The sequence below is a fragment of the Ambystoma mexicanum genome, chromosome 4p (genome assembly GCF_040938575.1).
Source record: "Ambystoma mexicanum isolate Mex_15411 chromosome 4p, UKY_AmexF1_1, whole genome shotgun sequence".
NCBI lineage: Eukaryota > Metazoa > Chordata > Amphibia > Caudata > Ambystomatidae > Ambystoma > Ambystoma mexicanum.
The window spans coordinates 61,907,189-61,979,277 of record NC_090927.1 but is presented as its reverse complement, the minus strand read 5'-3'; the positions used below and the strand labels follow the sequence as shown (position 1 = coordinate 61,979,277).

General features: G+C 46.9%; 1 protein-coding gene and 1 pseudogene across 1 annotated transcript; both read right to left on the bottom strand.

The window, feature by feature from the left end:
• Positions 1–17,782: 17,782 nt before the first annotated feature.
• Positions 17,783–18,715, bottom strand: LOC138452752 (olfactory receptor 2D2-like). Its single transcript, XM_069605100.1, has one exon. The coding sequence runs from the start codon at positions 18,713–18,715 to the stop codon at positions 17,783–17,785; it is 933 nt and encodes a 310-aa protein (XP_069461201.1).
• A 15,592-nt stretch (positions 18,716–34,307) lies between these two features.
• On the bottom strand, positions 34,308–35,162 carry LOC138452751 (olfactory receptor 2G6-like; annotated as a pseudogene).
• Positions 35,163–72,089: the final 36,927 nt, after the last annotated feature.

Below are 72,089 nucleotides of genomic sequence, written 5' to 3'. Positions count from 1 at the left end.
TTCCACAGCCATATTGCAACAGCCAGCACCATCCATACACATACAACAGCATGAGCAGACAAAGGTGAGCCAGACATCACATGAAACACAGGGAGTGCACTAGACATGCACACACGCCACCACACTTACATGCATGTGTACACCTCCGCCAACTGTTGCAGTGATGAGATTGGCATCCATGTCACATCTGGCAATCAGTCTTCTACATATCAGTCTCACATGCATCCATGTTGCATCACTGTTGCACCCATGTCAAATACACTCACATGCACATGTACACGGTGCTGAAACATCCATGTGTAACACCACAACCATGCCAACTTACATACACAGTAATCCAAACATGTGTGCTCACGCATCTGCATTTTGCCTGCATGCTTACCCACACATACACCATCCATGTGTCTCACACATGAAAGGAGTTGCATGTGTCAGCCTCACAGCCTCACAGCCCTGTACACATACATCCATACATGGCCCTACAAAACCACATGTACAACCTGCACACTGCTGGCACACCACCATACGCACTGCTTCCAATCAGTATGCATGTACACTTACCGGGTCTGCCTCTGAAGGACCTGGATGTGGAGCGCTGGGCATATGCGTTCCAGGACCCTCATCTGGTGTTCTGACAGGTGGCCCCAGCGCCCCTTAGCATCCGCTGCCTTCAAGAGGCGCCGGGCCTTGTTGAGGGTCCTGGACCTGAAGTCCTCCCAGCGCTTCTTGACATGTTGGAAGTCGCGGAATGCCACCCCCTCCGCGTTGATAGCAGTCACGATGTCCATCCAGATCCGAGTCCGTCCGCGCAAACTTCCGAAGAGGGCATCATACTGCCCCAGGACTTGCTCCACCAGGACACCAACTTTGGTGGCAGTGAAGCTGGTGCCCCTCTGCCTCTCTGGCTGGGTGTTGCCAGTGGTGCCAGATGGTGTAGTGCCCGATATGGCAACCCCAGAGGCAGGTGTGGGTGGGCAACTGGGTCCTGGGGCTGGGCTGTGGAGCGATGGAATAGCAGTCGGGAGTCTTCGGTTCCAGCAGGGGTGGTCACAGCAACAGCACCCCTGGCTGACGTGCAGGTAGCAAATGGCAGGGCACGTGGGCAGCAGGCAATCAGGCAGCAGCAGATGGCAGGTGGGAGCGTGCTAGAGGCTCTGGGGGGCAGTAATTCGGCCTTCTGGACAGGAGCGTGGTCTTCCGTGTGTGAGCGCGTGGCCAGCTTGATACGGAGTGATTTGGCACATGAAAATCTTGCACGTCAGCGTGTAATTCAAGGAAAGGCCCATAGCGCGTAAGTGTGTCAGCGCACGTATGTGATTTTATTGGACCAAAGGCCCTTAACAAGTAAGCGTGTCTGTGACGTGACACGCGCAGATGTTTCCCTCATAGCACGTGATGACAGAGCACACGTGGAAAAGCTGCATGTCCGAGTGTCAGCGCGTGAAATTGGAGGAAAGGACGCGTACACGCGTAAGTGACGTGTACGTGTGGGCCGGTTTAAAAGGTACGTGTAGAACGCCATTTTCTTGTACGTGCTTTTCGTGGAGAGCGAGTGGGTGAATTGTGTACTTCTTGTCGGTTCACACGAGATTACTTCACAGCGTTTCAAGTTCGTACTCCCTGTTACCTCTGACAGCTTTCATTTTTCTACTTTTTTTGGACCTGTTTCCTCAAACAGTGTTCCTTCTCCTTTTGTCCTCAGACAGCGTACAATTCTTCTTTTGGCGGGGGTGTTGCCAACACGCACACGCGCATATTTTTCACGTTCTTATTCCAGGCAGACGGTGAGTTCCGCACGTACTTAGCAACTGTGCTTGCCCCGTGTGTCGCACTCCCCTTCAGAGGTCATTGTTGGCTGCGTGTATTACGCATACGCTTATTTTTCTGTTTCTGGGTGCCACAGCGTAGTGCGGGTTCATTTTTCCACGCACGTGGTCTACGAGGGGTTGCGTGAACGTTTATTTTTGTTTTTGGGCTGCCTGTGCGTTGCGTGACCCGTCATCTTCCCCCAGGGGTCACTGACAGCCTTGTTAGAGCACTAGGGTACGAATTCCATCTAGTACCCTACCACTTTGACCCCCAATTGCCCAGGACAATAGTTTCTTGCTCCTCCCATACGCACAACAACATCAGTGCCATGGTTGGGAGGCGACCAAGCGGTAAGGGAGGCAAAGGTGGCCGACCTTCAAAAGGTGGACATGGTGGGCGCCATAGGGCACGTGGCCAGGATTTGCAGGGTGCCCCTAGACCCCCATGTGTGGAGGACCAATCAGGGACACCCATGCTCCCCCCCAGGGTTGAGGGAAACGTGGCTGAGACCATCCCAGCTCAGCCCCTGTTGGACCAGCCCATTGTGGCACCTGACCTGGCACAGCATGATTCCCTGGCTGACTTCCAGGTCAGCAGGTCTAGGCCACTTGTGGCGGTGCAAGTTGTCACCAAGGCACGTGGATCTGGGGCAGCTATGTCATCTGCTGCCCCAAGTATGCAGGGTGGTGAGGCTGCAGGGGCAGCTGCAGCTCCATCCGCCCCAGCTCTGACTCTCCCAGCCAGGACAGTGTTGGTCCTAGTCCATCATACTGGTGTTCCCCCTGCCAACATCACACTTCAGACAATGCCTGCACCAAGTCCTATGGTCAATGTGCATTTGCACACTCCAACAACCGAGTCCACCGGTGATTCTGCCCCTACTGACCAGAGTGGCGTTAGCCACTCTAGCTCCGCTCCGCCTTCTAAAAAGAGGAAGAAGGGTGCTCTGGCATGACAGGCTGAGACCCCAGGCACGGCTACACACTCTGGCACGTCAAGGAAGCCTTGCTTTAATGACGCGGAGCTTAATGCACTTGTGAGCTATGTGTCGCAACATAGCCACGAAATGGTGGTGACTGCAGGGTCCAAGACCACACCTGGTCAACGCAAGGCACACTGGCAGACCATCGCCAACCACATAAGTGCCCTTGGATTTGTGAGGCGCTCAGCTGATGTTTGCTACAAGCGGTGGAACGACCTGAAACAAAGAGCAAAGGACAAGCTGGCCTCAAATCATGCCGCTACTCTGGTGACTGGCGGTGGGTCTCCACAAGAGGACAACAAACTCACTGAACATGAGTCTGTTGCTGGGACCTTTGTCACAGAGGAACAGATCCGAGGTGTGGGAGAACTACCTGATTACGAAGCATTGTCCGGTGAGTGCCCATGCGAGTGTGTGTAGTGCATGTGTATGTATTTTGGGTGACGGGTTCTGATTGAGTGCCAGGTGATGGTGTGTACTCCAGAGTGTTATGGGTCACCCATTTCCTTCCTCACATGGGATCACGTGCCTTGCATTTGGCTATGACTGCATCCCTTCTGCCCACAGTATCTTATTAGGTCCACAATTGTGCAGTTGACCTTGTACTGCCATCTTGCAACTACATTGGTCAGAATTTGTAAGTGTGCCTTCAGGATAATATTTTCCACTTTGCCCTTTTTTGCTAGACATTTATCAACCATATTGTGACATATGTGATATGCTTCGGTCATTGTTTACTGGCCACAGTGGGGCAATGCTTTACCTGGTTATGTACACAATGAGACCATTCAGGCTGATGGAGTATTGGCCAGCACAGATGTTTAGATGAGTGCCTGTTTGCATGTGGAAAATGACAGATGTTTCCTGCAATGTCAATGTGACGAAAAATAGATCAGCCAACTATTACTCTATTCTTGTACCTTGCATGTTTTGCAGTGAGTTGCACATGTGTACTTAGTCACAGTATGCAGCATTTTTCATGTCATCATGTCCATCTCACATGGATGAGTGACAGTACTCAATCACTGACATATGGCTGTACTTGTCAAATGTACCATGGCTATGCTAAATGCCATCTGTGTGCTGCCATGTGTCATGTATGTGTATTGGACATGCCACTCACAGGCCAATGTGCGATGGCAGTGCTACCCAGCCTGCAGCAAATGTGTTGCTCTCCCATATTGGTGTCATCAGTGTCTGCCTTTTGCCTCCCCTTACTACTTAGTGACAGTGCAGGCATGGGAGGGTTATAGTCATGTGGGACATGTGTGAATCATGTACTGGTTCTGTAGCTTGACAGGTCTATTTGTGTGCTATGGTGCTAATGCCTGTTTCCATTTTTTCTCTTTCATGTTTTTGCAGGGGATGACGCACTTGATGCTGTTGAGGTTGAGGAGATGGTGCAGACCCAGGAGGAATCCCAGGCACGACCGGCACCAGCGGGGGACGTGGTGTGGTGGTGAGTGAGAACCCAATCCTCCTGCAGACCATACTTTCCAGGGGTGTCTCTGGGTGCACCTCCCCAGACCTCTATTCAGGTGCTGATTCGGATGATGAGACCTATGTGCCGTCACAGGTAAGTGTTTCTGGCAGGGATTCTGTTCTGCCCAACCCACCTGCACCAGGGGTAGATCCCTCTATGGGGATGTCAGTGTTGGTAGAGGCGCCTTTGGCGGTTACGGATGCAGGGTCGCCAGCACAGCAAGGTGCACATTGCTTTGCCCCAAACAGGTGTGGTGCCCGTCGACACGGTGGCCGTACGCCACCAGGCAATAGCGTATGGGAGAACTCCATGTACGCTATGGCAACCAAACAGTCAGCATCAGTTGAAATGATGGCTCAGGCAATGGAGAGGGTGGCCACTTCCATTATCCCCCCTGAAAGGCAGATGGAGCAACTATAGCAGGCAACAGACTCCATTTGCCAATCACACAGGGAAGACATGTTGGCGTCCAACAGGGACCGACGGGCGGCACTGGAGACTCTGCGCCAATCCATCTCAATAGAGTCCCAGGCCCACAGGGAAGCCCTGAGTGAAGAACTCCATAACCTCAGGCAGTCTCTTCTTGAGCTTGAGACTTCCGCTAATTTTAGGGCAGAACAGCGGCTGGAGCACCTCACAAGTATGCTCTCAGCTGAGATGCGGGCAACTCGGGAGGAGATCCGGGCATCACGTCAGGTGTTGCATGGGGATCTCCGCACTATAATCCTCCAGAACGAGATCTTCCACACCCGCATGCTTGCTGCCATGGAGGACCATACCAGGGCTTTGCGTGGGCTGCCTCCCATAGCTCCACCACCTCCTGATGCAGCAGCAGAGGGTCATGAGAGCGACGGCAGCAGTTCTCCCACATTGGCATAGCCGTGCAGGCCATGAGCCCATGGAGGTGTTTTTTTTTCCCCAACATCCACATAGGTGGCTGTTGGTGCGCACCCTGTCCTTGGACCTCCTGGGTGACCGCTTCCCCTCCCCTGGGCCCCACATGGCCATTTTTGATTTTTGATTTTGGATTTAGAAAAAAAAATGACAGTGTGTTGTCTTGTGTGGCTCCCGTGGGCATCCACTGTATTCCGGCTGGGCACATGCAGGCTTGTCCTGAGTTTGGGTTAGATGCTTGGGTTCATGAGACACACACCCCTCCTGCTTCCCGTTTCCATGGGCTTGCAAAGGGTGTGACCAAGTGGCAGTGATGTACACAGTGACATTGGGCTCCCATGAGCTGTGAGGGCAGTCTGTAGTCAATACTGTGTAGACATTCCTTGTGTATATTGTTGTTGTATTGTACACTGCATGGTGTATTAATGTATGATTTTGCTTCCAAGTCTCCCTCTGAATTTGCAGGTTCATTCCTCATGTCTTCACAAGACCGTGTACTTTGGAGATGGAGTTCATGTTGTATGCAGCACACAGACCAATTTTGAAGGCTGCAAGACTACAGTTTGAAGGGGGCGATATGGTGGCATATTCAGGTTGTATGACTACGACTACTTCAACTCAGTACTGTCATGTTTTAGAAATGTTTCAACTTGTATAGATGCATTGTTTAGTTGGTAAGTATTTGGTCATGTGTGTTGTTAGTTCAACATTACTAGGCGCATATTTTGTGTGGCCAGTTTCCATTAGGGACACTGTACTTTGTTACACTTGTGTCAAGTTTTTGGGATTGCTTTGTTTGCTCTCACATAGCATGACATGCCATGGTGTGTTGGGTGGCGGTGCTGGGGATGGGTTGGGTGACATGGCACTGTTCTCATGTTGTATTTTGCAAGGGGGTCATGCATTTAGCAGCATATGTGTCTTTTGATGACACAGCATTGGTGGTGTTTCTGTAGGTAGGGATGAACACATTGTGACACTTCCAGGTGACCAATCTCAGGATGGTATGGTTGTGACAGTTGACTGTCCCTCATGTCATCATCATTGATTGTCAGCTGGTATGTGGCAGGCTGTGTGCACTCCACAGGGGTGTGATTCTAAGTGAAGTAATTAGCCACCAGCTGTGTTCAGGCTACCTCACCCTGTGCCCTTTCCCCTCCCATGCGCAGCTGGTGTGCATGTGGTTGGGGATGTGGGGGCACCACCATGTCCACCGGCAGGCCCCGGCGTGTTGCAACGTTGTGCAGGACACATGCTGCCACTATGATCCTGCACACTACTGGGGGAGCGTATTACAGCTGCCCACCAGAACGGTCAAGGGAGCGAAAGCATGGCTTGAGCACTCCGAATGTGCGCTCCACTATGCCCCGGGTTGCAATATGGGCTGTGTTGTATCTTACCTCGGGTGGCGTGGTGGGGTTCTGGATTGACATCATCATGTGGGTGCTCAGAGGGTAGGCACTGTCCCCTGGGGAGGTGGCGATGGGTATCATTAGTGGGGTTGTGACATTACTCAGCATCTGGCATGCATGCATGTGCTGTGGCATTAATACTCACCAAGCAGCCATGTATCGCCATGCCGCCCAGCTTCTAGGTCCCAGTTTAAGGTTGACATTCAGTAAATGAAACTGTCGTGGGTGGACCCTGGATAGTTGGCATATACTGAGGTGATGATAACCTTGGCATCACATACTACCTGCACGTTGATGGAATGCCAGTGCTTGCGGTTTCTATAGATGTGCTCTGATGCCCTGGGGGGACGTAGGGCCACATGGGTGCAATCAATGGCCCCTAGGACTTTGGGGAATTGTGCCACCCCGTAGAAATCCTGGACGACAGCCTGCCTTTCTGCAGGTGTACTGGGCAGGTATATGTGTCTGCGCACTGATGGCCATGCAGTCATGATGGGCAAGACCTGGTGTAAGCAGCGTGACTGTGTGGCCTGTGACACCCCCCCCCCACTATGGCACTTGTCCGCTGAAATGACCCGGTGGCCAAAAAGTGCAGTATATTGAGGACCTTCTCCAGGGGGCTGAGTGCTTGGGAGCAGAGGGTGAGTGATGTGAGGTCATCCTCCCACTCACTGACCAGGTCGAGTATTATGTGAGGTGGAAACCTGTATCTCCCATACACCTGGTCATCAGGCATGCAAAAAAGGCTTGTTCTGGGTGTGAAAATTCTGGGCCTGACTATCCTCCTCCTCCTGCGGTATCCCACGACCACTGCTGCTAGGAACGGTATGTTCATCCTGGTGTCTGAGCTTGCTTGTTGTTTGCGCGCACTTTTATGCTGCGCGGGTACACATACGCCTGCTTCCTGCTGGCGTACGTATTTCCGGATTAGCACGTCTTCATTGGCGCGTGCGTGTGGGCGTTCCGCGCATTTGTCTCCTGTACTTCCCTGCACACCCCAGATTTACACGTACCCCGCTCGCATAGGCCCAATCACGTGTTAAACTTCACGCGAGCCCAACTTCCCGCGAGCCCAACTTCCCGCGAGCCCCTGAAGTACACGTACCCAGCTCGCACAGGCACAATCGCGTGTGAAACTTCCCGCGCACCCACGAAATACATGCTATTGTTGACACAGCGGGTGTCCGTGTTTGTCGCGTACCACTTTGCACGTCATTTGTCCTCGAGGGCCACAGTATGGGAAATTCATCAGAGCTGTATATACATGCTTTTTGATAGCGCACATTTTTTTCATGCGCAGGGACGCTACCGCCTGCCTTTCTGTGGGGACATGTGTTGATGTACATAGTAGACTTTTGGTTTGTGTCATGGAATCGCCATTTCACTGCTGGGGGGTGGGGGTACAGGGGGACATGAGTGGAACATGAATGGGGCCTGCTGGCAGGGGCCCCCGATGCTGGGGGGTGGGGTGCAAGGGGACATGAGTCGGGGTCTGCTGGCAGGTGTCCCTGACTGCTGGGGGGTGGGGGTGCAGGGCGACATGAGTGGGACATGAGTGGAGGCCTGCTGGCAGGTGCCCCTGACTGCTGGGGGGTGGGGGTGCAGGGGGACATGAGTGGGACATGAGTGGGGGCCTGCAGGCAGGGGCCCCTGACTGGTGGGGGTGGGGGTACAGGGGGACATGAGTGGGGGCCTACTGGCAGGTGCCCCTGACTGCTGGGGGGTGGGGGTGCAGGGGGACATGAGTGGGGGCCTGCTGCCAGGTGCCCCTGACTGCTGGGGGTGGGGGTGCAGGGGGACATGAGTGGGGGCCTGCTGGCAGGTGCCCCTGACTGCTGGGGGGTGGGGGTGCAGGGGGACATGAGTGGGACCTGAGTGGGGGCCTGCTGCCAGGTGCCCCTGACTGCTGGGGGTGGGGGTGCAGGGGGACATGAGTGGGACATGAGTGGGGGCCTGCTGACAGGTGCCCCTGACTTCTGGGGGGTGGAGGTGCAGGGGGACATGAGTGGGGGCCTGCTGGCAGGTGCCCCTAACTGCTGGGGGGTGGGGGTGTAGGGGGACATGAGTGGGGGCCTGCTGGCAGGTGCCCCTGACTGCTGGGTGGTGGGGGTGCAGGGGGACATGAGTGGGACATGAGTGGGGGCCTGCTGCCAGGTGCCCCTGACTCCTGGGGGGTGGGGGTGCAGGGGGACATGAGTGGGACATGAGTGGGGGCCTGCTGTCAGGTGCCCCTGACTGCTGGGGGGCGGGGGTGCAAGGGGACATGAGTGGGGCCTGCTGGCAGGTGCCCCTGACTGCTGGGGGGTGGGGGTGCAGGGGGACATGAGTGGGGGCCTGCTGGCAGGGGCCCCTGAATGCTGGGGGGTGGGGGTACAAGGGGACATGAGTGGGGGCCTGCTGGTATGGGCCCCTGACTGCTGGGGCGTAGGGGTGCAAGGGGATATGAGTGGGGGCCTGCTGGCAGGTGCCCCTGACTGCTGGGGGGTGGGGGTGCAGGGGAACATGAGTGGGACATGAGTGGGGGCCTGCTGGCAGGGGCCCCTGACTGCTCGGGGGTGGGGGTGCAGGGGGACATGAGTGGGGGCCTGCTGGCAGGTGCCCCTGACTGCTGGGGGGTGGGGGTGCAGGGGGACATGAGTGGGACATGAGTGGGGGCCTGCTGGCAGGGGCCCCTGACTGCTGGGGGGTGGGGATGCAAGGGGACATGAGTGGGGGCCTGCTGGCAGGTGCCCCTGACTGCTGGGGGTGGGGGTACAGGGGGACATGAGTGGGACATGAGTGGGGGCCTGCTGGCAGCTGCCCCTGACTGCTGGGGGTGGGGATGCAGCGGGACATGAGTGGGGGCCTGCTGGCAGGTGCCCCTGACTGCTGGGGGGTGGGATTGCAGGGGGCATGAGTGGGGGCCTGCTGCCACGTGCCCCTGACTGCTGGGGGATGGGGGTGTAGGGGGACATGAGTGGGACATGAGTGGGGGCCTGCTGTCAGGGGCCCCTGACTGCTGGGCAGTGGGGGTGCAGGGGGACATGAGTTGTTGATCATATTGCAAGGTGGCATGTGTCTTGGCTGGGGGGCATGCCCATGGTGGATGGGCTGCCTGCGGGACATGACCAGGGGTGCAGGGTAGTCCCCTGTGGTGTGGGCTGTCTTCAGGGGTCATGGAGGGGGTAGAGGGGACACCTGGGGAGACCCACACTGGCAATCCACGTGTAGGACTCCCCGCGCACCCCCGAAATACACGTTCCCCGCTCTGACAGCAAAATCGCGTGTGAAACTTCCCACGCACCCCTGAAATACACGTACTCAGGCCAATCGCATGTGAAACTTCCCGCGCACCCCAGATTTACACGTACCCCGCTCGCCCAAGGCCAATCGCGTGTGAAACTTCACGCGAACCCCTGAAATACACGTTCCCCGCTCGCCCAAGGCCTATCGCGTGTGAAACTTCCCGCGCACCCCTGAAATACACGCACACGCTATTTTTCACACAGCGGGTGTCAGTGTTTGTCGCGTACCCCTTTGCACGTCATTTGTCCTAGAGGGCCACAGGATGGGACATTCATCAGGGCTGTAAATACGTCCTTTTTGTTAGCGCACATTTTGGAGCACATTTCTTTCATGCGCAGGGACGCTACCGACTGCCCTCGTGTGGCGGACGTGTTTAGGCCTGTGCGCGTCTTTGCCCGTGCGCTGGTTTGCCCTATTCGATTCCATGAATACGTGTTGTAGGCGAGCGTGTCGGCGTTCCGTGCACTTGCCTCCTGTACTTCCCCGTAACACCCTCATTTTCACGCGTTGTTCCCCATTCCGCTTGTCACGCCGCGTGTTACGCCTACTTTTGTTGTGTGCGCCGCACTATGTGCGCTTTTGCTGTGTGCTTAACGCACGCGGTTTGAAGACGTGTGCGCCAGCGTGCGCCACGCAGGATTTTGGCGCACATCCTGGAATTTCCTCGTGCACGACTTCTATGAATCGCTGTGCGCGGGTTTCGCTGCGATTTTCGCACTGGCACATGTGATTCGCACGCTTTCGCAAGCTTGCGCCGAAAATTTCAGCGCACTTTATTTCCATGAATCGACCTCTTTGTTTTTTGAAAAGTTGGACACCTAGGTCTAGATTATCCCCCTCTACTTGCCCTCTTTGAGGAGGTGAATGATAGACATACAAATCCAGATACCAAGAGGAGGCTAAAGTCATGTTGAGAGCAATTTGTGAAAGAAATTCGAGAGACATCTGGTTGTTAATTAACCAATTAATTATTTTTTTTTATTTTTTTTATTTGCACAGGTTATTTGGTTTCCATATATGAAACCTTTAACCTCACCATGTCCAGTTTTTCGAGACTGTTCAACTTTTTTCTCCTTTGCAGTATTTCTCCCGTTGGTAAGATGTTTAGTCTGAATATCAGGAGAAGGTCTCGAAAGTACCAATTCGGGAATAAAGTCAGGTAACTCGGAATCTTGTTCAGCTTGCGTGGTTGTGCCCAGAAGTCTTCATAGCCTTTGTATTTACAGTTGTTTTCCTGGGTTTCTATCCAGTCAGCCATGTATAGTTTTTTCTTTGTTTTGTCTGGGTTGATCCATAAGTCATCCTCTGACTCGTTAAGATTCGCTGGGGTCGCTCGACACGTCTTTTGCCACTCTGTTAGAATTGCGTCAGATTCTTTTTTTAGGGCTTTATTCAACGCACTGAATCCTCCTATTGGGGTGTCCTCAAGACATTTTCGGTAGAAGCTTAACGTTTTCCATACCACTATGGTTTTGAGTGAGGTTAAAGCTAGCTCTCTCCTTATTTGATGTATTGGAACCGAATTGGGCAGTTGTAGTACTTTTTGCCAAAACTGGCCCTCCAATGTTGACCATGTTTGGGGCAATAAGGGCATTGGTGATTCGACACCATATGTCAGTATGGGCACAACTTTCATCCTATAAAAGGTAACCAGTGGTGTTAAGGTGAATCTGCAGTATCTTTTAAGCAGTATTTTCCCTTGAGCAGCTAAGTTGTTTACTTTCCTTTTTAGCCCTTCTATTCTTGGTACGTTATTTTTCGTATTATCAATGCATGCTCCCAGGTATGTGAATGCATCCACTTCCAAAATGTTTTTGTTTTTCATTGACCAGCCGTTTTTTTTAGGTCTACTTTTTCTTCCTCCTGGATGGAGCTTTAGGATCCTAGATTTTTCTGGATTTATTACAAGATCGCTTGCGTCTACATACGATTGCAATGCTGTGAGCTGTCTTTGCAACCCATTTGAGTCTGGTCCATCAGGAAAATATCGTCTGCATATAGCAGTCTTCCTACCGGAGTCCCTGCAATTTTAGGTGGAAAGCAGCGAATAAACTCAAAGGCTTCGTCGATGTCTGATGTAAACAAGTTGTAAAGTTCTGGCGCCAATGGGCACCCTTGTTTTAGGCCCGTTCTTATCGAAATTTGGTCTGTTAGCTTTCCTGCTTTGTCCAGCCTGACTCTGATGCTTGTGTCTGTGTACAGATCTTTGATGTTCTCCACCAGTGTCTGCGGACATTCCCAGCTCTCCAATTTCTTCCACAGTTTAGCTATTTTTATTGTGTCAAAGGCTTTTGACAAATCTACAAAAGATATGTAGATTTCTTGGTTTTTATTCCTTTGTGTTCTTGCTTTCATCAGGTTAATCAGAAAGATGTTGAGAGCAGTACCTCTCCCTCTCACAAAACCCGACTGCCAAGGATCACATTGTCCGCTTTGCTGTGCCCAGATATTCAAAGCTTTCAGCAATGTAGATGCAAAGACCTTTCCCACGACGTCCAGTAGTGTGATCGGTCTGTAGTTGTCTGCTGATGTTCTAAGACCCTTTTTAAAAATCGGCACCACTACCGCTTTCCTCCAGGAGTCTGGGATTTTTTCTGTTTGGAGTATGTATTTAAACAGATGATGTAGAAACAGATGATGTAGAAACTTTGCCCACTCACATATGTTGCTTTTTAATGGTACATTCGTCAGCCCATCAGGGCCCGGGGCTCTTGAGTCTTTTAGTTTCTTTAAGATCTTTTCAATTGCCTCAGTACTAATGTCTATTGTTGACTCTTTTTTGTTTGCCAATGATTTCTTCTTGGGTACGGTGTAGTTTCCCCCTTGCTGCTGTGTATAGTATTCGCACCATGTTGTAGCACTTATTGGATTCATTTGGCTTATCTCTTGAGGCTTCTCTACATCGTTAATGATTGTCCAAATTTCTGCAGTGTTTTTGGTTCTTATTTTTTCTAACATTCTTTCTGCATCCTGATTTAGCATGGTCTTCTTATGTAAATGGAGCCAGTTTCGGTACCTCTGTTTTGACCTATGTATCTCTTTGCTAGGGTTATTGAATTTGGTCTTTTTTAGTCGTTTGATGTTTCTCCTTAGTTCTTTTTTCCTTTCTCGTATTCGACTATCATACTGGTGTTGATGGTTCGTGGTTGGATGGTTACTTCCAGGTTTCCTTTCTGTGACAAAGGCTCTGAAGAGTGGTGTATAGTCAATCCTTTGTGGATCTTGTTCGTTTTCGAGCGTCAAAATCATATGTTTTAATTTACGATTTAGTTCTTTGATTTTTTCTGGTCTGATCCTTAGTTTCGTACCTCGTTGGTCTGTCACTAAGTCCTGGTTATAAGTGCTTGTCTTATTGTTACTGATATTTTTACATGTCAATTTCATCAAGTTATGGTCGCTTTCTGTTGTTGTTATTACTTCCAAAGTCTGGATGTTCTCTGACAGATTACTTGAAACACAAATGTAGTCCAGGATCTCTGCTGATTGTATCCCCTTCCAAGTTGGCTTTGCTGGGAGATCCCCTTTCACCTTTCTGTTTAGTATGACACAGTCTCTTGATTGCAACATGCAATTCCACATTGTTCCTCTTTTTTCCTTCGCTGTTGCTGTTAGTGTGTCGTGCTCTGGTTGGCTATCCTTGTTCAGGCAGGTGCAATTTAGTATGTAGGTTGGATCTGTCCACTTCTCTCTCTGTTCGTCTATTAGTTCTGCAATTTTGTCCGGTAAATTTTCGTGTTGAGTGTTCCAGTATATATTAATCAATATTAATGTTCTCGTGACTTCTTTGTCTGTCTGTATCACTACCATCTGGATAAATGGGTTTGGGTTTACCGCCTCCAGCACTTGCCAATTCAGGCCGTTTGTAATGGCTACTAATTAACATCAATGCCGCTTAACTAAGTGCCCTCCTGACTAATGGTGTATCGGAAAACTGTTGGGTTGATCACTTTAAAATTTTTTTTGCAGTGGCAGCCATGAATGTGGAAAGACAATATGGACTAATCTTTTAAGTTTGATGGAGAGGATATCATACATTTAATGTCAAAGCTGAGCTCCTCTCATACACCAGGTCCAGTTAGATTGACTAGTTGCATGCTTCAGGCACCCCCGAGCCATGGTCTGCCTTCACCTTGTTGCTGTTCACCCAGATTTTGAGAGTTGGGAAAATTCCCCCTTCTTAGAACTCAGCAATCATTGTTCTGATTTTCAAGAAGGGGGACATAACAAATCAGAGGAATTAATGTTGTTGCACATTTTGGGCAAGCTATTTGTGTCAATTCTGCTCTGTCTCCTTATTAGCTGGATAGATACGAAACGCCATTTTGACCCACGCCAGACAGTTTTCATAAAATGTGTTGGCACAAAATGAAATCTTTATTTGCTGAATGCATTAACGTGTGCTATTAAGTATGCTTTTTTTTAGCTTTTGTTGATCTGCAAGCTTTTTACTGAAGCACCCCAGTGCAGATTAGACTAAACTCCTAGGGTTTACTATCTAAAATAATTGGGACTCAACGGGGACTGAAGCGGTGTTGCCCGCTGGCCCCTGCCCTTTTCAATATATATCTATCGGGTATGCACGGAACTTTAAACAAAGCATACGCTTTCCCACCTAAGCATAATTACAACCCACTTCCTTGGCTACTTTGGCTACTTTACATGGATGATCCTGTCTTGATTGACCAGACCCCTATATGGATTCAAAGTAGACTGGACCATTTGCAGACCTATATGACTTCCAATGACTTAGGGATTAACATAAAAAAGTTAAATATGTTGATACTTAGTGCCCTGGGAGTTAAGCATGGAGTAAACTACAGATGGTGGGTAGGACAGGACGTTTTGTAGTAGCTGGACACAATCCTCTATTTGGGGATTAAATAGAACAAGAGCTTGAATGAAAGTCCATGGGTTTTGGAATTAAGGTCCAAAACTAAAATGCTTGCACTTTAGGGGACTATCTTGCATGCAAGATATGGCAAATTCACATTGAAATCGATCTTGACATTTTACAACCAGAAGGTTGTAAGTATCTTAACATATGGGGGAGAGGCTGGCTTAAATCTTTCATGGCAAATTTGGGAGATACTCGAGGGGTTGTTCTGGAAGAAGATATTATGTTTGCCAAAGAGCCTCCTTATGGCCTCCATTAGGCATGAAATGGGGCTTCAATCTTTATTTTCATTTCTACTCTGGAAATCTTTATCTCTGGTACGGACAATCTCTATGCCAAACTCGGCGCACCCATATAAAATCTTAAACTTGCAAAGTGGAGGCGAATTGTCCTGGCCTTTAAACAACTGGCAGGACAAATGTATGGACTGCCTGAAGGCTCTTGACATGTCTATGGAGACATTGATAAAAAATCCATCTTCAGTCAAACAAAAGCTTAGCGGGCAAGATTGGATTGAAACCCAATATAAAGGGAGGGGATATACATGGGTGCTAGATCATTCTTTAGACTCTCGAGGGATGAATACTGTACACAGATATCTAATTACGTTCCCCAGCTCGTACTACTGGAACCAGTTTTTAGGTTTCAGGTTGAAACTCTACCCACCTAAGGAAGTATTATTCTCTAGGAAGCAGAGTGGGTGGAATGATAAGATTTGTCAATTTTGTTTGGATTGGGAAATAATGGAAACTGTAAAGCACACATTAACAACTTGCCTGGCTTTAACTTTACTGAGAACATCATACTTAAAGACATTTGTTGAGAAGGTCAGTACATTATCTGTGGACGAATGGTGGAGTGTATTTCTTTTGGGAGAAAACCTGTCTTTAGTATTTGCAGGTGTACAATTCCTAGAGTTTTTAACGTTTAAAGAGGATTGAGGGGATGTTGTATGATGTAACAGAAGGTTGTAACCCTTCTGGAAAATGTGTTTTAATGTCCCAATGATATCAGTGGATTTTATGTTTTTGATTTATTATGATATGTGAAAAGTTTTTAATAAACTAACAACAAAGAATTAAACATATAATACAAATACAAAAATGTGCCCATATTGCTATGCCACATCAAGAAACCAAGACTATTCTGGCTGTACTCATGACTATCCCCACCGAGGTGAGTACACTCACTTTGGCTTGGTCTATAATGGCAAGCCACTTCAGGAAAACATGTGCACGCTAGAGCGTCCAAGATTCAATTTTTTCTCCATCATTAGGCCCCAAACTGGCTGACTCAGCACTGACCCCTGTGATTGAACGAACCCTGTGCCCCCCACATTTCCACACATTTATTATTACTCACAACAACTGCACCCATCTCCCCGGTATTCAGACTACATTTACCTGCTCGCATACACACACATACACGCACACACACAAACAGACACACGCACACAGACACATACACATGCACACACTTAATTTTTAAAAATTCTCTTTGCTGACACTTGATAATCTCTTTCTGATTCCCAGCCTGTGGACCAAGGAAAAGGTTTCCAAGCAACCCTTATGCTTCACCTCCTTCTCCTGCTTGGCTACAGGGTAGGATGGGAAATGCATGCAAATGCATGTTTTGCAATGTCTTCTCCTCTAAAGTTGCAAAGTGGGAATCAGGGGGCATTCATGAACATAAAGGAGTGTTACATGTAGGGGCGACCACCCCCTGTTCTCCTCCTTGCTCCGACACTGGGAGCCTCCACATATGAGAATGGGGTGTATGTAACATTTTAAAGAAAGGCATGCATTGTCACCTCCTTTCAATAAGGAGGATGAGGTGCTAGCAATACGTTTGACAAAATAACCCAATACAAAAATAGAGATTCTGGAAATCCTGCAGTATGATGCGTCCAATGCAGGGGCTGTTTGACATCATAAATGCATATACACGTCTTATCTTGCTGTCATGAATATAGCAATAACCACCTGTTCCACAGGCTGGAACAGGATATACCGGGTCAGGCCCGAATTAATAGGTCCAAGAGTAGAAAGGGCCTTTAACGAGGGTCCCCTGTTCTGTTATCACACAGGTAATTATTGCTATTACCACCCTGTGTTGCCTATCTGGTAGCCCGGGGTGCAAAGAGCAATGTATTTTCTTTCAATGAAGGGGACGCTGTGAGGCATCCCGTTCATTGAAAGAACATACTTACACAAGATGGCATACACGCAGCTGGAATACAGGGCTTTGATCGGAGCTCCTCTTCCATTTATATGGCGGCTGGTCCAACAGGCTTAACGGAGCAGAAGCAGCAGGCGACGGTGGGCGCCATCACCGCAGTATTCAGGTCAGTGGGGGGAGATTAGATATAAAAAGGGAGGGTGGGAGCGGGATGGCGGGGCATAGGAAGCAGCAATCAGGTTGCTCGGAACACAGGCTTGGATTAGTAGATTCAACCCGCAATCCAAGCAACCTGATTGATCGTTCCCCTACCCAGGGTGCTAATGACAATTCAGGAACCAAGCCATTCTCTACATGTTTAAGTTCCGCTGATTAAGTATACAGCTTTATGCCCGTTTTCAACCATCACCCTTCTTCTTGCTTCTGAGGAGAATTCCACCTGGAACCGCATTGTGATTTTGCCTAAATCCACACGACTGAAACATGCTAAGTAAGAGTTTAAACTGTTAGTACAAAGTGGCCACGGATTTTGCATTTGAGCACTTCCCCCAACACAATCATATAAGCGATTCGCCAGCCAATTCCTCTGCAATGACTTTAAGAACCAGCTAATGTATCTTCTCCTCTGTTGATGTATTCGATGAGGTCAAGGTTTTTCTGTCTCTTCTGGTTTTCAGAGTCTGTCTTTCCGGGTTATTGAGACATTTTGTGGTCGCAAGGTCCAGCTCTGGTAGATCAAATATGGGTAAAGAGAAGAGGGTGAAGTCGCTATTCTCAGCAAGAGCAGTGTCCAGCTCCTCTTCTGCACTTCTGGCCAGGTCAGCTGTTGATCACCAGTATAGCCTTTAACAAAAATTGCTTCTCTTGGTAACTTTAAGCAGGGCCACTTTCACATCCTTGTTCCTGAGACTGTAGATCACAGGGTTCAGTAAGGGTGGGATAACGGTATAAAAGAGTGAAATAATTTTATCCTGATTAATCGTGTCTATAGATTTTGGTTTCATGTACATGAAAATAGCGGTGCCGTAGAATGAAATGACTACAATCAGGTGCGATGCGCATGTGGAGAAGACTTTGCGTCGGCCTTCAGAAGAGCGGATTTTCATGATGGTGGTGATGATACGCACATAGGAGACGAGGGTGAAAAAAGTTGGGATCAGAAGCGCAAAGATCGCAACCGAGAAAATCACCATCTCTGTGAAAAATGTGTCCCCACACGACATCTGTAACAGACTTGTGGCCTCACAACAGAAATGGTTGATAATGTTACGTCCACATAATGGCAACTGTAAAGCAAAAACTGTATCTATGAGTCCAAGCAAACCACCAATTATCCAGCAGCAGACCACCATTTTAACACAGATAGACCTACTCATTATGACACTATAACGCAAGGGAAACAAGATGGCTGCATAACGATCATACGCCATGACCGCTAAGAGCTCACATTCTGTGATACCCAGGAGCAGGTAAGTGTACATCTGAGCTGCACATCCGGAGAAGCTGATTGTTGTCCTGGATAGCAGCTGTGCCAAAATTAAAGGTTCATGCACTGTTGAGAAGAAGATGTCCAAGATGGAGAGGTTCCCCAGAAAGAAGTACATAGGAGTGTGAAGGCGTGGCTCAATGACACAAGCTGTGATTAGGCTAACGTTTCCAATGATAGTGAACAGGTAGGTGCATAGGAATAACACAAAGAGAATGATATTCACATGGGGGTCCTCAGATAGTCCTAGGAGCAGGAACTCAGTCACAGAGCTCCCATTCCACTTCTCCATTGCTTTCCTTCTTGTTACCTGAAATGGAAGACACACCCAGAGTAAATAGATGTGCATAAAACGTGGATGTAACATAGTACACTGCTTATAAACCACAGTGTGGTGCATCGGAAGATGTTTCACCATCACAACATCGGCTGAACTGCACACCAGGCCACTGTGTGACTGCCAGGAGAGTGGGGTCAGGTAGAGGATACCTTTCCAGAGGGTGCTGAGATGTCAGATGACACGTACTTCTTTCCATTGCCCCCCATCCCTGATATTACAGACAAACAGAGTGGACCATGGATATACATGATCATCACTGGTTTTGTAGATTTCTTTTATTTCTATTCCATGGTTCAAACATATTTACCTTAACGCAATATTATAAACTATAAAAAACAGAAAAAGAACAATACAATCATCAGTACAATACAATAACAAACATATACAATGTCCATACTATAAAAACATATCCAATCATTGGGAAATCCTAAAATTCATTCACTCAATTAATATAATAAATCAATCTGTAAAAGATATCGATATAAAGCAAGTTACAAGGAGCTTGAACAATTATCCACATTAAATCATTCCCAAAGTAGCTCCCATGAGGATAATCGGAGCCCATGAACAAAATGGCCAAAATGAAGTAGACGTAGATTGGCCAACTCCGTACAATCCACAAGCAAAAGCTTAAAGGATTCCGAACAAATTTGAAATGGCGACAATATGAATCGCCCCAACGTGTTTCCTTCCACATACCTCTATTTTCTAGCGTAGGTAATATGTTAAGAGGAAGACATGAGATAGGACACGCACATTTCCATGATGGATATTGTTGAAGGTAGGAAGTAGCATGACCTACAGTACGATGACTCATGCCCAGATCCTTATATCTTTTATATGCACCTAGTCCTTCACATGTCTGTGTCCAATCATAATGCCACAAGCCTTTATTCTCCAGGGATAGATTATCAGTCCGTTCCTCCATCCATGTCCAATGTATCGAGTCCGTTCCTCCATCCATGTCCAATGTATCGCATGGGTGGTAACCCTTTCAGCATGAGACCTCCTCTTTCCTTGGCTCAGTGTTTGTGTAGGAAAGGGGAGGATCTTGGAAGTTGGAATATCCCAAAAAATAGGATTGGATAGGGATATTGGAAAGCGGGGATAACGCATCTCACCATTGTGTGTCCCTCCTCCACTCTCTCAGGACCCCACACCCGGGTGATCCTCCCACACTTGTCCACCCCCAGGGTATGGATCCAAAGGCGATGGCTGTGCCCTGGTCACCCGAGTAAGAGATCCCCAAGATCTGGGCAGTGAAACACCTTCTAATTTATCACAATGGGCCTCATTACAAGGTGGGTGGTAAGGGATTACTGGCACCGGAAAGGGCACCGGTGCCGGTAATCCCTTACCGCCCTACTACGAGGTCCCTTAGCGGGTCCCTTCCTTAACGCCTGGTTTTACCAGGCGTTATGGAAGGGACCCGTTAAGGGACTTCAGAGCTAATAACGGTACCGCAATTTGTGGTACCGTTATTAGCTCCTTCCCCCTTCCCATTGAGCCCTATGGGGGCTGAAATGGGAATGGGTAATGGCTTTTTCAATGGGGACTTACCGGTCTCGCAAAGGTCGGAATAGACCGGTAAGTCCCCATTGAACGGGACCGGACACGGTACCGGTATTGGAGGTAGTCATGGCGCTAATAGCGCCATGACTACCTCTAACCTCGTAATGAGGCCCAATGTGTTTATGGTGTCTTTAAGGGCAGAAGTGGTAGAAGCACCACACAATAGAATCTCCGAGTGAACACCCATCCTTAAGCATTAAAGCAAAACTGTAACAAAAGAATTAAGGACAAAGTTTACAGCAGACAATGTTGTATTGCTCGGTTCACCCCTCGGGATTGATTGAAAAGAATGGACTGGAGAGCTAAAAGAGTGTGAAAAGTCCTAAGCTGCTATTGGGCATCCCAGCTCGTGGGGGGCAAAAATAGCTGGGATGGCATACAGAGCACTCATAGTGAAATCACTCACGGGAACATTATCAGTCACTCATGGCCCATTTGCTAAAATATCACTAACTTATCTATTGAGGCTAGATATAGTGTTTTTGTTTCTGAGACATTATTACATATATGAACTCACAGGTATTGTAGATAGACTATATAGCATATATAGGTATTCTTTTTATAAATAGTTTTCACTTTTTGCATCATAAGGTCATTTCGGGAAAGCGGAACATGTGATGCCCAACATCAGACAGAAACAAAAGGTGACCCTCAAAGTCTGACCTTGGAATCAAGTTAAAAAAAAAGGGTTGTGTTTTTTTTAATTGTTTTAGGACACCCCCGTTCATTTGAACCCAAATATGTTTGGAAAAGAATATTGTGGGTGCATTTTTCACTGACCATCATATGTGATGCGTGCACCCCCAAGAGCCTGCAACTCGGCCCGGGCCAATACCTAACCTGATAATGCTACCAGCCATCAGGGTTTATTGCTTACATATGTAGCATCTGTGAACTCATGTAAATGTATAAACTGCATTTATAATTATATGAGATTGTACCATTAGTTGTATTTTATAATAACTTTTAGAAAGCTTTTAGCCTTTTTAGAAGTGTGCTGAATTGTTGAAATATTGTGCAGATCTTACTACCATTTTACTTGCCAAAGTCTTTTAAATACAATTTACATATATGTTATTGTTACTGTATACCCTGAGCAGGGCTTTTGCACATACACGTCCTTGCTCACGTATTTCACCCGAGCTAACTACAACTCCCAAGAAAAGTTGTAGTTCACAGGTGTTTTTTTGAGCCACCAGGCACGACAGCACTGGTGTGACTGCCCAAGCCGGTCTGTGGCCGTATATAAGAAGCTCTTTGATACTCCACCTTTTTTAGACTGAATTTTTTCAAATAAGGTAGGATCCTGACGCACACTTGGTATGTTCCAGCAAAGTTCCTTTATTACAGCTTCAGTCAGTTACTCAAGATGTTACACAGATAACCACTGGCTCCCATCACCCAGGCAGGGGGTCTCCAACTGCCTGTCTCTGAAACCTTATCAACACACATTCTCTCACTCATACATACACATTCTCTCAGTCACACATAAACATTCTCCTCGTTACACCCAACACTCTCTCTTGCATCACCCACTTCTACAACTATCCGAATCACTATACAACAATTTTATAATTATATGAGATCGTACCATAACATGCATTTTATAATACCTTTCCGGAAGCTTTTTAGCCTTTTTAGAAGTGTGCTGACTTGTTGATATATTGTTCTGATCTTACTACCATTTTACTTGACCAAGTCTTTTAAATACAATAAAAATATATTTAATTGTTACTGCATACTCTGAGCAGGACTTTTGTATATACAAGTCCTTTTTAGTGCGTTTCACCCAAGCAAACTACAACTCCCATGTAAAGCTGTAGTTTGCAGGTGTTTTTTTGAGCCAACAGGCACAACAGCGCGGGCATGACTGTCCAAGCTGGTCGGTGGCGTCCAGTAAGAAAGTAAGGCGATTACAGTATATTTGCTGACACTCCTATGAGTAAGCACTTGCTTAATATATTCTTCTATTATAGTTGACTTTGCTGTGTGATGCATGCACTAGAGACAATTATGGCAGCAAGAACTATGTTGGAGTCACACCAGCTTAAAGGTCTTTTATATAGTAATTGTACTAATGAAGTACTTACTTAATGTCTCACCTGTAAAAATACACTTGTACCACCACAGATCTTATTATCAATAGTCAGGATCACAAATATGATCTAGGTGAAAATAAGGAAGGGCATAACAATGAAGGTCAATCTAATAGTAACAGAAATTGTGAAACTCCCCAGGAAATTGATAATATATCTACCAATCTTATAAATAAACCCATGCCAATTAGTATACGGACAGAGGATAATGGTAATGTATCTACTTTCGACAATAATAATACCTTGAATATAAATAATGAGCAATTGAAGATAGCTCTCTTTAACACCCGCTCCTTGGTCAAGCATGCAACTAGAGTTGCAGACATGGTCACAGAACAAGACCTGGATATTGTAAAGACAAATCTATCTGACTATAAAAGTAAATCATGGTGTGTGATGATTCAAAATGGCTTTTCAAATACAATTAAGTTACACTAGGCAACCATTCAAACCGCGAGACTTCAACTAATCTCCAAAAAGACACCCAATAATAAGCTGATAGTCCAGTTTCCGAGCCTCTCATGGGACTGAAACCGCTATGTTCGATTTTAAAGCAAATCTCAGAAAGATTTTAGATGACAGGCAAATTGCATTGCTGATGCACCTTGACCTCTCAGCAGCGTTTGACCTCGTTGATCATAAATTGCTGCTCGAGAGGTTGAGGGATTTGGTAAATTGCACTCATGGTACTGTCTCCTTTTCTAGGACCACAAACTTCTAGAGTTACCTCAGATGGCTTCCAGGTGCCCTCAGAGCAGCTCACTTGTGGTGTGCCTCAGGGGGCATGTCTTTCCCTGCACTATTTAATGTGTAGAGAAGACCAGTCTTTGACCTCCTAGATGGTGCCGGCATAGGTTTTACTAACTATGCTGACGACACCTGGGTGCTCTTGACATTGACTGGGAATTATGAGGAAGAGGCGGAAAGAGTGAATTATGCGTATGTCTGTGACAATGTGCTGGGCTATTCATACATCTAAATGTTTCTGTACCGGGGGAGGAAAACACTGTTAAAGCCTGGATATGAAACAGGAAGCAAATCCTGTATGGACTTTCCTCTAATGAGTCTTGTGTGTTTTGGTATCCTAGGAAACCGGGGCTGACGAGGAGGAGGTGAATCCCAACGGTTTCAGTTGGGCTTACTGAGGTGAACAGCTGACAAGGTGAGGGAGGGATAAAAATGTCTACGCCGTTGCGCAGATTACAATAATAGTTTGTCTAGTTGATCGAGGTTGCCGAGAGAGCAGCGAGAAAGGCACCGCTGTTGGGCTCACCCTGTATGAAGAAGGAAAGGCAGCACCGTTGCGCTCGACGTGTGTGAAGCAGAAAAGCAGTGCCGTTGCGCTCGTTCACAAATACTTTAGAAAGGCGACCGTTGTCGCGCATTATAAGGAAATATTGAAGTAGCGCCGTTGCGCTGTGCTAACAGAACGGGAACGACCGCTGTCAGTATCCCGATGAAGGAGTAGGAGCGCCGTTGCGAAGAGGGAGAGAGCCAGAACCGAAGTCTCTGCTGAGGTTGGAAGCTTAGAAGAGTCAGAAACTACGTCGGACCAGAAACCGTAAAGTATACATGAGAAGAGTGAAGGATGTGGAGGCGTGTCGACTGAATCACGTCAATGGAGAAAGGAAAGTGTATTTCTGAGAGAAAAATGAAGGGCTGTGTCTGATCAAACAAACGAGCGAGAGTGCCTGAATAGCAGACGGAGCGAAAGTCTCACAGAAACAAGTGAAGGGACAGAGAGTTACCAAAAAGTGAGAGAGAAAGAGAATTTTGAGGGAAAAGGTTTGTGTAAAGAGCAGAGAAACGACAAAGCTTGAAAGTAGATAAAGGAAACAAGTTGCCAACAAGGCCTTATGCTTCATAACCCTCAGTGAAGCACTACTGTGATATCTAAAACACAACCATATATAAGAAGTAAAGAAATAAAGAGAAATAGACTATTTTTCCTCACAAGTCGTTTCAAAGCAAGGGAAGGAGGAATACAGAGATTAGTAGTATACAACAGGAAGTAAAAAGAATTGCTCTGGAAGATATTGGGAAGAAAACAAAAGAGAGAGAGAGAGAGAGACATCGACAATAAGGGAGAGAGAACAAAATAAAGACTATTAAGATCACCAAGAATTTACCTGCTTTGTCTGCAGCCATTAAACCTCCCATGAAGACTCTAAGGCGATGAGAAGACATATCCTTTTCCAATAAACCCAGAAAAGAAATTTAGAAGTTAATAAAAGAAGTGGGTTCTCTTGTGATTCACACCAACTACTTATTGGCTCAGACTCCTTATTTTATGCTATACTAAATTGACAAAAGTCACATTTTGGTGTCAGAAGTGGGATTCTGAGAACGCCATGGAGGACCTTATTAATACACTAAGCGAAGGTCAACAGCTATTACAACAAGCCTTGCAAATGCAGACCCAACAAGCTCAGGCCGACAGATTAGCGTTTCAGCAAGCCTTACAGATGCAGCAGGCTCAATTACTCGAAATGACGAACGTCAGAAACAATCCTCAGGTCCCTACATCAGTATTGCAGAAGTATTTGGCTGGTGAGGATCCAGGGCACGTTTTTCGTAAATTTTGAAAGAGTAGCTCGTAATGCCCAGTGGCCGGCCGAGAGATGGTGTCATTACATCGCACCATTAACGACCAGCGAAATGCAGTGTGCATACCAGGCTGCAAATCCAGCGGGGGATACCAACTATGGGGACATGAAGAATGTCGTGTTGGAGCGAATGGGGCACGACGAGGAAACATATCGAGTCAAGTTTAGAGAAGTCAAACTGAAGGGGGAAGAAACCCTGAGGCAACTGTATTACAGGGTAAAAGAGTTGGCGGAGAAATGGTTACAGCCTAGTATGTCCTCTCCTGCTGAGTTAACTGAAAAGTTGGTCTTGGAGCAGTTCATTAAAGCTCTACCTTGTCCGGTACAGAGATGGGTCAAACAACATCCCAGGTTATCATTAAGCGAGGCTGTAGAGGTAGCGTCAGCATATCAAAAAGCTGGACAAGGCAAGGTGTTGACCTATACGATGACCTATAAACCTCCCCTTTTGATAAATAAGTCGACGACACAGTCAAAATGGCCACACTCAATGCTTCGAGAATCAGAAGCAGAGAATATACGTTCCAGACCCAACAGTGAGGGTCCTATGAATTACCGTCAAGCTCCTCCTGCACCGAGGGGTCCACAATGTTTTGACTGTGGGGACTGGGGACATCTTGCAAGATTTTGTCCGAAGAAACCAAAAGCTGAACCAATGGATGTGGTGGCTTTTAATTCCCTAAAGGAAAGTGAGACCCCGGAACAGATATCTGGGAGGCAGTCGCAATACTTGTATACGTGTGAGGCAGAGGTGGATGGAAAACCCACTACAGCATTAATCGACTCAGGAAGCCTGCAGACAGCGGTGACATCTGAGCTGGTAGGTGAGGTTATCGTTCTTCGGGGAATATTCCTATCCGGTGTGTCCATGGGGATGTGAAGGTTTATCCCTCTAAAGAAATACAAATTAAGTTGGTCGGGGAGACAATGGGTCTGACAGCAACTGTCTTACCCCGTTTACCTAAACCACTGCTAGTTGGGTCGGATATACCAAAATTCTCTAATTTAGTTCATAAAATTGAGAAGAGCTGGTTAGAAACGGCCCCTCTCCATAGAGAAGAAATACCTAGCCCATCTCCGAAGACACAGAAAAGTAGGAAGTTCAAGCGGTTACTGAAGAAAGATTGGGAAGCTAAAAACATTTTCCCTGTAGCAGTCGATTGGAGGCTAGAGGAAGATGGAGACAGCTTTAGGACTGCGCAAGAGCTAGACCCCTTGTTGCAATACACTAGAGATCGTGCCCTGGAAGAGCCAAAAGGACAGGGACCACGGTTCATAAAGGACAATGGATTGTTCTACCGATTAAGCAAGGCCAGAAGTGGAGAAGACCTGAAACAATTACTAATACCCAGGAAATATTACAAGACTGTACTAGAAGTGGCTCACCTTCAGGTTGGTGAAGGACACTTAGGAACTGAGAAAACAACGAAAAAGATTCTGGATAGGTTCTATTGGCCAGGAGTGTACCAACAGGTGGCTAGGTTCTGTCAATCATGCGAGGACTGTCAGCTGAAAAACCGAGCCAATGTGAGAAAAGCGCCCCTTCAGCCTATGCCACTAGTCTTGGAACCATTTAGTAGAATAGGAATCGACATGGTGGGGCCCTTGGAACCAACCAGGAGGGTTCACAAATACATTCTTGTGGTGGTGGACTATGCCACCAGATACCCCGAGGCATTTCCCTTAAAAGCAACAAATACCCAACAGATTTGTGACGCACTAATACCTTTTATTGGTCGAGTTGGGATACCCGGGGAGATTGTCACCGATCGTGGGTCAAATTTCATGTCCAATGTACTCCAACAAGTCTGTGAAATGCTAAAAATAGAACATCTGAAAACAGCTGTATACCACCCACAGACTGATGGGTTAGTGGAACGTTATAACCAAACCATCAAGCAAATGCTGAAAAAAACGACCTCCCCAGAGAATAAAGACTGGGATAGAGTTTTACTGTGGATTTTAATGATGATAAGGAACACTCCTCAGTCATCGACAGGGTTTTCACCCTTTGAGTTACTGTTTGGAAGACCCGTTCGTACTCTGTTGGAAATATTAAAAGAAAGTTGGGAGGAAAAACCAGATCGGGAAGTAACTTTGACGGAGTATGCCTCTCAGTTACAAGAAAGGGTTGAAAAACTACAAAGTATTGCCAGAGACAATCTCCTTCAGGCTCAAATAAGACAAGAAAGATACTACAATCAGAAAACACAGTTACGTACTTTCAAGAAAGGAGAACAAGTACTAGTATTAGTACTTACTTCAGAAAACAAAATGTTGGCTACCTGGAAAGGTCCTTATGAGATTCAAGAAGTGTTAGGTCCATTAACTTACAGAGTGAAGCAGACGGGCAGTAAGATTCCTTATCAAACCTACCATGTCAATTTATTAAAAAAATGGATACCTCCAGTCCAAACCTTAGCCATGATAACTCTGGATACGACCTCCGAAGAACATTTTCCGCAGTTAAAGGAGAAAACAGGTTTAGAGGGTCTAAACATCAACTCAGATTTAACGCCGGTCCAATGAAATGAGTTGTCTAACTTATTACAAAGGTTTTCACACATATTCTCGTCCTTACCAGGGAGGACTAGCTTAACTGATCATCGTATAGCCACCAAGCCTGAATCCATCGTAAGACTGAGACCTTATCGGATCCCTGAGTCAAAGATCAAGGCCTTCAACCAAGAAGTGCAGGAAATGCAAGATCTAGGAATCATTGAACCGTCCCACAGTGACTGGTGCTCCCCTGTAGTCCTGGTGCCGAAGCCTGACGGGAGTGTGAGGTTCTGCATGGACTTCCGGAAAGTGAATGAGATATCTAAATTCGATGCGTATCCAATGCCTAGAATAGAAGATCTACTAAATAACCTAGGGAAGGCGAGATGTTTGACCACAATCGACTTAACCAAGGGATACTGGCAAATTCCCCTATGACCCTCCGATAAGGAAAAGACAGCGTTTGCTGCGCCGACTGGTCTGTATCAGTTTATGGTGCTACCCTTTGGGTTACATGGGGCTCCAGCAACCTTTCAGCGACTAATGAACCATATTATAAAGGGTCATGAACAGTATGTTGGTGCCTATCTTGATGACATCATGATTTACAGCAACACCTGGTCCGAGCACCTGCAACATTTTAGGAAAATACTTGAAACGCTGAAACAGGCGGGATTACATATAAATCCCAAGAAAACTCATGTGGCAAACTTTCATACGAAGTATTTGGGATACTATGTGGGCCAAGGGATCATCAGACCCCAGGAGAAGAAAATCAAAGCTATCAAACAGTTGAAGTTCCCAGAAACACCAAAATAAGTAAGAGCTTTTTTAGGGCTTGTGGGATATTATAGAAGATTTATCCCACACTTTTCTACATTACCCACTCCACTAACAGATCTGTTAAGGAAGAGCCTGTCAACCAGGTTTGGTAAACGGTGGAACCACTGCAGGCCTTCGATGCTCTGAAAGCGGCACTAACTGAAAGAGCTGTTTTACACTGCCCAGACTTTAGCGCTACATTTTACCTGCACACAGATGCCTCAGGTATAGGACTCGGGGCTGTGTTGTTTCAGAATCAAGGAGAGGAAGAAAGACCAATATTGTTCATCAGTCGAAAGTTATTACCTCACAAGCTGTTTTATCCGACATTCGAAAAGGAGTGTTTGGCAGTAAAGTGGGCCATTGACGCTCTGAGATACTATTTACTGGGCCGAGACGTTACCTTGATAACCGACCATGCTCCATTAGTCTGGCTTGCTCGTAACAAAGATTCAAATCAGAGAATACTCAGATGGTTTCTTTCTCTCCAGCCCTTCTCTTTTAGAACTATTCATAAACCTGGAAAGTTATTAACCCAAGCTGATTACCTGTCCAGAGCAGAAACCCTTCCCGAGCGTAAGGGCTTAGTAGAGGGGGTGTGACAATGTGCTGGGCTGTTCATACATCTAAATGTTTCTGTACCGGGGGAGGAAAACACTGTTAAAGCCTGGATATGAAACAGGAAGCAAATCCTGTATGGACTTTCCTCTAATGAGACTTGTATATTTTGGTATCCTAGGAAACCAGGGCTGACGAGGAGGAGGCGAATCCCAACGGTTTCAGCTGGGCGTACTGAGGTGAACAGCTGACAACGTGAGGGAAAAATAAAAATGTCTACGCCATTGCGCGGATTACAATAATAGTTTGTCTAGTTGATCGAGGTTGCCGAGAGAGCAGCGAGAAAGGCACCGCTATTGGGCTCACCCTTTATGAAGGAGGAAAGGCAGCGCCATTGCACTCGACGTGTGTGAAGCAGAAAAGCAGCGCCGTTGCGCTCGTTTACAAATAATTTAGAAAGGTGACCGTTGTCGCGCATTATAAGGAAATATTGAAGTAGCGCCGTTGCGCTGTACTAACAGAACGGGAACGACCGTTGTCAGTATCCCAATAAAGGAGTAGGAGCGCCGTTGCGCAGCAAAGAGATAGAGAGCCAGAACCAAAGTCTCAGCTGAGGTTGGAAGCTAAGAAGTGTCGGAAACTACGTCGGACCAGAAACCGTAAAGTATACATGAGAAGAGTGAAGGATGTGGAGGCATGTCGACTGAATCACGTCAATGGAGAAAGGAAAGTGTATTTCTGAGAGAAAGATGAAGGGCTGTGTTTGATCAAACAAATGAGCGAGAGTGCCTGAATAGCAGACGGAGCGAAAGTCTCGCAGAAACAAGTGAAGAGACAGAGAGTTACCGAAACGTGAGAGAGAAAGAGAATTTTGAGGGAAAAGGTTTGTGTAAAGAGCAGAGAAACGACAAAGCTTGAAAGTAAATAAAGAAAACAAGTTGCCAACAAGGCCTTATGCTTCATAACCCTCAGTGAAGCACTACTGTGATATCTAAAACACAACCATATATAAGAAGTAAAGAAATAAAGAGAAAGAGACTATTTTTCCTCACAAGTCGTTTCAAAGCAAGGGAAGGAGGAATATAGAGATTAGTAGTATACAACAGGAAGTCAAAAGAATTGCTGTGGAAGATACTGGGAAGAAAACAAAAGAGTGAGAGAGAGACATCGACAATAAGGGAGAGAGAACAAAATAAAGACTATTAAGATCACCAAGAACTTACCTGCTTTGTCTGCAGCCATTAAACCTCCCATGAAGACTCCAAGGCGATGAGAAGACATATCCTTTTCCAATAAACCCAGAAAAGAAATTTAGAAGTTAATAAAAGAAGTGGGTTCTCTTGTGATTCACACCAACTACTTATTGGCTCAGACTCCTTATTTTATGCTATACTAAATTGACAAACGTCACAATGTCCTAATCCAAGAATGGATGACTTTCAATTCACTGGCATTGAACAAGAAAATAACAGAGTTACTGATTGTAGGCATGAGTCAATGAATGAAAAAACTAGACGTTAGGTATGGCCAGTTCAAAATATCAAACGGTACCATACAAGTAAGTTTATGGGTAAAGACCTTGGGGGTCTACTTAGACTCAGGACTTGCTAAGGCAAAACATGTACAACAGACTAAAGCTGCATGTGCCTGTACAAACAAGCATGTTAGGCAGATCAAACCGTACTTTTCTGTAAAAAAAGTTTTCTCAGTGGCTCCAGTGTTCGTAAATTCAAGACTTGACTACTGTAATAGTCTGCTGGCCGGAACTAAGAAGGGCAATATAAATACTCTTCAGATACACAAAATGGCGATGTTAGAGCCATATATGAGCTAGCCAAAAATTAATATATAACACAAACACGCAACAGGACTGTAAATACACACCTTCTTAGATCTAATTCACATGGAAATCTAACAGTACCTCAGGCACTTGTTTTGTTGTTTGTGCACCAAATCCTTGGAATTCCATCCAGCCAGAAATAAAGAACATCCCAAAATTAGCGTGTTTTTGAAAAGCAATAAAATCACTTCTATTCAACTCCAAGGACTAGAACACACATCTACATATTTGATTTCCAGTTATTCACCATACTCTCATGGTAACCTGTTTCCTTTATCGCATGTACTGTGATGATACTGTTTATTGCTATAAGGTCTCTTCTCTCTCCCCTGTAAGATCTAGTATAACTGAGACGAGGGAGAGCCAAGGAAACATGCAAAGTAACAACAGTTTGAATTATCATGATTTTCTGATGACTTGGCCCCAAGGAGTCTTGTGGATTACATAAAGAAGCACTGAAGAAAGACTTTGATGGTATGCTGGGGCAGGCCCAACTACATACCATAAAAACTGATGAAGAAATTGCAGAAGAGCCGAGGGAAAGCAGGAAGAGCTGCGAGGGAAGTCAGCGTCCATCTAGCTCAGCCCAGGAAATTCATACCCGCAGCATACAAAGTCCTGAGAGGCAACCGGTCCTCGGGCAGGAAATGAAGGAGCACTCCACGAGCCAGTCAGGAGCCTACTCGCTGGCCAGGCGTGAAGAACCCAGAGCGTGAACTCTAGGAGGTGGACGAATTGGTCCATAAACTGCACCAAGGCTCTGTGGAGCTGTATCGAGAGCCGATAAGCTGAAGAAAGGCATGTGGGGTATGCGTGCAGGGGCACAGCTGACACAAGACCCCTTGAAGAATTTGTAGCACTCCCCATCAGCAATCAAGGTGACAGGAGTTTGCTGGAGATCCAGGTGGTGTCCTGGGAGGTACCTGGGAGGTACCGAAGCCAAGAATCGCTGAGGAGTAATCTCCCTCGTCACAATGGTGACACCTAGAGAACTCAAAGTCAAGCCTCACTAAGGACTAATCTCCCTCATCACAGTGGTGACCCCCAGAGATCTAAGAGTCAGCATCAGTTGGGAGTGATCTCCCTTATCACAGTGGTGACCCCCCAGAGATCTAAGAGTCAAGCATCAGTTGGGAGTGATCTACCTCATCATAGTAGTGACCCCCAGAGATCTAAGAGTCAAGCATCAGTTGGGAGTGATCTCCCTTGTCAAAGTGGTGACCCCCAGAGATCTAAGAGTCAAGCATCAGTTGGGAGGGATCTTCCTTGTCACAATAGTGATACCCAGAGAACCAAGAGTCAGGAATCATTCAAGAGGGATCTTCATCAACACAGTGGTGATACCAGAACTCATCAAAGTCAAGAGTTCCTCAGAGGTGTCTTGTCCCTCATCACAATGGTGAGTGTGGTAAAGTTGGAAAGTCTGTAACCAGCCAAGAACTGCCTGGAACAACCTCCTCATCCATAGGGGACAAGAACAGAGTCCAGAAAACCATGATAGAGCAACAATCACAAGAAGGAGAATTGATACATTGGTAAGACCCTGAAGAAGATCCTCATGAATCCTTGGGAGGAAGTAAAGAGACTCTTAAAGACTTTGGCAAGAGACTATCACAGAACAGCCCTAAAGGCTGATTCCAATGGACCAGGAGAAGGGAGTCATTCTCCTAGTCCTGTTGTACTTTGGTAAATCAGACCTGCAAGAGACAGCTGGTAAACAGCCTGAGACTATATTCGCTTACCAGGAGAAGGGAGTAATTCTCCTGGTGTTGTTGTCACAAGCTTGTTAAATCTTTTCTTTGTATGTCTGTGGTAGGGATAGAGTAGCTGGTTTTGGACAGAGGACAACATTTTTGGTTTTGACTTACATCCTCATGACGAGCATCCAAGTTGATTTGTTTAGGTAGGGACATCCATGTAGGAATAGGGAGCGATAGGTTCTTTTATTTTCCTTTATATAAAGGTTTATAGGCAAAATTCCATCTCCTTCCTTGTCAGCCTCCTTACTCCACACTACACTTGGCAACTTAGTTTCTCTTGTATTTTGCTTCCTGGGCTATTTTGCAAATCTGATTGTAAACTGTGTGGCTGTTTGCACACATGTTCACAGAAAGTGTGCTTTAAAATTCGCATTGCTTGTTTCGGGCTCCCTCACTGTGCTTGGTCTCTCACACACATTAATTGGAAATGTTTACACAACTGCTATGAAAGAATTCACAAGCAGCCAACAATATTGCTATTTATCCTATCACCTGTTAGCCTTAACTACACAAAGTTGTGTCCCTAGCCACTCAGAGGCAGAACCCCATAATAGTGTGCCCTGCCTCTTCCAACGCCAGACGCCAAGTCCTGACTAGTTTCTAGCAGTGGTGAGAAAAATACAAGAACAATACCCCGTAAAAAGAAAACCAAAGCAAGCCAATTACAGCCCTCTCCTAAACATCTGTGGCTGGCTGACTGCCCATGCCCTCCCCTCCCTTCATGGACACAGTCCAATTACGGGGACTGTCCCACCCACTCTTACCCTTCACAATATTGTTACCACACAACTAATAAGTGAAATTGATACAACAACCCTCCCCCGCCTCCCCTCCACCATACTTGACATGAATGAATACACCAAAGAAATATAAAGGGCATACCATTCAATAGTTGACATTTCTTAAGGCGTTTTCTCAAATAATAGGTTTCTTTAATAATAGTTATTTGTTCAAGCTGCACATCAAGACTGGGATCAGTACATGGACACTCAGAAATGTGTTGCACACCATTTCTGCTCCCTTATTTGTATTGTAGCAAGTATGATTGCGGTCATTGACGTTCTATTCTGTAACACTGTAGTGTTTTATTTCATGTGAAATTGGCTAATGTGAAAAAACAGGAACTCTGCAGCAATGGCGAAGAGCACTCTATGTTTTTTTAATCTACAAAATGGTGTCTCTCTGGTGGTGGTCCTGTGGGCCCATGGCAGCTGAAGCCTGCACTCATGAGAGTAGGGATTATGGATGGTTACAGGAAGGGCATGCACATGATAGGGGCCAGTGTTGCTTCCTGACATTGGCTGAGATGGAGGTGCACACGATGGGGGCCAGTGTTGCTTCCTGACATTGGCTGAGATGGAGGTGCACACGATGGGGGCCAGTGTTGCTTCCTGCCATTGGCTGAGATGGAGGTGCTGACAGCGCATTGAGCAACATAGCTTGGAGCAATGTGAGTGGCAATAAATCAGAGATGATGGGAATCCTATCCTGTGCTCCGCCATAATGGACGGCAATGCAGCCAATACAGGGGCTATTTTTATTGCAATGACTATCGGGGCTCTCCCAGCAGCCTTAGCTTTTGTAGTGATTGGCGATTTAGTGTGGGATTCATAGACCACATAGTTAGCATAGAGCTTTCTGAAATACCAATTTATCATCATTGTTCCATATTCGTGAGAATCCCATGAGATTGCAAGATTTTGCATGTTTTCTTTTCTGCAGTTCTGACCAGGTCACCTTAACATAAGGTGTTGCAACACATGTAGAACATGAGACCGTAGATCACACAGTTCAGTAGGTTGGGGTCACTGTATAAAAGTGTGAAATTATTTTATCCTGATTTGCAGAGTCTACAGATGTTGGTTTCATGTACATGAAGATGGCTGTGCTGTAGAATTATATGATTACGATCAGGTGCGAGGCACATTTGGGGAAGGCTTTGCGCCGGCCTCCAGAAGAGCGGATTCTCAAGATGGTGGCAGTGACGGGCACATAGGAGACGAGGGCAAAGAAACTGGGGAGCAGCATCACAACGATTGCATCAGAAAAAAATCACCATCTCTGTGACTAAGGTCCCCCCACTCCACACGCCATTTTGAAGAGAATTGTGGCCTCACAAAAGAAATGGTTGTTTACATTGTAACTACATAAAGGCAATCGTAAGGTCAGAATCATGACCACAAGAACAATTATACTACTTATAACCCAGCTGCAGACCAGCATCGTAATACATATTGACCTGCTCATGATGACTCTATAACGCAAGGGAAACAAGATGGCTGCATAACGATCATACGCCATGACTGCTAGGAGTACACACTCTGAAATCCCAAAGAGTAGGGTAGAGAATATCCGAGCTGCGCGTCCTGGAAAGCAGATTTCTCTCTGCAAAAGGAACTGGGCCAGCAAGTAAGGTACATACACAGTTGAGAAGAAGACGTCCAAGATGGAGAGTTTCCCCAGGAAGAAGTACATAGGAGTGTGAAGATGCGGCTCGGTGACACAAGCTGCGACCCAGGTAGTATTTCCAATGATATGGAGCAGGTATGTGAATATTAATAACACAAAGAGAGCCATATTCACACGCGGGTCCTCAGATAGTCCCAGCAGTAGGAACTCTGTCATTGCGCTTCCATTCTTCTCCATTGGCTCCCTTCTTCTTACCTGTAGGAAAATGAGAAGAAAGTCACAGTAGATTTAAGTTCATAAAGTCTGGATGTAACACATTACAGTGTGGTGCAACGGCAGACTGCAAGGGTGACCAGGGACTGTGAGGAGGTGGAGGAAAGCTTGCATAAGGGTAATGAGTGACTGTGAAGAAGAGATGGAGGGATGCTGTGGCAATGATAAGGAGAGTGGGGTAAGGAGGGAACTGTGATGAGGAAGAGGACACTGGGATGAGGGTAATGAGGGACTGTGAGGATGAGCGAGAAAGCCTGCATAAGAGTAATGAGTGAATGTGAAGAAGAGATGGGGGGATGCGTGGCAATTATAAGGAGGGTGGAGTAAGGATATGAGGGACTGTGATAAGGAAGAGGACACTGGGATGAGGGTAATGAGGGACTGTGAGGAGGATCGAGAAAGCCTGCATAAGGGTAATGAGTGAATGTGTAGAAGAGATGGGGGGATGCCGTGGCAGTTATAAGGAGGGTGAGGTAAGGATATGAGGGAATGTGATAAGGAAGAGGACACTGGGATTAGGGTAATGATGGACTGTGAGGAGGAGCGGGAATGTCTGCATAAGGGCAATGGGTGACTGTGAAGAAGAGATGGAGGGATGCCATGCTAATGATAAGGTGGGTGGGGTAAGGATATGAGGGACTGTGATAAGGAAGAGGACACTGGGATGAGGGTAATGAGGAACTGTGAGAAGGTGCGGGAATGCCTGCATAAGGACAATGAGTGACTGTGAAGAAGAGATGGAGGGATGCCATGGTAATGATAAGGAGGGTGGGGTAAGGATATGAGGGACTGTGATAAGCAAGAGGACATTAGGATGAGAGTAATGACGGACTGTGAGGAGGAGGAAGAATTCCTGCGTAAGTTTAATGAGGGACTGTGAGGAGGAGGGGGAATGCCTGCATATTGGTAATGAGTGACTGTGAAGAAGAGATGGAGGGATGCCATGCTAATGATAAGGAGGATGGGATAAGGATATGAGGGACTGTGATGAGGAAGAGGACACTGGGATAAGGGTAATGAGGGACTGTGAGGAGGAGGGGGAATGCCTGCATAAGGGTAATGAGTGGCTGTGAAGAAGAGATGGGGGGATGCCGTGGAAATTATAAGGAGGGTGGGGTAAGGATATGAGGGACTGTGCTAAGGAAGAGGACACTGGGATGAGGGTAATGAGGGACTGTGAGGAGGAGTGAGAAAGCCTGCATAAGGGTAATGAGTGAATGTGAAGAAGAGATGGGGGAATGCCGTGGAAATTATAAGGAGGGTGGGGTAAGGATATGAGGGACTGTGTTAAGGAAGAGGACACTGGGATGAGGGTAATGATGGACTGTGAGGAGGAGCGGGAATGTCTGCATAAGGGCAATGGGTGACTGTGAAGAAGAGATGGAGGGATGCCATGCTAATGATAAGGAGGGTGGGGTAAGGATATGAGGGACTGTGATGTGGAAGAGGACACTGGGATAAGGGCAATGACGGACTGTGAGGAGGAGGGGGAATGCCTGCATAAGGGTAATGGGTGGCTGTGAAGAAAAGGTGGAGGGATGCCATGGTAATGATAAGGAGGGTTGGGTGAGGGTATGAGGAACTGTTACGAGGAAGAGGATACTGGGATGAAGGTAATGATGGACTGTGAGGTGGAGGGGGAATGCCTGCATAAGGGTAATGAGGGACTGTGAAGAAGAGATGGGGGATGCAGTGGTAATGATTAGAATGGTGGGTTGAGGATATGAATGACCGATGAGGAGGGGGATACTGGCATAAAGCTAATGGCAGACTGTGAAGAGAAGGAGGAATGCCTACAGAAGGGTAATTAGTGACTGCGAAGACGAGGAAGGAGATGACGTGGTAATGATGAGGAGGGTGTGGTAAGGATTTGAGGGACTGTGATGAAGAGTGGGATACTGGGATCCGGGTAATGAGTGACTGTGAGGAGGAGGAGTAATGCTGCATAAGGGTACTGAGGGACTGTGAAGAAGAGGGAGGCTGTGGTTGTGATCTAAGGGACTCTGATGAGGATGATGGATTTCTGGCATAAGAGTAATGAGGGACTTTGGCAAGGATAGGGGATTCCTGGGTAATGGTAAAGAGGGACTGTGATGAGGAGGGGGACCTGGGATAATGGTAATGAAGGACTGTGAGGAGGAGGAAGAATGCCTGCATAAGGGAATTTAGGGACTGTGAAGAGGAGGAAGCATGAGAGTTTGTGAAGGTGATGGGGTGCTGTTGTTTGTGTATTGAAAGACTGTGATGAGGAGGGAGATTCTGAAATACGAGTAATGAGGAACTGTGATGGTGAGGGGGATGAGGGACTTTGACAGGGTGTTAGGCAGAATCCTGTGCAGTACCCTTAGGGACCACTACACACAATTAAGACTACAGGTGGCAATACAAGTTTTACCTTTGGTACAAGCCTGTACTACTATGTTAAAGTGGTAGCAGTAGCAGAGCAGCCAGGCTTATCCCAAGAGGATATGAGCAGTAGCAGAGATTACACAAAGTGACCACAATTACTGTGACTAAAGCAAACACTGACTCAAGGATTCAGGTATAAAAATATAAGTACATTTATTTTTAAACCATTTGTTATAAACACAACACTTCTATTAATTCAAAACCACACGTAAAATATGCTACAACCAACCAATTCACTTTGGTACACTCTAACTCAAGTAAAGTACCCTGTGTTTTAACGGACCAGTGTTGCGAAACAAGAGACGTTACCGAGAATACACTTGCGACCACTTTTTGACAGTAATGACAGTTCGGTCTTACTAAAGTAACGCGTATCCGTGGCAAGAATTGTTACCGGGGCAAAAACACACTTAGCACCTGGGTTAACCAGAGAGAGTTGGGGGCAAAAATCATAGGCAATACTTTTGTGAAGGCAGACGGAATCAGAGAACACTATTTGATGGAAATTCAAGAGTCAATAGCCCAAAGCCAGTGTCAAGTGGAACTGGGTTCCTATTGTCGAGGATTACACAGTCGGACAGTTCAAGATTCAACGTTGCCAGGAGTACTTAGATATTGTCAAAGAGAGGAAGCAAAAGTTATAAGAAGGAGGGAAGACAAGGGCAAGCCTTGGTGCTGAAGAAAAGGGATCCACCCTAATTCTTCAAGCAGAACACAGTACCTTATTCAATGAAGAAGCTGGTGCCACGGCAGCTGTTCCTGTTGGTTTCCTGCAGACCCAGGGTTCCTGGAACTTAGGTGCGAAGGAGGACATCTGGAAGGGTCTGCACCACACAGGGATGAAGCCGGCAGCAGCGACGACGAATAAAAGGTGCGCTCCTTAAAAAGAGGAGAGGCTCTTCAGATGGCTATACGTACCACTACAGCAGTGTGCAGTGATTTCGACCAAGAAGAGGATCCTCTGGCTGTGGAATATGAGCTGGTTATCCCCACCAAGCTCAAGGGAAGAAAACTCCAGACTGGATCTTCTCTGGTCGTCGAAGGGTAGATAGCTCAGGACTGCAGCAGGGCTTCACCGGGGTGGAGTAGTTGCAGCAGCCGTCGTCTTCTCCGCTTCTCTTCGGCTCCTTGTAGTTCCAGTGGCAACTCTGACTTCTAGCCTAAGAGACCTGCCTTTTATGCGAAAATACCTCATTCACACAGCATGGCTGTCAATCACGCAGCAGGGGGGTTGTCCAGCCCGGACAACCACCTCAGCCAATAATGGCAAAGTGTGACTTGGGTTTCCTAGGATGCCCTGTGCAGGGGGTGACTATACCCCTCCCTCACATTCAGCCCACCTAGACACCCAGGTGCCTGGAGGAGGGATTCTGAGCAGAAGCCCGCCAAAAGACGGTGAACAAAGAAGGCAAACCTGGTTTGCCGCGCAAAGTAAAACACAAGAAGGACTTTAACAAAAAGAAATGGGGAATAAACCCGACCGGAGCCAAAAGAAAAAGTATTTAGTCAAGCGGGTTTAAGTTCAAGGCTAATATAATAGCCTGAAACAATACCACGTTTATCTAATATAATCACGGTAGGAAATTTAGGGTAGATACCACTGCCACCAGCCAAGTCTAAATGTTAAAAGAGCGAAACAATGCTTTAGGAGGTACAGATACAAAGGGATACGAAGTAACCCATTCTAGTACTCCATGGAAGATCGGGTGTACTGGATCTGTGGTAAAATGACTAAGTAAAGTTAATGGCAACTTTACCCTTTTCTGGGGGACTGTAGTCAGCCCCAGAAATGGAGTCGGTGGGAAGTCTAAAAGACAACCCTGTGTCACTGCACTTAAGGTGCTGTGTAACACACAAAAGAAGGGGACTACTGAAGTGGTGTACTCCAGAGTCCACAATCATAAAAACAGGTAAAAGACACATGGCAAAACATGAGTAAGAGTGGGGGGAAAGGCTCACACTCTTACCAAGTGAAAAAAATAAACTCCAGAAGTCCAGCAAAGCTGCTGGGGGACTCACTAGGTGAGGGAAATTAGCCATAAATGAGAATTCTCCCTAACACAAGGGTGAAGGATGCCAGCCAGGATTAAGGTAAGAACCTGTAGGGGAAAGTGGCAGGAGGTGCTGGGTAAGGTTTACGACACAGGTGAGGGATTTCGGGGTTACGAAAATCAGAGACTATGACAAGGAAGGGGGTTAACAGGGTAAGGAGAGATTCCAGGGATAACTAGGGATTGTGAAGTGAATGCTCTGATTACTTACTGATAATCTTCATTACTCCAAGTCCTCCTCTTCCTCGTCACATTACTTACCTCTTGAGGCCCCTGCCTCTGACACAGGACCTTCTTCTATTTCTTTAAACCCCTATAACGCCTCCCCCACATCCACATCACTCATTTTCATATTACCAAGCCGGAGCATGGGACCTTTCCTGCAGGGAGGGTCAGGAGGGCTGTCAGTACTGTGACGAGGAAGAGTAGGACGATGAGGAATCAAGATTTCCAGTAAGTAATCAGAGCATTACCTCCATGTCCACTCTTCCTTGCCCCAGTACTTACCTCATGAGGTATACCAAAGCAGCAACGGGGAAAAGGTCCCAATGAGACACAGAGCCAAAAACAGTGCAGCAAAACACACACCCAGAATAACTCTTAATTCACATCCCCACAGACAAGACTCCAAACCCGAAGGAACCAACCCCCGAATGGGAGAAACCCAACCCATAGTGGTTGATGAAAGTGCTCAGACCAGTCCAGGTGGCAGCCCTATAAATCTCTAGCCGAGAAACCCTCCTTGCATCAGTCCAGGAAGCCTCCAAACCCCTGGTGGACCAGCCAAGAACATGCACAGGCACAGGAAGGCCAGAAGCCACATAGGCCATGGAGTCAACAACACGGAACCACCGGCAAATGGAAACCACAGATGCCTTACGCCCAGCCTCAGCCGGGCCAAAAGTAATCAGAAGACTATCTGATTGGCGGTGAAGAGCAGTCCTAGCCAAATACTCCAACACTGCCCTCCGGAAATCAATGTTATGCCAAGCCACCTCCTCAGGCGTTTGCAGATCTTGAAAGAAGGCAGGGAGAAACAGATCCTGAGAGGTGTGAAACCGAGAAACAACATTAGGGAGAAACTTCGGATCACACCTCAGCACCGCTGAGTCCGACAGCAGCCTCAGGAAAGGAGAGTGACATAACAAAGCCCCAATCTCCCCAAGCCCACAGGCAGAAGTGATGGCAATAAGAAAGGCAGTCTTCCGTGTAAGATGTTTGATATCAATCTCAGAAATGGACTCAAAAGGAGGCCCTTGAAGAAACTGTAAGACAAGAGGGAGATCCCAAGGGGGAAGCCCTTTATAAGTACAAGGACAGGAAGAAGAAAATCCCCGGAGCAACCTCCCCATCTCCCCATCCAAGTGACCATCAGAGTCCCACAAAAGGAATTTAATGGAGGCCCACTGAGAGCAAAGCGTGGAAACTGCCAGGCCCTTGTCAAACCCCCTCCTGGAGAATTAAAGGATAGCGGGGAGGCCAGAACGCAGGTGATGGATCCCAGACTGCCCACACCGGTCTCGGAAATGGCCCCAATGCCTTCCGTACACCTTCAGAGTGGAGGGTTTAAGAGCATTCATTATGGACTCGACCACAGGACCAGAGAACCCCTGAGATATCAGCCTAGACCGTGCAATAGCCACACTGCACATTGCATCCGGCGGACTTCCAACCGCAGACCTCCTTGAAGGGGACACGGCCACTTCGAAACTAGCCAAGGTTCCTGGGACCGAAGCTCCAACAGAGAGGGGAACCAACTCTGGCGGGCCAGAACGGAGCTAACAACAACACAGTCACTCTGGACACACTGATGCGCTGAACCACCCGGGGCAGAAGGGGAATATGTGGAAAGGCATAAAGGAGACCCAAAGGCCATTGTACAGAGAGGGCATCCACCCCCCAAATCCCCTCGGCCTGAAACCGAGAGCAGAAGAGGGGACATTTTGGTGAGGCCGGGGATGCAAACAGGTCTAGAACAGGGGTCCAGAATCTGACACAGATCTCTGCAAAGACCTAGGTCGACAGGACCAGTTCCGCAGAAGAGGGAAACCAGCGGCTGAGAAGATCTGCTCGAACATTGTCCACCCCCCTGATATGTGAGCCCATCCGAGAAACCAGATGCTGTTCCCCCTAGGTGCCTATCTGAGCTGCCAGAGCATTCAAGGAGCGGCTGGAATTCCCTTGGCGGTTGACATATGCCAAGGCTGTTATATTGTCCGTTCGGACCAAAACCGCCTGACCTTCCACCAACCCCTCGAAGTACACCAGAGCTCGGAGAATGGCACACAACTCTCGCCAATTGGATGATCGACGGCTCTCCCCCAGATCCCAGGGACGTAACTGAAGACAGGCCCAAGGGACTAGAAAACACGCAAGACGCCATGTGCCCCGTAACTTCAGCAATAGGCGAGCCAAGACATACTGCCTTCTGAGAACCCTGCCCAGAACAGCCAGCAAGCGACGGACCCTCTCTAGGGACAGGAACACCCTCTCCATCCCGGAGCAAAACAGTGCCCCAATGAAAACTAGATCCTGAGAAGGCTCCAGGTGAGACTTTGGCCAGTTCACCAGCAAACCCCAGTCCCGCAATTCCTGGCAGACTAAAGGGAGATGAGGCAGGACAGCCTGCCGACAGGAGTCCTCAACCAACCAATCATCCAGGTAGGGAAAAATCCACACTCCCTGCAGATGCAAATGCACCACCAGGGGAGCCACCAGCATGGAGAACACTCCGGGAGCCGATCGCACCCCAGACGGGAACACTCAGAACCGAAGACGCTGTGATTTCATTCAATCCTGCCCTGCACAACATCCGGAGAACGTTCTGCAAAGCCTCCATGTTGAAGCATTCCGTCTGGACGGAGCAGTGCAGGGCCTCAAGACCCATAAGCAGGTCACACTTCCTAGAAGGCATAGGGACCAGGAACACCTGCAAGTAGAAAACTTGACCTCGAACAGGGATAGGAACAGTCATGACGGTAACCCACAACAACAATTCGGAGAGAACGGATCCCATGGCCAACTACTTGGTCCGTGAGCTGGGTACCAAAGTCCTAACCATGCAAACCTGGACAGGAGGAGACAGGAACGGCACTTGATAACCCCTCTGGATGGAGCCCAGCACCCAGGAAGCCGAACCCCACCGGTCCCATACTAGAAAAAAACATACAGACCCGCCCGCCTGTGGCCAGACCTCTGCTAAAATAGAAGAGACGAGGAGCCAGGGAAAAACCGCCAGTCACTGCACTTGCACCAGAGGAATATCCCAGGACGTTGAAGCAGGCCTGCGCCGCAATATAACAGCATGCTGGCCAGCCCACAAAAACATCGGACCCATCAAAAGGAAGATACAGGACAGCCCGGTAGTCCAGCAGATGCACATGTTTCCAGGCAGATACAGCAACCCCTAGGCCATGGCCCCCTCAGCCGACATAGAGGAGCCACCAGGCTGGCGAGACCGTCACCAACATGACCTGATGGCATTAAAGATGCCCCCTCCCAATGGGCAGAGTACTGTCACAAAGCGGGGCAATGCAATCCATCCCGGATAGCAGACACCAAAGGCTACCCCATACCTGGGGTATGCCTATACCATAAACTCACCGAAGGGACAGCCCCTAAGCACAGACATGTGCCACCATCTGCCATATTACTTCCAGTCGTCTGAGAGGAGGCATGCAAGCAACACGTTGGCACCGGAGGACCTAGGCCCTAAAAGTACAGACATTGGGAACTCCCTGCATGGCCATTACTTCCATGATGCATTCCATGCCAGACAAGGGAAAATAAATCAATCTCCTTTGTCCGCCCCCCGTGCAGTTCAGAGGAAGAGGACAGGAGGAGGTGCCCATGTGCAGCAGAAATATACCCATGGCTATCACAGACACAAACATACCACTAACTCGCCACCTATACACATCACATGGCTGAGAGGTGGCTTGAAATCTGCATCATGTAGCTGGTAGCCCCATGCTCTACCTGTCGAGTTAATGGGTACCCCTCCAGAAGGCACCAACCAAGAGGGAAAACCAAACAAAACAATCCCCCTGGCAACACCGCGCCTCCCCACCGGAGGAGGAGCCCATCCGCCTCCGGAGCAACGTCGGGAGAATACCATCAAACAGGAGGAATGTTGTTGCATGGCCCCAATGTCAGGAGAATCAGAGCACAAACGTTCACAAAGCCCCCAACTTCTTACTGAATCCCGGGCCCTGCAGGACCCTTGGCATGATGTCTTCGCACCGGCCTACCACCTTGCAAAACAAAACCAAGGAGCCGGCATGCTGACCCACAATGGATGGAACGCCAAGATGGCCATACCAGCAGGAGAGGGGAAAAGCAGCAAGCACAGAGCCTCCCCCCCTCCTCCTTACCTTCCGCTGGGCCCAGCAGGACCCGGGACACAATGCCCATGCTGCGGTCCGGAGCCCAGCAAAAAACCCAGCGAGGCAATCCCGCTCAACCGGGACCCCAAGCCTTGCAGGGGGCCCAGGAGCAGCACTGCACCCGAGGGAGCCGAAGGCCCCGCCACACAGCCCGCCAACCCCCAGAGGGCCAGCAATCGGTGCGGGAACAAAAACTCCAACCTGAGTGACGTGGATGTGGGGGAGGAGTTATAGGGATTTAAAGAAATAGGAGAAGGTCCTGTGTCGGAGGCAGGGGCCTCTGCGGTAAGTACTGGGACGAGGAAGAGTGGACGTGGCGGTAATGCTGATGCTGGGGTAAGTGTACTGAGTGATTGTTCCAATGATAGGGATGCATGGATAAGGGTAATGAGGGTCTGTGATGAGGAGGGGGGATGAAACGATGCTGGGAATAATGAGGGTCTTTGACAAGGATGAGGAATGAAACTAAGCTTTATGAAGAACTGTGATGAAAAGGGGGGGTGTTGGAGAAAAGAGGGATGCTGACTGTAATTAGGAATTGTGATGAGGATGAGGGATTCTTGGGGTAAGAGTAGTGAGCGACTGGGACAAGGATGGGGGAGACCAGGTTAAGAGTAATAAAGCGAGTTTGTAACAAAGGGATTGATTCAGTATTAAGAGTAAAGAGGGACTGTGATGATGCAGGTGGATACCAGGGCAGGGGTAATGCTGTACTGTAATGAGTGGGGATACTATGTTAAGTTTAATGAGGGACAGTGATGATTAGGAGTGATGCATAGGCAATGAGGAAACTAATCATGACAACCATAGACAGCCATTCTCTGAAGATAAGACCCACTCAGATACCAATATTGGTGTTATGTCTTTGCTTGTGTATCATCGGTCCACAGCGCAATCCTTTTCCATGCTGCGTGCCGAGGGTAACGAGGTGAGCCGGGGGCATGGTGTGATGCGATGTAGATGAAGGATCCAACAGAGATGGGACTCCGAGGAAGCCATTGCCTGTCTGAGAGGTAGGTATGGGGAGGATGGCTGGGACTGAGGGAGGGTGGTTGAAGAAGGGGAACCCCTCCTTATGGCAGCATGAGGCAGGGGGCGGGGACCCCTCCTACAAGATGCTAGTCTGGTCGGGGTAGGGGGCAGGATAGGGAAAGAATTCTGCCGGACTTGCTGTGTGCTAAAGACCCGTGCAGTAAATACCTCCAGATTAGAGACATGGAACCACAAAGTTGCACACACACAAAATAAAATAACTTCACAGAATTTCAATGGGAAGTTTAAAAATCTTCACACCAAATGAATATCTAAGAGATTGGGCAGGCTTGTGATGTGAAAGGTACACACATCTCACAAGTCCCCTTCTCAGGTCACGCGCGGTTGCGGGCGGTGAATCAGCTGCTCAGAACATTGTCTGGGATCTTTCCTTTTGAAAGATCCCTTTCTCTTTTCTGGAGTCAATCCTTCTGAAAGCGCCAGATGGCTCAGATCATGTGCTTTAAAAAAAAGCTTTGCGTGAGCTACCGGCAATGAATCCCTGGTGCCGGCAATGAATCCCTGCTGCCGGCAATGAATCCCTTGGGATAGAGAAATGAGTTTGGTAGCGAGGACTCAGCGCTCTATATCAAATGCTGAAAACACATGTGCACGGCCTTCCAGCAAACCAAGCCAATGCTCACCACTCCTGAAACCAGTGTGAAGTCAATAGATTCAGGCTATGTGCCTATTCAATGACGGGAAAAAACATGCAAACACTAAAAAACACACTTTGATCAATTGCTTAATAACATAAGAACCACTTGTCAACGTTCCAATGTTTTTGCCCTTGGGCCACAGCAGTATTTGATGAATTGTCACACTGATTTGTCAAACGAGTCAAATGTTATTAAGGATAGAATTTTCAGAAACACCATGGAGCATAGTTTGTTTAGCGCAAAGGTTTTTATTGGAATTATGCAGCCTACATAGCAAATAAGCCATACCACAAATAATTGTAATCAATAGTAGTGGTAAACGATTTCTTGAAAAAGGAGTGCAAGTTGAACAGTTCAGGGCTATGTGTGAAGATGCAGATTCTACCTCTAAACTAAATGGCTTTTGAATAAGTATATACAAATGACGGACAATGACACAAAAAGAACAAGACAGAAAAAGACAAATGTGTCCAAGAGGGAGGGGGAATGGGGTAAGAGACAGAGAAATGAAGCACATATCATTACTTAAATTATTAGTTGAAGGCTAAATTGGCTAAAAATCTTAGAGAGCACCGCCACTTTTTGTCATGCTTTAGTAGTAGAAAACGAGAGGAAGCATTACATCTTTACAGTCTATGGATTTTGCAAATAGAGTTCCCCCACAATATATAATGGTGGCGATTTACATTTTTCCAATTGGATGTTACAGATTAATTTGTACCAAAATAAAAAGGTCAAGCAAGTAACAGCTATTACTATCCAAGACATGTTGAAACATAGTACTGCCTAGAAACAGGATTTTGAAACAGACCTCAAGCTTCAATTGAAAAATAAGCCTGAAAGTAATCCTTACATTTTTCCAAAATGTTTTAACATTGTCACATTCAACAAACATATGTTTGAAGGTGCCCTGAGCATCAAGGCAGCTCCAGCATCTGTCATTCTGAGTGACCCCACATTTGAGAAGAGATGGAAGAGTAATGACAGCTCTGTGATGAAAGGAAATTAAGTTTGTGGAAGACTTGCTGAGGGGGTTACTTTGGAGATATTCTTCCAGACCAAAGGCCAGTGTAATTGACTATCCGATATGCTACACTCCTGCTGCCCAGCAATATGACAATCCCACAGAGTTTCGGAAGCAGGAACCATGAAAAGATCTTTATAAAACAAGAAAGCAGTGAAGTCCGAATTGAGCATACGTTGCAGTCTCTCTGTATTGGGAGTGATAGTTGGCATATTAATGAGTCATAGTTTTCCATAAATGCATCAATAATTGTGAAATATTGTTGTATAAGAGAAGCCGGAATATTAAATTTAGCAGCAAGTTCATTAAATGTGAATGGGGTTCCATGCACAAATAGTTGGTTAAGATATTTAATATTTAGAAAGATCCATGGCATCCAGAAATAGATTGTTTATTCACTTTTATTAAAGAGTTAAGCCAAATGTATTGTGAAATGAATTGGGAGGATTTTGTAATGGAGGGAAACATATAGGTCCTAATATAACGAGCAGATGTACTAATACTTGTGTAATTAATGGATCTATTTCTCCCCTTGATGATACAGCAGTTAGCAAGGGTTAAAGGGTAAGCCAACGCTCTTTCCATATGCAACCAATTAGGTGTATTGTTATAATCAACTTGTATATACCATAACTGTGTCTGCTTTAGAACAAAAGCTGTGTGATATTTTTTTTTATCTGGGAACCTACACCACCTCTGTCACATGTTTTTCTAAGTTTGAATAATGACATTTTACGCTTCTGCTTCCCCAAAGGAATTTAACTAAGCAAGAATCAATAGATTTAAAAAAGGACGAGGCAATGGGAATTGGTAGCATGTATAAGAAGTATAAAATAATTGTTACGCTCACTTGGTATCCACAGGGACGCCACCCAGCTGGGTTACTCGCTGGTATGCTTCTCAGCTTTGCCCTGATGTGGTCTGCGGGGAAGGTTCTGCCTGAAAATACAGGAGGACTGTATTTAAGACTGACCGACTGGAGTAAGTATCCTCCCTCCACCCCCATATGTTTTCAGTCCCTCTGGCGCCCTCTCCTCACCTTGTGGTAGAATTAGGCATGCTCTCCGTCAGGCCTTCTTTGCAGGGGCGCGTTGTCTTTCTTGGGCGAGTGCGGTCCAGTTACTTCACTGACGACGGCTCGTTTGATATTGTTCAGGTAGGTCTTATTGCTGTTCTTTAGTTTTGTTGCTATCCTGCATGCCTTTCTTTGTTTAAAATGTCTCTTTTTTCTCCCTTAGGTATGCAGAGCTTCAGCGCGGCGAACTGGCTTGGTTGAGCCCCGCTGGTAAATGATGGCGCATTAAGAGCGCTATGATGTGGTAAGTAAGCACTATGCGCAGCGCTGCAAAGTCTTGTCTTTGCTAACCTGTGTTTTCCTTCCTTGTAGGTTGCAGTGTTCTTCAGCGTGAGTGGAATGTCCGGAGTGGTGCCAGCCGAGAGGCGACCAGCCAGGTAAGCCTTTTGAGCAGTTCGTAATTTGTAAATGTCTCTACTGCTTTCTTTAATGTTGCCTCTATCTTCCACTTTCAGGTCGTTCTGTCCGGGAGGCGTGCAGATTCGAGGAAGCTGTTCCCAGTAGCTGCGAATGTTTAAAGATGAAGACTGCAGGTAAGATGCTGCTGCTAATGATGGTCATCTTGTCTCCTTGCAGGTTCTGCTTCTCCGAGGTTCAAGGGAATAGCTGGACACGGTGAGCGTCACGTTGCAAGCTGCAAAGTAACGCGAATCGTGTTATCTTGCTCGGGTGTGGTTTAAATAGCCCCAACAAAATAGTCAAGGTAAAGTAGTCCCTAGGCTACCACACCCAAAACACTAGACCGCATAGCTTGGTTCTTAGGAACCAAGCTATGTGGATGCCTCCATGTTGGCTGACAATACAATAAAGTAGTTCCCAAGCACATTGTTTTTCATGGTGTATGAGCCTGGCACCATAGGCGCCAGGACTGGCCCCATGAGAGCTTTTGAAGAGTATGCCAGGCTCTAGAGGCCCGAGTCCTGACTCCACCTGGACAATGGGTTTGCCAGAGGGGGTTTTGGGCGAGGGTCGTGACAGCGTTCCCCCCTAAGGCCCCTCCCATGGTGTTCCTTCTGTCTGGCCTAGGTTTGGTTGGGAAGTTCCGATGGAATTTGCTGATTAGACGTGGTGCGTGGATATTCTCACTGGGTTCCCAGGATCTATCTTGTGGTCCAAATCCTTTCCAATCGACGAGATAATATAGCTTGGTCCTAGAGTATTTAGAGTCCAAGATATGTTTGACTTCGAATTCTGGTTCTCCGTCAACAAGTATGGGCTTAGGTGGTGTCCCAATCCGTGTGCCGGGTTGCATTGGTTTCAGGAGGGACACATGGAATACCGGGTGGATGTGTAGATTAGGTGGTAAATCCAGTTTCACGGCTGCTGGGTTGATAATTGCCTTAATGGTATAGGGTCCTAAGAATCTGGGATGAAAGGTCCGGGTTCCCTTGATGGGTACGAATTTAGCGGCTAACCAAACTTTGTCTCCTACTTGATAATCAGGGGCCTTTTTCCGGTGTTGATCGGCAAATCTTTTTTGTTTTTCTTTGGCATGAATAACGTGTTCCTTTGCCCTTTTGAAAGCCTGAGTAATGGTTGTGTGTAGAGTCTTTACCGCTGGCATTTCGAAGCTGGCTGGAAGGTCTAGTTCAGAGGTACGTGGATGTCTGCCATAAAGGGTATGGAAGGGCGTTTGTCCCGTGCTTGAATGCAAAGCATTGTTATATGTATATTCAGCTATCCATATTAGGTCTTTCCAATTCCTTTGTTTGTGGTGCAGCATGCACCGTAAATATTGCTTGAGTGTCTGATTGGTTCTCTCGGTTTGGCCGTCTGTTTGGGGAAGGTGACTGGTAGATAGCCGAACGTCGATCTGCGCCATTGCACAACATTTTTTCCAGAAGTTTGAAACAAACTGGCTATGCTCGATCAGAGACCAGAGCTGAAGGGAAGCCATGTAGCTTAACCACGCCCTCCAGGAACACTTTTGCTAAAGTAGCTGCGTCTGGGAGGCCTTTGACAGGAATAAAATGGGTCAACTTCGAGAATAAGTCCACAACTACAAGGCTGGTGTTGAACCCTTGGCTTGGAGGTAGATCAGTGATGAGGTCAAGGGAAAGAGTGTGCCATGGAACTGGGGGAATGTGCAATGGTTGCAGGAGACCAGATGGTTTTTGTTTCTGTGATTTATTTTGTGCACAGACACCGCAGGACTGAATATACTGAATGATGTCCTTATGCCAGGTAGGCCACCAAAAGTTCTCTTTTACCGTAGCTAGGGTTTTGGCGATCCCAGGATGCCCTTCGATCAGTGAATCATGATAGTTTGAAATAATATGCTGTTGTAATTCCTTCTTGGGTACATATAGGCGATCCCTAAAAAAGGGTAGATGGTCCTTGATGGTATATTGTTCTCCTTGAGTTTGCCATGCGAGGTAGGCATCAGGATTCATTGTCCGTTGGATTTCTTTTCGTAGTTCTGCTTATGTTATTAAGGCTGTCGTGATACCCAAGAGTTTGTCTTCAGGTATAATAGGTACTGGGTCTGGAGTTGTATATACTATTTCATCTATGCCCATGCGAGATAAGGCATCTGCCTTTTCGTTTCTGACTCCTGGTCGAAATGTGATTACATAATCATATTCGGCGAAGAAAAGGGCCCACCGTAATTGGCGCGAGGGCTGGGCCTTGGCTGTTTTGAGATATTGCAGGTTTCGGTGGTCTGTGATGACTGTAATGGTGTGTCTGGACCCCGGAAGGTAGTGCCTCCAGGCTTTAAAGGCGGATTTGATAGCCAGGAGTTCCTTGTCCGTGATGGCATAACTAATCTCAGGAGGTGAGAACTTTTTCGACCAGAAGGCCACAGGATGTAGCTGGCCGGTTTCCAGGTCTCTCTGTGAAAGGACAGCCCCCATTGCCAGACTGGACGCATCAGTTTCAACAACATAAGGGAGGTCTGGACGAGGATGTTGCAGGATTGGAGCAGAGGTAAACCTTCATTTAAGTTCCTGAAAGGCTTCTTCTGCTTCTTCGGTCCAAGCAAACTTTTTATTGTTTTTCGTAATAGTACTGTGATTGGGTGGACAACATCAGAGAAGTCTGGGATGAACCGGCGGTAGAAGTTTACAAAGCCCAGCATGCTTTGTACCCCTTTCAGGGACGTTGGTGAAGGCCATTTCAGAATGGCATCTACCTTGTGCACGTCCATTCTGATGCCTCCTGGAATAAGGATAAAACCAAGAAATTCTACTTCGGTGACGTGAAAAAAAGCATTTTTCAAGCTTTGCAAACAAGCAATGTTGACGTAGCTTGGTGAGGACTGAACGAACGTGCCTGACATGATCTTGTTCCGAGGCTGAGTATACTAAGATGTCGTCTATGTACACTAAGGCACACACATCAATTAACTCCCTTAAGACGTCATTAAGGAAACACTGGAATGCCGCAGGAGCATTGCATAACCCGAAGGGCATGACTTGATATTCAAACAAAGCCGGGTTACTCGCTGGTATGCCTCTCAGCTTTGCCCTGATGTGGTCTGCGGGGAAGGTTCTGCCTGAAAATACAGGAGGACTGTGTTCAAGACTGACCGACTGGGGTAAGTATCCTCCCTCCACCCCCGTAGGATTTCAATCCCTCTGGCGCCCTCTCCTCACCTTGTGGTAGAATTAGGCATGCTCTACGTCATGCCTTCTTTGCAGGGGCGCGTTGTCTTTCTTGGGCGAGTGCGGTCCAGTTACTTCACTGACGCCGGCCCGTTTGATATTGTTCAGGTAGGTCTTATTGCTGTTCTTTAGTTTTGTTGCTATTCAGCATGCCTGTCTTTGTTTAAAATGTCTCTTTTTTCTCCCTTAGGCATGCAGAGCTTCAGCGCGGCGAACTGGCTTGGTTGAGCCCCGCTGGTAAATGATGGTGTATTAAGAGCGCTATGATGCGGTAAGTAAGCGCTATGTGCAGCGCTGCAAAGTCTTGTCTTTGCTAACCTGTGTTTTTCTTCCTTGTAGGTTGCGGTGTTCTTCAGCGTGAGTGGAATGTCCGGAGTGGTGCCAGCCGAGAGGCGACCAGTCAGGTAAGCCTTCTGAGCAGTTCGTAATTTGTAAATGTCTCTACTGCTTTCTTTAATGTTGCCTCTATCTTCCTCTTTCAGGTTGTTCTGTCTGGGAGGCGTGCAGATTCGAGGAAGCTGTTCCCAGTAGCTGCGAATGTTTAAAGATGAAGACTGCAGGTAAGATGCTGCTGCTAATGATGTTCCTTTTGTCTCCTTGCAGGTTCTGCTTCTCCGAGGTTCAAGGGAATAGCTGGACACGGTGAGCGTCACGTTGCAAGCTGCAAAGTAACGCAAAGCGTGTTGTCTTGCTCGGTTGTGGTTTAAATAGCCCCAACAAAATAGTCCAGGTAAAGTAGTCCCTAGGCTACCACACCCAAAACACTAGACCGCATAGTTTAATTCTTAGGAACCAAGCTATGTGGATGCCTCCATGTTGTAATTCTTAGGAACCAAGCTATGTGGATGCCTCCATGTTGGCTGACAATACAATAAAGTAGTTCCCAAGCACATTGTTTTTCATGGTGTATGAGCCTGGTGCAATAGGCGCCGGGACTGGCCCCATGAGGGCTTTTGAAGAGGATGCCAGGCTCTAGAGGCCCGAGTCCTGACTCCACCTGGCCAATGGGTTTGCCAGAGGGGGTTTTGGGCGAGGGTCGTGACAATAATAGGAGCACTCAGCATTTTGATAGATTGTAAACAGCCCTTCCAGGATAAATAGAGGGGGGGAGGGCAAGAATGTGTTATCACTTTCACTCTTGCTAGAAGAGTAGTTATGTTTTCTTTAATAACATATTCAATTGATGAGGACATATGAATGCCAAGATATGTAATACCTTTAGGACACCATCTCATGCCAGAGGCCTGTGTATGGTGTTTAGTACAATGAATGTTCAGAGGCAGGATCTCTGATGTATCTGTATTTAACTTGCAGCCTGAAGCTACTGAGAATTGGGAAATAATGTCCGAGAGGTATTGTAGGCATGTATCCGGATTCCTCAGAAGCAATAGGACATCATCCTCATACGTTGCAGTTTTGACCTCCACTCTTCCACAGTCTATACCCTGAATGTTATGCTTTTGCCTAATTGCTTCTAAAAAGGGTTCTACGGTTAAGACAAAAAGAAGAGGAGAAAGAGGGCAACCCTGGCGAGTTCCTCTATATCCATATTAGTCCATTTATGAAGACAGCAGTTTTGGGATCGGAGTAAAGCACACTGATCATGGAGAGAAATGGAGCACCCATACCATGCCAATTAAGGGCTTCAAACGTGTAATCCTATTCCACCCTATGAAATGCTTTTTCCGCATCCAAAGCCAGTACGGCACAGGGATCTTTTGATTTTTGAATATTATCTAAAACATCTAAGAATAGTCCTATATTGGATGAGGAAAGCCTACCTTTAACATATCCAACTTGATCCTTTTAAAATATATTAGGCTGTATCGGAAGGAGTCTATTCGCCAGGACCTTTGCGAAAATGTTATAATCTCTATTAATAAGGGAGAGTGGTCTATAGCTCTGGGTAGGTTCAGGGTCTTTATTAGGCTTGGGGAAAACAATGAACATGGCCTCAGAGAAGGATCCTTCAGCCTTTTTTACTGTAATAAAATGAGAAAAAAGTTTATTGAGTGTGGGTACTAATAGGTTGTTAAAGTGAGCAAAGATATCAAAAGGGACGCCATCAGGGCCAGGAGCATTACCTTCTTTCAAGTCTTTTATGGCCTTAAGGATTTCGGTAGGAGAGATAGGAGTGTTCAATGATGGAAAATTAACCTTTGGATCTGTATCATGGGGGACTTGTTTCATGAAGTCTTGAGGATGAGTATTATTGAGAGGAGCTTCCAAAGTATATCATTTCTAGTAAAATTTGGAGAAAACCTTCATAACCTTTAACCTCTGGGTGAACGTGTGCTGTACAAATTACATTAACGTAACATAACATATTGGTGACATCCACTTCATCACTCACTTGTCTTTGTACCTCACTGATTCTTGACTCAAAAGCAGACTGTTTGTCATCAAGCATTTGCAGTTTGGTATTTGTGGCTTCCATGAAAGGTTTCAGGGCCCTCATTTCTGTTAAAATGGTTTTCATGACTGGATCCAGAGCGTCTTCCTTTGGTGTGGGTGATTCGCTCTTCTGCCTTTTGGGCGGTATGAGACAGAGATGAGGGTATTGTCCTTTTTTAGATGCCATTATGACAGTATGTTAACCAGCCACACTTGGGCTAATGAAGTATTCCTTAGTAAAAGTTTCCTTACTGAACCTGCAATACCTGCAAGCTCTAGATAATGGCACACTAGTCACTTAGCTGCGTAGGAGTCTCCCGCCTAAATCGGGAGGGTTGGCATGTATGCATCACTTTGTACAGCTTTGGTGGCTGCATACATGCCAACCCTCCCGATTTAGGCGGGAGACTCCCGATTTTTCCGTGAAAAATATTGCTATTTTTCACGTTCTCCCACCAAAAATAAATCTTTGCTCAAAGCATTCCTATGGGAAAATCTTTGTCTCCCGATTTTTCTGACATAATCTCCCACACAAGTGGTTTGAAATGTTGGCATGTATGATGATGTCCTCAATAAATAGATATAATGATATCATAGCTCTCAACCATTTGTGTCGCAAAGGCGGGTTAAAACACCCGATTTTATTTTTGGCAGGTGAGAGGCCCATTGAAACGAATAGGCGGGCAAGAAGCTTGGTGGGTGAGTCTGCTGTTTACAAGGCGGGTGTCACCCAACAAACGCATGTGCGTTGAGACATAGATCTCAACTCACACGCTTTTGGCGGGTGTCACCCGCCCTGTAAAGGGCTGACTCACCCGCCAAAAATAAAATCGGGTGTTTTCACCCGCCTTTGTGACATAAATGGTTGAGAGCTATGTGTGATATGATAAATATTTGCAGCAATAAAAAGTTACAAATGGGTAGAAACACTATTATTAGTGGGATTTAAAGAATATGCATGCCCGTGGCTTGTGTAATGCTTGGAACATGCCCGGTACTAGTTTCATCAAAAGAAATCAGCTTTGTGCTGTTATTCCAAGAATTAAATATTAGTTTTGGGAACATTCCACACATAGCCGTCAGGAAGACGCACGTTCTCTAAGCTTTGTTTATAAAATGTGCCCGTTTTAAGAAGAACACGTATTACCGGCGAGTGAGCGGCCCACGCTGTGCGTCTGATCCGAGCCTCTGACAGGGAGCGTCGGCGACGGCTATCACGAGATGCCGCTGCCCAGGGCCTTGTCCATGGAAGTCCCTGAGGCGAGCGAGCCCGGCACTGCAGAACCCCGGGGGCAACACCACGCACCACCAGGATTATAAAAGGTATCTACAGACCATTTCTGGGGGAATTATTTTACTTTGATATGAGGAGAAAGTCACCAGTGCGGGAGTGCAAACATTCAGGGGGCCGTCTCCATCGGCGCTTGTCCACACCCCCCGTGGATCATAGTTTTAACCTTAAATGTAGGGTGATCGTCACCCTATATATATATATATATGATGTAGAGCTTAAGAGCACAGGCTTTCCAAGAAGTATCTGCATCTAAGGGAAGGAAAGGGACCCATATCACACACAAAAAACCTCTTTTCATTTTCTTTTCATCCTAGAACCCACATAAACCACTGCTACGGTGCTCCTGCTTCATTTCCTAAACAGGGAGCATACTTGTCAACCCTCCCGATTTAGGCGAGACACTCTCGATTTATAGATGAAAAATTGAGCTATTTAAAAAAAAATAATAATTATAACTCCAATGCAATCCTATGGGAAAAATACATTCTCCCGATTGCTGTGGTGAAATCTCCCTCTCAAGGCCTGACGAATGTTGGCATGTCTGAGGGAGGCACACGAGGGTTATTGAATGGAAAGGGGTTGAGGGCCCGGAGATAGAGGTTTTCCTTACATGACCCTTGAGGGGCTACCTGTGCAGATGATGCTGGAGCACTGAAGGCTAACAAGTGCCCTCGCCTGAATCCTGCAGCATGCTTCAAGAAAACAACATGCTACCTACCATCCAAATACCAGCCGTCCAGAAGTTAAGGATCACGCATACTAGAGCAAATATTACTCACAGTACACTGGCCCAATTGGCCAGGAAATACATTCTAGGAATGTTCCTTGAGTCCCACTGCCCACACTGCTATGCTAGCCCCCGAGGCGGGCTTCGGGTGTGCGCCCAGGTACTCCACCCTTTCTCTGGCCCTGTGTCTCACAACCCCTATGGTGAAAATCCTCTTGCCATTAGAAACCAAATGCAACTGAATGACAATTGCACAAACACTGTTTATGCTATTAAGCTCCCTGCACTGGCAGGGAATAGCTTGCAGTCTGCACCATCGAACAGGGTTGAACATATATAGAGTAGGTCGGAAACAGTGCACACCAGAGGTGCGGTCCTAGGGGCCGGTAGCCAAACATACAAGACTACTGGATTTCAAGGTGTTGGACCACCCTAGTGAGCTTTCATTGTGCTGAGCAGTCCCACGACACCCACATGCAAAAGAAATAGTCCAATCAGAAGGCTCGCTACAGATTGTCCTACAGCTGTCACCGATTTCTCCACTCAGGGACCCAACTGAAGTCCAGGCAGTCTATACAAGGGAGCTAAGTGCTGGAGGTACATCTGACCCCTACTGGCAAAAAATGCCTTTATTACTCGAACGACCGGTAATAGCGGCAACACCCCCCCAAGGAGTCATATGGGACTCCATGCAATGGGGATTTACTGGAATCTTACCGGCACTTGGAATCTGCCGGTTATTCTGGCAGACCAAGAGATGGTATCGGCAAACTTGGAATGAGACACAATGTCTCCCCCATCCTGTAGTATGAGGCAAGCAGGGGTGGGGGGAGACATTGCAGCACTTTAAACTTACAAATATATAAGGGGCTCACTCCAGCGCTTGTGGGGGTGTTTGCCATGGCTGAACCCCAGCACTTTTTTTCTGAGCACCAGGACTTATTGTCTCAGTTTGTCTTTAATGTTTTATGACAACTTTATTATTGTATCTGTCAGTCAGTCGCCCTCACACAATAAGCAACACGGGAGTGCACAGACCACTTACCTCTGCCAACCAGGCCAGCTGATTGGTCTTCAAGAGCCTGATAAGCGGCATCAATGCTGCTGTTTTAGTCGTCCATTTTGATGAATGACAATGAGCTGAAAGGTGATGTTGTTAGGCGATTGTGGTGACCAAACCTGCACACTGCTCCAGTCAGACTGCCTGACATCAGTGCCGCTCGGCTACTGTAATGCCCAGCAGCTCTACCGCTGAAGGGTGGGTGGCTCAGGTATGCGCTCTGCGAAGCAGCAAGTGGCCGTGATATCGGAAGGCAGCTAACTAACTCAGGAAGCAGTCACTCACATGCCTGTGTCAGTCTTAGTGGTACCAAGCTCTCAAATTGCAAAAAACTCCATGTTTGAATATATCAGTCCTGACTAGTCTTTGCATTCTGGAACTTGTAGTTTTGATTTTTCCATTTAAATTTAGGCTCAGCATTCAAATTAAAAACATGGGGCTGGATAGCCAACTCGTACATAGATTGGGGAATCTTGAAAAGTCTTCTGTTATGGCGGGCACGTGCTACACACAGTGGGCTGCTGCTGTGCATCTGCAGCCTGGGGCACTCAGGGAGCACTTGCTGGGCCATGTGCAGTTAAGCACTGCCCTTTTCTCTCTTGCTATGCAGCCAGCATGGGTTGTGGGAATTCACAGGCATATGCAAGAACACACCGGCTCACTGAATCTTAAACCCATGCTGGCGCATGACTGTGATTGGTTGCGCACATTTGCCAGTCACAATAGTGGAGCGAGGAGCACCCATCACTGGGAGGAAAACTACAAGGCAGCCACTCAGCAGCCAGCATTACAACCACATGGGCGGGGCCAGGGAAAGGTCACTGAGGTGGAGTGCCTACTTAGAGGGCCAATTTAGAGGAGAAGACTTCGCAAAGGTTTTTCACAGACAAGTTCATCAGTTCACTAAAGGTTGTGTCTGCATTTGTCCATCAGGATCAGAGGGACATGAAAACCAGAAACAGTCAATCATGTGCCCTCTCATTTCAGGACCCAACTAGTATATTATGTTATTTTATGTTATGTGTCTTGGCATCTCCAAATAGCATATCTGCCCCAGGTAGTCTGCATCCACCTTCACCCATGAGCCAGTGGGATGTTGCAGCTAAAACCCCAACTATGTTGACCCTGTGGAGGCAGCAGTGTGTGTTCTTAGCAGTGAGTGGAAGACATGGCACCCTGACATGGCACAGTCATACTAGAACATTTTCGGGCCATGTCACTTATTACTTTTGACAAATTAAGCATTGGGAGAGTTGCCATTGACATTACAGTTCATCTTAAACATTCCACTAAACCAGTTGGACAAGATTATGTTTATGGAATTTGCATGCAGTGCACGCGCCATTTTCATCATCATTAATACTGTATCCGGAATTTAGCCATGAACACATACCTCAAACTATTTCATAAAAACATTAGGCGCAGAAATGTTTAATTATACAACAACAAACCAGAGTGAAAGGCACGTAAAAGCAACTCTAAAATCAATGCTAAGTATAAAGGACATTTGGAGTGTGGTAGCAGAGTGTCTGTCTTGCAGTCTGTGCAGTCTGGTTCTCTGCTATGGTCTTTCTACTATTCCCTTTGCTCTGGGGAGGAGGCGTCTGCAGCCGACAGTGCTACAAAACAACGGTATCCAGTCATTGCATGGAATCATAAACTATCTAATACTGTGCCACAAAACACCGTTTGCACCACGGAGTGTGGTTACACTCTGTTCAATCTGTGTGGGGGGTGAGGCTCGGGACTGTCACGCTGCTCCCAGAAGGTAAACCGTGTTGCTGAACTCCTCTCTATGTTGGTGTAGACCTCGTAATTTGTTATATCCCTTGCTTTTATTTATTTTTTCCTGAGACGGACGATCTTATTACAGCTAATTGTCATATTCATTCTGCGATTGACACTGCGACCGCAGTGTCGTCTTGTTTGTATTTCCTACGTCTTTCACAGTGGGGCCCTACGATCCAACGGCCCAACAGTCTTTTCACAACAGTTGAGGGGGCCATTTGGCGTGTGGGTGCTCCGAAAAGTACTGGCTGTAGCTTGGCTACGATTCCCAACTGGAGAATTAGTATTGTCTTTTGTTTCCATGTCCCTCGCTATTTATATCTATATTCAGCGCACTGCTGCCAGTGTGTTTCTGTAACTGGCTCCGTATTCCTGTTATTTAGTGGTTTTACAATACTTTGGGCCGGATTCACAGAACGTTTTCCTATGGCATTGCACCATTATAAAACACTTTCATGAATCCGGCCCTTTTTGTGTTACTTTTCCAGTCGCCAGAAACCTGAATTTTGAACTCTGAACTACAATTCCCATAATACGCAAATGTACCCTCGTGGTGCATACATCTACGGGATTAGCCTCTAAATCTAGACATTGGATTGTGATTGTCCATGCAGTCCTAATTGCTTGTTTTCTGTTGTGAGCCGCATGACTTACAGAGCCGGGGCATAGCTTGTCCTTTTAACCTTTTACGCCAAAACAGAGGGGCATTCTCTAAACAGGCAGGGACTGTGGGCTTAGGGCCTTTGAGTCGTTCCGGGTCCTTCGAGCTAGTCACCATTTTTACGTGGTTAGTTGAAGATAGATTATTTGAGATTGGAGGTACAGCAGTTAACCTGAGTCCGGGGGAGGGACAATGACAAAGCACTTGCAATGGAATTGGAGAAGCTCAGTATGGACGATTAGTTCCACATAGCAGCTGCGGCAACTAAGGAGCTATTGAAGGATATTATTGAGCTGGATATGGCTTCTGTTCTGGAAGAGTCATCCACTATAAGGAATCACAGGAGGTTGTCTAGTGTTGGCAAATTGGAGGAGTCTAAACCAGGCACTAGTTTGGGACGTGCGGTACCAGGGGATCTATCTACCAATCCCATTGAAGGTGTGCTTCTTGTGGGAAGTCTGTTAAATAAAGGGCCTGGACAAGGGGTTAATCCAATTGAATTGGGGAGGGCTAAGGCTATTGAGGTGGATATTGTACCTGATGTCTCGACCAATTCACTATTGACCAATGTTCCAGCTATTCCCGTGGAGGAGAGAATGAGTTGCTCAAACTTGTGTAGAGAGAGGCAAGTTTTTTACCTAGAGCTCTGTGCTTATCACCTAAACATTTGAATAGTGACACAGGACCTGGGATTGGCCCCAAACCTCCTCCCTTGAATGTTCAAGTTGTGTTCAACAAGTCTGCGGGGGCCCAAGATCTGGTATGATATGATATGATCTCATATGGCATTTATAACGCGCCTATACACAAGTGTTTCAAGGCACGACGAGGCAAGGTAGCGGGAACAGAGGGAAGACAGAGACAGCGATCGTAAAAGGCCAGGTGACATTGAGATCGTGCAAGTGCAGGGGAGAGGGGAAAACAAAAGTGCAGGGGAAAGGAGGAGCGGGCAGTGCAGTACATAGGATCACAAGTAATACGTATATAGAATAAATAAAAGCAATATGTAATGTACGTCCAGCTTGTGGCAAGTGCAGGGGTAAGTGCAGACATCAAGTATCAAGATCTGCGGGGACTGTAGGGATACAGAAACAGCCCCGAAGTGCAGGGGTTGCCTGGGAGGCAGTGCAGGTTTGCAGCTGGTGGGGGAGGGGAGCTGGGCCCGAGATCAGAGGGTAGCCAGGTGACCAGTGTAGTTTCAGTCAGGAGTTCTGCAGGGGAGAGGAGGAGAGAAAATAGAAGCAAAGAGGAAGGTCTTGAGGTCCTTCCGGAACCGGAGATGGTTCTCCTCAAGTTTCAGGGAGTCTGTTCCAGGGAGAGGCCCCAGCCGAGGAAAGCGATCTACCGCCAACTCATTGTTTGGAGAAGCGACTGACCCTGAGGGAGTTGGAGGCGGATGAGCAAAGAGCTCGAGAAGGAAGATATTTAGGAAGAGAGAGTTGCAGGTATTGAGGAGCCAGGCCCCAGAAGACCTTGTGAACAATAGGGTTTTGTACTTAATCCTTGCAGCCACTGGGAGCCAGTGCAACCAACCGATTCAGTGTGAAGATTAAGCTGGGAGATGGCCAGCTTTTCCATGAGTTTGCCCAGGAAAGGAGTGATGAGATTTGGCGTTAGTTAGCAGAGCAGGAGAGGTCAGCAGAGGGTTTCTTAAGAAGAGGGTGCACAATGGAGTGCTTCAGGGGGGAAGGGAATACTCCAGTGGTGAAGGAGTGTTTGCAGAAGTTGGCCAAAGCAGGAGCCAGGGTGTCAATTTTGTCCTTGATGGTTTTAGAGGAACAGGGAAGAGCCTGTTTTGATGAGACTTTCATAGATCGGACTTGTCTAGAAACCTCGTCTGGGAATAAAAGGGGAAAGGCAGAGAAGGAGGGGTGGCCACAGAGGGGCCAGAGGAAGAAGTGGTAGGAGGAGAGGAAGAGAGAGAGGACAGGATGTCCTGAGTTTTAGAGATGAAATGAGAAGCCAGGGCCAAGCCGATGGCCTGGGAGGGGACAGGAGAGCTAGAGACTGCAGCAGGATTGGCCAGCTCCTTGCAGATTTTAAAGATTTTGGCCAAGTTGTTGGATGCCGCAGAGACGCGGGCTTGGATGAGGGCTCTCTTCTTGTTGCAGAGCCGGTATTGTCTTTGGAGCAGGCAGCAGGCCAGTTTGTCAGAGGATGTACAGGAAGCTTGCCATTTCCTCTCAGCCGCCCTGCACTTGCCTTTAAGGGTGATGTGGTCTGAGTCATACCAGTAGTTGCACTTGGGTTTGGGCTTCAAGCGGATCCTCCTGACAGGGGCAAGAACATCAAGAGTATCTAATATAGCAGAGTGGAGCATAGAAAGGGCTGTGTCAGGGTGTGAGTCAGCTGAAGGGGGAAGGGGAGTGAGAAAGTGGCGGCAAAAGCCTCAACTGACACACGCTTCATGGGTCAGATAAACGAGAAGGTAGGTGGCAATGCTGGAGTTGGCTTGGCCTGAGGAGTGAAGAGAGTGAGCTGGGAAGAAAGGAGAAAGTGATCACTCCAGGAGAGAGGAGTGGTGAGATGGATAGTAAAGGGAAGGTCTGTAGAGATTAGTACATCCATAGTGTGCCCTGCAGAGTGAGTTGGGCCAGAGGGGAGGATAGAGAGTGAGAGAGAGTTGCAGATGTCGCAAAAGAGTCCAGAGGAAGGACAGGAGACATCAAGGCGGATCTTAATGTCTCCAAGAAGGAGTTGAGTGGTCGAGACCAGGAGGGAAGGTGAGAGGTCTGCCCACTAAGAGAGGACGGAAGATATATGACTAGGTGGCCGATAGATGGTAGCCACAGTAAGGGAATGGCTAGGAGAGAGAGAGAGAGCCTGCAGACGAGGCTTTCAAAGGAGGAATAGGCCTGCGTAGGAATGACAGAGGCAGGAATCTACTCAGGGAAGATCAGGGCTACACCCACTCCGGAGCAATTGGACCTGGGCACGGAGAGGATCTTGTAGCCGTCAGGGAGGAGAGTGACAAAGCTCGTGACAGAGCTGCCCATGAACCATGTATCGGTGAGACTTAGGATATTGAGGTCAAGTTCTACAAGGAGGCGGCAGATGTCAGAGGAGTGTTTGACAGCTGAGCAAGAGTTTAGAGTGGCAATATGGAGAAGGTTTCTGCCCTTGAAAGACTTCTGGGAAGGGCTACAAATCAGAGGTAAACCCTGCAGAGCTATAGAGGAAGCCCGAGGGGGGCAGAAGAGGAAGGAGGAGAGGGTGAGGTATTCAAGAAGGAGCCAGCAGGGGGAGGCAAGGAAGCCGTGGAGGAAAGAGAGGGGACAGCAGGAGAAGAAAAGAAATTAATGAGGCGTGGGTGTCGTCTATCAAAGAGGAGAAGGTTGGCCTGAGGGCCTTGGACAAAGACGGTACCATTCAGGTAAACATTAATGATGACCTTAGAGGAGTGGAAGGAGGCCAGGAGGGCCTCCCGGCGGGTGCCACCATTAATGGGTGAAGAAGAGAAAGGAGAAAGCACAGAGACCAAATGAAGAGTCCATAGGTCTGGCGAGGGAACGACAAATAGGATATCGGTGAGGGTTTGGCTGGAGAAAGCACTGGTAGAGGTGTCAGCGATAGGGTGACCAGGATTTCCTTTATAAACTTCTTCCTACCAGATTTAGTGAGGAGAGCAGGACAGTCTATAGAGAAGCAGTTAAAAAAGATAGGCGAGATAGAGAACACCATAGAGTAGGTAGGGCGAGGAGAGAAGAGGAAGGGGGGAGTCAGAGGGGATGGGGCAGGGAAAACATTAGGGAATGACATAGGGAGGCAGCACAAGCAGACTATACAGGGAGAACAAGACCATAGTAGAAAATTCAGCAAGACGACAAGAGCTCAGACAATAATAGAACAGTCTGGTAGATGAACGCTTTGCTAAGATGACAAAACCAAAGACAGCACTACTTTCACAGTGCAGTTTAGGTACGGGAGAAAACGCACCTAGGTCTGAGAGTCCTGTAAAGTAGGAGAAAGGCTTACATTTCGCAATGCAATTAAAATTCTTTCGCAATGCAATTTAAACACTGTTATGATGCAATTTAAATACCAGAGAAAAACACACCTAGTTCTGAGTGTCCTGTAAAGAGGGAGAAAGGCCTAGGTTTCACAATGCAGTGTAAATATGGCCAATAACCATAGTGTGATCTCAGCGTGGCACTGGCTAATAATCGCAGTATTAGTCTAGAGTAGGTAAGGTTGTTATGTGGCAGGGTATTCAGGGTAGAGTGATGGCTCTACTCCTCACCAAAATCACTCCTACCTTACTAGTCACTGCTGGTTGACGGCTGGCCACTGACTTCACCTGCAGACACGATATGGAGCCACCTCAGTGTGAGCCACCCTTTGCCCAGTGGCCCTTAGCCGCAGGGGCTGCACGGGCAGGGGGCTGCCCTTAGAAGTTGGGTACCTAAGTGGCTTATCAGGGGAGGTGGGTGGCTGGGAGGCGGAAGGAGGCAGGGGAAGGGAGAAGGACAATGCAGAGGGAACAGGGGAGCAGGTGAGGACCCTGGCTAAGTGGGGCTCAAACAATGATAATAAACAGTGAAATAAGGCCCAGGAGGGTTCCGGGCAGAGGCACTCACGTGTGGAACACGCTGGTAAAATGACGTGCACAAGGAGGATCCAGCGACTAGGCCTGGCACAGAGTGCGCTGGAGCCTATCAGGTGAGGTGATGGGTGGGCTGGGAGGCGGGAGGAGGCAGGGGAAGGTAGAAATACAACATGGAAGGGAACAGGGGAGCAGGTGAGGACTCATCCGTGGAACATGCCAGTGAAATGGCGTGCACACGGAGGATCTGGCAACTAGGCCAGGTACAGAGTGCGCTGGAGCCTTTCAAGGGAGGTGGGTGGTATGGGAGGCAGGATGCTGCAGGGAAATCAACAAGGACAATGCGGAAGGGAACAGGGCAGGTGAGGACCCCGGGCCAAGTGTGGCTCAAACAATGATAAAAACCAATGAAATAAGGCCCAGGAGGGTCATGGACAGAGGCACTAACCCGTGGAACACGTCGGTGAAAACCCCTATTTGCTAATCTGCATATTAACCTTAATTTAGCCCTCAAGTACCTAGTTGACACCCATGATAGTTTGGGGGGAGTACTCATGGGACAACAAACAACATTTAATGAATTGATGTCACGCATATGCTTTTTAGAGGGCTTTGTGAGGGGTTTTGGTACCGAAGACATTTAGGTGTTACATCTGATGAATATATGGAGAGAATTGTGGGCATAGAAACCAAGGTTTCGTTTGTTCTGGGCAAACTTTCTATAATTGAGGACATGCAGAGAAATACTCAAAAGGATTTGGGCGGGGGCCTGTGGGTTATGGCTGGCGATACCCAGATACCATCAGTGGAGTTTGTCTCTGTTGATGATATACAGGGAGGGCCAGCTCTTGAACCCCTAGGTAGTCCGACGGCCTTGGTGGAAGCTGCTGCGTGTTTGGCGGCTTTAGAAGAGCATCCTAGCGACAAGAGTTTGATGAACAACACATCTTTAAATGTTATCAATATAGATACCCCAACAGATCTGGGTAGAATATCTCCACCTAGGGGAAGGAAACACAAGAACAAACAGAAGCATTTGAAGAAAACCAAAAGTATGCCTTCAATTAAGATTAAAGGGACGAATTCTTATTTAAAGGCCATTCGTCAAATATCGGGGCTAGATATGTATACTGACAACAGGCCAGGATGCTCAAGGGAGTTCACTAATAATAATTGTAGCCAATTGGTATTGCTGGTGGGTGATGAAGAAACAACGGAAGTTTTACTGAGAGTACCTCAAGGGCAGCCAGTGGCTGAGACTGGGGCAATGCCTGAGCGTGTACAGACCAAGCATGCCAAGATCACTGCCTTTGGGAGAATAACTAGTACGACGCATGTACGTGTCTTTACAGGTTTCAATGTTTTGGTGAACTTGCTGGGCACAATGGCTGCTAGAGGGTTCAATGGTAATCAGGAGGCTGACCTTACTGACCCTCTAGAGAGCACTGTAGCTAAGGAAAAGAAGCATTGTACACCACAGGAAGTGTTGGATAGCCAGGTTCACCCGACTGGTGACCTGGTGGACGAGGGTGCTCCCATAGAGCCTGCTCAACCTCCTCCTCATGTGGAAGAGTCTATCCAATCTGTCTCCAAAATCGTAGGATGGGTAATCAAAAATCCGGCTGGAATTTAATTAAGACTTAATAGACCTAGTCTTTTGTCTATCTTCAAAAAGATACCTCTTTTGCGATATATCACATCAGAGGCTATTGATGCCATCTCCTTGCCAATCTTCATTAACCACTGAATGGTATGCTACTTTCATTCTGAAATCATGAGCAGTATGGTGTGAGGCCAAAGGGAAAATATGGCATTTTTGGGATATGACCTGGTGGGACTGAAAACATTACGGAGGCCAAGACTTTTCTGGCCCATCGACTGGTTGATTCAACACCTAAAGTCAACTTAGGGGCATCGAAAGAGCTGACATCAAAGGAGCTGGGAGATGTGCTGTCTCTGACTTCTAAACTCTTTGGTAATGGTCAGGACTGGTCAGTACTAACCCCATACACGTGTTTCAGCCTTTGTTTGCATACATTAACTTTGGGTTTCACACTAAGTTAACAGGGCGATCCAGACGTGGACCCCTTGCTCACTGTTCTTAGAGAGGCAACAGTTTCACCTCACTGATGATGCCCAACAAGGCTGAAACACGTGTATGGGGTTACTGATGGTACTCTTGTTCAGAGGAGAATTGCCTAGAATTTCGGCGCTGGACTGCCCCTGGGCAGGACAAAGGCTGATATGCAGGGAAATTTCTTCTCTGTGAAAGGGACAGTGAGCTAAAGACTTGGTAGAGTCTCTCCCAGGGGTTATTCACCCAAGAACAAGTCATTGGGCTGTGTTCGTGCTGGTAGAGAGATTCCCAGACCCCCCTTTGTTTTGAATAAATTAACTTTGGGTTTCACCCTAAGTTAACAGGGCGATCCAGACGTGGACCCCTTGCTCACTGTTCTTAGAGATGCAACAGTTTCACCTCACTGATGATGCCCAACAAGGCTGAAACACGTGTATGGGGTTACTGATGGTACTCTTGTTCAGAGGAGAATTGCCTAGCATTTCGGCGCTGGACTGCCCCTGGGCAGGACAAAGGCTGATATGCAGGGAAATTTCTTCTCTGTGAAAGGGACAGTGAGCTAAAGACTTGGTAGAGTCTCTCCCAATGGGTTATTCACCCAAGAACAAGTCATTGGGCTGTGTTCGTGCTGGTAGAGAGATTCCCAGATCCCCCTTTTTTTTTTCTATTGGTAAACCTCTACTGGAATCCCGTGAGCGGTGAAATGAAGAACATCTTTGAGTGTCTGTGTGAGATCTTTTTGGCTTTGTTCACAAGGGGGCGGGGGAAAGAATAATTGTTGGAGGGGATTTCAACTCCTATTGTTCCGAGGGAGCATAGTGCATTGTCCACATGGTGGACATAGTGCATTGCCTCTGCATTGTCCACAAGGCCTTCTGGGGCCTGAATACCTTCAACTCTCTCTTCCTAAATATCTTCCTTCTAGAGCTCTTTGCTCATCGGCCCCCAACTCCCTCAGGGTCACTCGCTTCTCCAAGCAACGAGTTAGTGGTAGATCTCTTTCTTCGGCTGGGCCTCCCTCTGGAACAGCCTCCCTGCCTCCCTGAAACTTGAGGAGAATCATCTCCGGTTCTGGAAGCACCTCAACACCTTTCTCTTTGCTTCTGCTTTTTCTCCTGCTCTCCCCTGCTGACTTCCTGGCTGAAATTGAAACTGCACTGTTTACCTGGCCACCTTGTGATCTTGGGCCCAGGTCCCCTCCCCTGCCAGTCGCACCTCTGCACTGCCTTTCTGGCAACCCCCACACTTGAGGACTGTTTCTGTATCCCTACAGTCCCACTACCAGCACTTGACACCTGTTGTCTGCACTTACCCTTGGACTTGCCACCTACTGGCCGTACTTTTACTTAATGTTTATTTATTCTATTATTCATGTACTGCACTGCTCCTACCCCTTGCCCCCGGCACGTTCCCACTTCCACCTTCCCATGCACTTGCGCGATCTGAGTGACACCTGGCCTAGTAGGATCGTTGTCTGTCTTTCCTCTGTTCGCCCTCCCTTGCCTCGGTGCGCCTCGAAATACTTGTGTATAGGTGCGTTATAAATGCCTTATCATATCATATCATAGTGAAATGAAGCAGGGATCACCCTACCCACTTGAAACATCAGGTTCTAAGGGGTATGGAGTGGGATATTTTTCTTACAGAATGGGATATGACTTTGAGGGATTGTTGTCAATTCTCCCCCCCTCTCCGAGCTACACATGGAAAAGAGGCCCTTTGTCATCTTGGATGGATTACTTTTATATCTCTAATGGCCCCAGGTCCCATTGTACCCAATTGAACCATCTTGATAATGGCTTGGGCGACCACTTGCTTCTCTCTTTTACCTTGATTGTCGCTTTTCCTACTCTTGCTGTTAGCCCTGATTTGGTTGGCCTTTCAGTGAATGGGAGAGGGAATACTATCAAATGGAATCGAAAGTTGGTGGTCAAGTTGAGCGGACTGCTGTCTAAATCGTTGTTTTCCTGGTCTTTATTATCTGCTGATCAGGGTTGGGTTGAGTGTTATAATAGCTATCAATACAATATAATCTTGGCCTCTATTAACAAAGTGGTATGGGTATGCCCCCCGGATATTGTTAGAACCTACGTGGGGGATGACAGAATTTTCAAAGATCGCCAAACAGAGGAAAATATCGCCTGATGACTCTGTTTACCAGACTAAACAGAAAAATAAAATGTGCCAAGCGCACAAGAATTTGATTAAATCCCTTAAGATAGAGCTTATCTTTCTGAAACATCAACATCAACTTACACTGGAGTCCTTATGTGAGGGCCGTGAAAATACATTTTGGCCAATTATAAATCAGACCTTCAGTATCAGAGAGAAAGATTTGAATTCTCCGTTTGCGGAACTATCCTAGGTCAAATTCTATGAGCAGAAATACTCCTTGCCTCATATGTTTAGCGACTGTGGGGGGAAGACTTGGGTCACGTGGAGGAGGGTACTTGCCTGTGGGATGGTGATAAAATTTTGTGTGCGAAAAATAAACTTAAACCCTCCCGTGCAGAACTGGGAAGCTGTAGTAAAACCTCTATTTGACCAGATTCTTCTAACTCATCTCATTCCTGACTCATGGACCCAAGCTATCATCATGCCAATTTTGAAGAAAGGGGATGCATCAAATCCTAACAACAATAGGCCAATTGCCCTGATTCAAGCTATTAGTAAAGTGGTTGCAATCCTTCTATTGAGGGATCTTAGCACATTAGTAAAAAAGAACAAATTACTAAGTCAATTCCAGGTTGGTTTTAGGCCAGATTTGGGTACTCCACTTAATGCCACGATCTTGGCCCATGTCACACATCAAGTTCATCATACTCAGGTCGAGAAGGTATTCATGACATCCCTTGACCTTACCAGCGCTTTTGATGGAGTCATTAGATCCAGGTTATGGCAGAAACTCTTGGAAATCAACGTGCTAAGGAAGTTGGTCCAACTCCTCGCCCTTCTTCACACCAACACGTCAATTTGCATACGTCTAATTAACTAAGGAATGTGCCCTGTCAAGAACCATTAGAACGTTTTTTGTGGTAAAACAGCGTTGCACCCTGGAACCTATTCTGTTTAATATGCATTGCCCACAAATATGGCTGCCTTTCTTAAGCCTCATTACACAGCGGCTCATATGAGCCAAGGCTTCTTCATACACGCGTCCCAGTGCCCACAAACATGGCTGCCTTTCTTATGCCTTGTCACACAGCAGCTCATATGAGCCAAGGCTTCTTCATACACATGTCCCAGTGTGTCCCAGTGCACACAAACCTGGCTGCCTTTCTAATGCCTCATTGCACATCGGGTATAATTGCCTTACTATTTGGTTTTCATTATGCAGTTCATCAAGGCGGCTCATATTAGCAGCTCCTACAGTGATGCGACTTATACTGGTGTCTACTGTGCACAGTTGGGTGCTCAATCTTTTGATGAGCACCTAAATGATTCGCTGTAGAGAAATGATCATGTGTACTGTGGCACATTAACACCTAGAAGATGTGACCTCTGGGCGCATGTTCATTTTACTCCCTGCCGGTGACTCTAATGACTTATTTAATCCAGCATTTTCTAGGGAGTGTGACTTAAAATCCACTGTGGATCCCAGTATTCTTCCTGGGTTGGAATGTGTTTAGTTAATTCGCTTGCACACTACTAGTTGGAAGCACCTGTTTAGAAATGCAGAAAGAACAAGGAAGGCTTTGCGGAGGAAGGGGTGGCCTTTGAGGGGATCTCCTAAAAGCGTTCAGACCTTTTCCATACCAAATGAATAAGCCTTGTGTGCAAAGGTCATCGATAGTTGCAATTTCACCCACTTGCTGACATCAAATTGCTGTTTCTGAAGCCTAGTTGGAGTGAAGAGGAATTTGAAACGCTCAAACTATCCCCAATTAAAGAAGTGCTAAATTAAAATCTCGTTCAATGCAATCAATTAAAAGCTTGTTTTTGCAATTAATTCAGAGAAAGGAGGCGGTTCTGCTAGCCATTTCCCTATGGACTCTTATATACTCCATAGGTAACCAGCTTCACTTGGTTTCTGTGCACAGGTGATGATTAGGCAGATGTTCTTTTCTGCAAATTGGTGCAGCAGAACAGTCCCACAAAACACAAATGGGAAGGATGGAGAGTGTCTGGAACTGAACCCAAGGACTCTCTGATAGCCTGCGTGGTTCTCACCAGGCAGCGAGGCACCTTCTATTTAACCCCTTCAACCTAAATTGTTTCAATGTTTGCAGGAGCGCCACAGGTTCTTACCTTCACATGTATTCGAATAGTGCAGTGTTTGATGGCCGACCTGCTTCCATAGCCGCTGGTTTGGCATTCAGCCTAAGCTTTATGGACGTGTGGCCTGTGGTCCTCACTCCTGACAGGACAAGATGTGAGCCCTCTTGAATATGCTCCTTAATACTTTATACAAGCACTGCACTTGTGATGCTTCATGAACTCACACATCGAGTGAAGCTGTCCAGCCCCAGAAACCTCTTGGTCAACTCAAAAGGGATGGAGAACCCGACGGCAAGAGGTGGACGCTTCCTGCTAATGGCCACTGGCTTCTTGACACCTTCCTTCCCTATTGAGTATGACTGTCCCTCAGGGAGTGCTTGGCTCTAAATCCATAGAACTTTCCATGCAATGTCTTTGGTGGAAGAAAGTGTGCGCTCTAGTACGTGCTGTCTACAGTGATAGGATCCCGCACAGCTCTTCAGGCAGGCCCCTTTATAGAGGATTCCAGTGTCTGCAGCCGATCAGAGACCCAACGCTGGTGTTCCATGATCCTGGGACCAGGTCTCAAGGAAGCAGGCAAATCCCAGAAGCATTTCCTGCTTTGAGGTTGCCACCTGAGGCCAATTAGCCTCAGCAAACCGGCACATCCGACTGAAGTTGTATGTACTGTACACCCAACCCATGATTATGACATCTTTTTTAAATGTATTTATTTAAATTGTATTTATTGTGTTGAATTGTATTGAACTTTTCACAACTGTATACACATTTATACACAAACCACATACATCATTATTTAACTCTCATAAAGCATATATTCAATCAACACTACTAAGATCTTCATTCAATAAATAAAATCCACAGTTAGTAAAATATGATAATGGTAGTAATAATAATAGAAATAACATCTTCATCCCTAGAATAACATAAAATCAGTCCTCACAACTTGCGTCATTTCTTTTATTTAACAATTTTGTCACATGCAACCAAATATGATATAATGCAATTTGTAGAGACGTGGTTTCTGAATTAAGACAATAGGTCCATAAATCTGTAGTCTTAATCGTGTCAGTAACAAACTGACCAAAATGACACATATATGTGTAACCTAACATATGACATTCAGTAAACATATGTTTGACAGTTTCCATCGTATGTGGTAGCTTATAAATCCGACAGAATCTCAGCTTAGAGGATATATCTAGCTGAAGACCGCACACCGTAAGTAGAGGAAGCTGATTAATATGCAGCGATGAAATTGCCTGCAAACTGTCGGCCTAGCACATTGAATGAGATATAACTGTGTTCTCTTGAATTAATCTACTACAGTAGAAACGTGCTTCTAATACTGTAGTTTGGATAGATGTTCATAATTGTCATTCCAATCCCACAGTTCTACCTTTTTATTAGAAGCTTCCTTGAGCAGATGGTATTTCCTCTTGCTGTCAAACTGTGGGCCCAATTTATATATTCAAAGAAATCTTTATTTAGCTCCTCAAAATTAGTATACTTGTTGGTAGACTCTGTAGCATAATTCTTTGTCTTAATTCAGATATGTTGTTTATTTCAAACCTTTATCTATAAAATCGTACAAAGCCAGATACATAGAAGAGAATAAGAATTTAAAAAGCTGATTTCATCATTTTCTCACTGTTCTAGTCCCACTTATTAAAAGCTTTTGAAGTCCGCTTCAGGTCTGCTGTTACGGCTGTTGAGCTGTGACTGCGTCGCAGCAGCGGTTTTCTTGATTTACTCCTGAATTCCGCCCATGATCTACTTGGCTGTGTCAAGGTACTGATAGTTGTGGGATTACTTGACTGCGTTGTGTAAACTGACCCTCCCCCTTTTTTAGGGGGTTTCTGGTGCGTGATCATCTGTTAAGTGTGTTT

Coding starts and splice junctions, on each gene's coding strand:
- LOC138452752 (XM_069605100.1), bottom strand. CDS start 18,715: ATGGAGAAGTGGAATGGGAGCTCTGTGACTGAGTTCCTGCTCCTAGGA.